Genomic DNA, 62,218 nt, shown 5'->3' with positions numbered 1-62,218 from the left:
CCTGCAGAGCCATGGAGCTGCATGGAGCCCAGTGCTTCCCTCTGCAGCTGTAGGGGCAGCAAACTAAAACTCCTCAAAAGAGTCTTTGTTTGCTGTGCCCCAAGTCATTTAACGGTCATACACTGGCAAATTTCCTACGGTGGTCAGAATTTATGCACAATATGTCACTGAGGCGTGCAAACACCAACACGGTTAAAGCCATGCAAAAGCATTTAGCCCAGTTTAAAGCATTGTGCACACATGCCTCTTGTTTCGTCTACAGGTGGCCCCAGTCTACATGTGCACTGGTGTTAGGGCATAGTAAACTTCTTATCTCTGCCAAAGATAACACTGTCAGGGACAGTACAAGCCTATGGCAGAGTATTTTACTATGCTAAAACCCACGTGCTGATGCTGATGGCAGACATACATCGTACCAGGTCAGCCCAGCCAGCCAGGGACCCACTATGCCCTGGCTCAAACTGCTGCTGTCCCAGGATCATCTGTAAATTTATAAGTTTATCAGGGGTGACAACCAGGATCTGGGGGAATGTTTGTTCACCAGAGTGCCCCAAGGGATGACTAGGTCGAACGGTCATAAACTCCTGCAAGACCGTTTCAGGCTGGACATAAGGAAGAATTTCTTTACTGTTCGAGCCCCCAAGGTCTGGAACAGCCTGCCATCGGAGGTGGTTCAAGCAGCTACATTGAACACCTTCAAGAGTAAATTGGATGCTTATCTTGCTGGGATCCTATAACCCCAGCTGACTTCCTGCCCTTTGGGCAGGGGGCTGGACTCGATGATCTCCCGAGGTCCCTTCCAGCCCTGATGTCTATGAAATCTATGAAATGCTGTTCTCAGGAGCAGCTGACTCTGGCTCAATCTCCTCTGGAGTTTCTTGTGTCGCATTAATTGCACGTGTAGATACACTCACTGAGCATTAGCTGGGTGGAAGACAAATTGCTTCTCTACCATCGGGATAAATATCACATCTACTTTGTATTTCCAGAAATAAGAGGCAAGGTCAAATTGCACTTTCTAGACTAGCCAGAGTTGATATAGCTATATAGCACAAGCTTTTGGGAGCTGTAGCTCACTTCATCAAATGCAGGTCACGAAAGCGTATGCTTTATATCTATATCTATTTTGGTTAGTCTATAAATTGCAAATCTAACTTGTCTTTTACTTGACTTGAGACAACACAGCAGACTATGTCTCTCTGCTCAGACATATGAGGTCAGCTGTGTCCTAATGGCTTATAGCTTGGGCAATATGGTCACAAGCCATTGCACTTCTCAGACCCAAAATGTGGCTAGGCCATCAGGCATCCAGGAGGAAAGCATCCTGGCAAAAGAAGGAGGATAAACAACGGGCTCCTGATTCTGTAGCTTAGAATGGTGGCTTTTTCCTTGGCCTAAAATGTATGCATCTTCTCTGGAGTAATGGGATCTGAAAGGAGTCAAATGGATCCCGGTATCTTGGTGGCCTCCTTATATTACTTCTGAGCATGCTTGGGATGGTAAGTTTAGGTTGGAGATAATTTTTCAGCCTAAGATGGAGGCACCTCTGTGACACCTAAGAAATTTAGTCATCCAAAAAGGATTCAGAGTGTTTTGTAGGTTACAGTAAAATGCTATTTCCAGGCTTTGGAGCATTAGAAGCACGATAGAATTCCATCCTCAGTGTTTTGAATGGTAAGAAGTATTGAACATCTTTCTGCACATGCTCTTTATTCATTGATCTACTAGAAAAAACAGTACGTGCTTTAGGAGTGACAGATTATACTCTTTCATTCCAGAAGGATATCACACCCATATATACATGCCAGTTAGACACATGGGCCACACGTGAGGGGATGTTTGGTTCTCCAGGGACAACAAGCGTCAGGGCACCTACCTCTACCATGCGTGCTGGAAATGCCTCTACCATGCATGCTGTGGCACACAGCAGGTTACCTCAGGTAGGGTACCAGAGGCTGTGGCTAGCACTCTAACCTGGGATCCTAGGGGATCTCTCAGGGCTGCTACTACATCACTCCTGCCATGCGGAGCCTGGCTGGCAGCAGAGCCTGGTTCTGGCCATCAGGCTCTGGCTTTGGGCAGCACATGCTGCCACGGTGTGTGCCACTGTTTTTTTAAGTAGGTGTTTTTGACCCCTTGATAGCCTGCTTTTTATGATTTGCATGTGAATCCCAAACTAATCACCTATCATTGTGCACAAGATGTCCTCTTCACCAGCCTCCGGTGCATATCTGGGAAGAAAGCCTGCTGTTTCAGCAATTTATTCCATGTTTTCATGGATAAGCTAATTTTATGGTGTGACTTTTGTGGCCAGGGAAAATTCTTTGAACAGCTGGACAAAAATGCAAATGCGATTGGAAAGATACAATGATATTTGCCACTGTGAAAGACTGAGCAGCCTCAGCACCTAATGATGTACACTTGTCAGGCCCAAGAGGAAATGTATGATTTAAATAGGTTCTTCATCAAGCAATGCTGCAAATGCGGAGGATGCCTGCGATGTTCTGCCAGATGCTACATGAAAGTAAAGGGCTTGGAATACCGAGTACCTCAGACTTAAAATTGAAGTACATTTTTTATCATAATTATCAGCAGGTGCCTGAGAAAATGGCCACAAGTACCTATGAGACAGATGCTAAGCAGAGGCAAGCTGAGAAGATGCTATCATAACATGTTGCAACAGGGAAAGGCTATTATAGTTCTAACACACAGTAAGCACTTGACATAGTTCTTGGTCCACACATATCAGGCAGTAACTATATTAGCAGTAATAGTAACATGGAGAGTTAATTGTAGTTTGATAAGAAGTGCCACCCTTGAATTCTGGAATTACAAAAGAGGCAGAGTGGGGGGAAAAAAGGATATTTAAGACTCTGTAATTTCTTGTCTAATGTTCAATATCCCTGCAAAGGATGCTGCCAGCTGAACATTTACTCATGCTCCTTTCTAGCCACACCATTTTGTTTAAGAAGCCTCTCAGAAATGCACACTGCTCTATAAGGCTGCAGTTTTCAAACAAAATATCCCATTAAACCAATGGAAGTGGTGGTTCCAGCCCTTTCAAGAACTGAATGGATGTTTTCTCTGGATTGAAGCAGGTTCTTATAACTGGATCAAATTCTTTCCAGGGGAGTGCTCTAAGCACCAGTTTAATAGCAATTCTGGGACCGTACTTTTTTTTCGTCATTTATGAAAAACAAAATCCAATCAAACAAAAATTCTCTTTTCATCTTGGTAATCATTTGAAACAAATTCTGAAACCACAAAATTCCTTCAGAAATTCAAATTTTATTTCTCTACCATGTCTGTAACATCAATTTGTATTTCCAACATGTTCTGTAAATTTGTGGACACTAAAACTGGTCATAGTAGGCATCCTTACACATTCTCCAGGTAATTTTGAAATGCAGGGACACTGATTACATGTGATTCTGGGACTTCTGTGGTTGCTAACTATTGGTTTAGAAATGGTATTTAAAGGTCTGTTTTGGAGGGATTGGCTTATAGATATGGATATATGCATTCTATGGGTTCAAGATGGGCAGTAGGGATTAAATGGATTTCTAAAGAGCTTGGAAGATACAATCACAGCTACTGATGGCCCTGAAAATAAACGGGCTGTCTAACATGAGAAGGCCAACAGATGGACAGAGCTTGAGAACTGAGGGGTGCATGCCATAACAGACAGGTTATCTAACACAACAAGGGCACAGAGCCTGGGAACCAAAGAAGTATGTACCATACTGTCCCATAACACAAGGTAAGTGACACCAGTACCAGGGCCCAGAGAAGCAGGGGGCCTGAGTTCCAGTTTTGGGGGACCAGACCATGTTAGGAGAAGGCCCAGAAGGCTAAATGCACATGTGACCACAGAGAGACAACCAACCAGACATAGCCATGAATGAAGTGTCATCAGGAGTCATAAAGGGGAAGGAGAATACAAAAGCAGAGACTTGAGAGTAACCAAGTGTCCCTCCTCCCTTTGTCCCATCCCTTCCTGTTCCTTCTCATTCATCCCTGTCCCTCCTTCTCTTTCTTCAGAGAGGTCACCAGCCCTGTCCCCATCCCTCAGAAAGGGTCCCTGAGGCCACCAGGGCTGGAGCTGGGATGGGCATGGCAGCCACGAAGGGGCTGGCAAAGCAGGGGGAGAGTCAGGGGGTTCATGCAGAGTCCCCCACCCAGCGAGGGTCAGTGGGGGACAATGGGGATTGCCCTCCCCACCTAGCAGCACCTGGTGAGCCAGGGCTTTTTTTTATCAAAGTGCCAGGAGCTGGGCTGGGTGGGGCAGCCATTGCCAGACTGGGAGAGCCTGGCTGATGCAGAGATTTGGAGATTTGGCAGTAGCCGAATCTCTGAATCAAGTTCAGCCAAATTGATTCATGACAGCGATTTGAATCATCAGATCAAATCAGTCCCCAAAATCAGCTGAATCTGAATCGAAGGTGAGTACTAGCCACTTTGCACAGGCCTACTAACTATGTCTCTTTGCTCAGACATACAAGGTCAGCTATGGGCTAATGGCTTATAGCTTGTGGCAGCATTGTCACTCAAGAAAACAATCTATTGCACTTCTCAGACCCAAAAATGTGCCTAGGATGTTAAACATCCAGGAGGGAAAACCTCCTGACAAAAGGAAGAGGATATACAAAGGGCTCCTGATTCTGTAGCTTAGAATGGCGGCTTCTTTCCTAGCTGTATGACATTGTTTCCCTCTTGCCTGCCCCTTCGCCTCCACTTGTGTCCTCCTGCTTGGTAGCCGGATGGTTTCTATAATGTGAATGTTGTAGACTCAAAATCCCTTATGCTAGGATGGGTACTCAGGCCTCCCACCTCCTGGGCAAATGCTGTATGCTAGACTGTATATGGAGGAGGAAATTTATGCTTTTGTCTGAGCATGTTTTATCTCCTCAGGTCATAAATGCCACTAAGATGTAAACGTCTTATACAATCATCTCAAAGTAGGCATTTTCCTATCATTTAAATTCCCTATTGGAATGGATAGAAGGACATGTTCCTCCCAGGTAACTGAAACCCTATCCAGCAGGCGGTGTGGGAGGAACTCTGTCCCCGGCGGTGTCCTGAGGGGATCAGGGGACCAGAACCAGGAGCATCGGAGAGAGAGAGCCAGCGGCAATTCACAGCAACCGGCGAAGAGCAAGTGGGGCTCAACCAGGATGTCAGCGAGTGGGAGCAGCCGCAGGGAATGCGCAGGACCCAGGTGACCAACTGACCCAGCAGGGAGCCGAGGACCCAGGTGCAGGGGTGGGATTGGGGCAGGATTGCCACTCAAACTATGGAAGCAGGGTCAGACTGGGCTTAGAGCACCAGGGATAGGGGCCGTGAGCCAATCCTGTATCCAGAGTGGCTTGACCCTACGCGTTTAAGGGACGGGGCCAGGAGGAAGCTGGATTGGCGTGACGGGCCACAGGACTCCACTGAGTCAGCTCAGGAAAGGTGGCGTGAGGCCGGGGTGCAGGGGTGGTGGAGCCCCATGTACATCCTCCTGGTCGGACCCCGGCAGCAAGGGACCCACTAGACAACCCACCCATTGACAGGACATCAAGACGTGGCAGGAAAGAACGGGATCAGCGACATGGGGAAAGAATGACCTCATTGCCTTTTAGGGCCCTTAGGCTCGGCTGAAACATCAGAGCCATATTCTCGTGGTAAATAAAGCCCAGCAGGCACATTATCTGGTCCATTGGCCCGGAAGACTGTGGCATGGGGCACCAGAGATGCAAGCGTCCGAGATGGGTCCTGCTGATTTGATCGCGCAGCATTTGCAGGCATTAATGCAAATCATGGAGTCAAAAAAGAGTTTGCTAGCCCAGCATAGCTCAGCAACCCTTGGGATGCTGAAGATGACGGCGGAGGATGACCCCAAGGCATTTATAGAGACTTCTGGGTGGCATGCCATAGTGATGAGCCTTGATATAAGGCTATGGGCTAGCCAGCTTGGAGTGTTGCTAGTGGGCAAGGCTCAGGCCGCCTACAGGGCCCTGAATCAGGAGGAGACCCAGGATTATGGGGCGGTGAAGGCAGCTATTTTGTATCGCCTGGAGCTGAGTCTGGAACATTTCTGGCAGCTCTTCCAGGCTTAGAAAGGGTCAGAAGAGAGGCGGCCCAGGGAAGTGAGTCAACCTACCTTCATGTACAACGGCGACTCTAGTGGACAAGATCATCCTAGAGTAGTTCATCAATAACTTAGAAGACAGAACCCGACAGTGGGTCCGGCAACATGCCCCGGCCACATGTGAGGAAGCCTTGAAAGTGGCTTCTGAGTGGTTCTTCCCATGAGAGAGGCAAGGGACGCCTGGGGCGATGCCGGTGTCGAGGGACACAGAACACCAGAGGCCGGGGTATCCTTCCCAAGGTGGGGACATGGTATGCTACCATTGTGGGAAAGGGGGCCACTTTGCTCGAGAGTGTTCAGGGCATGGCATAGGGAAAGGAAATGCTCTGAGCACCTCCAGAGGGGTGAGTGAGTCCTCTAGGGACTGGAGCGTTGGGGAGCCTATGGACTGTAGCTTCAGGACAGCAAGTGAGAGCCCTATGTGGGAACGCCCCGTAGTGCAGGCCTGGAAAGAGGACCGGCCTGTCTGGGAAGTATTAGACTTGGGATCTGCTCAGTCAGTGATTAGGGCAGATCTCTGGTCGGGGGCTGAACAGGGGCAGGTGGACCCAATAAGGGTGTCATGCCTACATGGAGAAATCCAAGTCCTGCATCAGGTTAAGGCCTGCATGAGGGTAATGGAACATCAAGGAGAGTTGGTGGTAGGATGAGATTGGGCCCCGTTGTAGGAGGTGTTAGATAGAGTGCGAGATGTAGAGGTAGCACACCAGTAGTTGAAGTGTTGGGAAGAATGGCTTGGAGGCACTGGTGGTGAGGCCGAAATGACCGAGGAGGAAGGGAGCCCCTTGACAGACTGGAGGCACAGCGTTAGCGGACCCCAGTTCCGGCAGGCCCAAAGAGAGGATGCGGAGTTACAGGAACTGTGGACCAGTGCAGTGGCCAGGGACCAGCGAATGACAACAGCAACGGGCTGTGCAAGCCACTTTGAGGTGAGACATCACCTTCTCTATCAGGTAACCCCAGAAAGAGGGGGGCAAAACAGTAGGGTCCAGCTGGTGGTGCCAAGAGAGTGTAGTCAGGCGGTGTGGTGCCTGGCCCACGCCACACCCATGGCAGGGCATCTGGGTCGTGAACGCACCGTAGACAAAATTACTCATTGGTTCTTTTGGCCAAAATTGGGGGATGATATCGCTCAACGTTGTGCTGAGTGTCCGGTATGCCAAAAGACCAGGGAAGATAGACCTCCCCGTGCCCCACTACGACCCATGCCCATTATAGGTTATCTATTCTCCCGAATCATTATGGATGTGGTTGGACCCTTACCGTGCAGTAGCAACGGCCATCAATTCATTCTGGTTTTTGTGGATTATGCAACCCAGTACCCCAATGCCGTACCCTTAAGATCCGGGACAGCCTCCCAGATTGCGGACGAGCTGGTAAAGTGGATAGTCTGCATGGGGATCCCACAGGAGATCCTCACAGACCAGGGACAGAATTTTATGTCGGGAGTGTTGCGGGGGGTCTGTCAGACACTGCAGAACTGGCAGCTAAAAAAGTCAGCCTATCACCCACAAACTAATGGATTGGTAGAGGGGCTGAACGGGATGCTGAAGAGAGTGTTGCGGCGATGCATACAAGGGGACCCACGACATTGATGTTGCTGTTAGTTTTATTTATGCTCCAGGATGCCCCATCTGAGTCATTAGGACACTCCCCGTTCGAGCTGGTATTGGGCCATCAACCCCGGGGTCTACTGCAGATACTTAAGGAAGAATGGGAACAGGGCCCTGAGACCGTCCCTGACTGGTCGAAGTACTAGCAAGCATTCCAACAATGGGTTCAGATGGCCTGAGAGTTTGCGGCTGGTCATCTGAGACAGGCACAGCAACAGCAGAAGGCCCGGTACAATACCCGCATGAAGGAAAGACACTTTCGACGGGGGCAGAAAGTGTTGGTCCTGTTGCCCTCCTCGACCAGTAAGTTATTAACGCAATGGCAAGGGCCCTTTGAGATTGTGAGACAAGTCGGGCCCGTAGACTATGAAGTCTATTGCCCAGGCCATCTAAAACCAAAACAGATTTATCATATTAATTTATTGAGAGAGTGGAGACAACCGGAAGGTTGGGTGACCTTCGAAGAGGACGCAGGGGAGAGGCCAGAAACCAAAAGTGCAGGGATGACTCTAGAAGGAAGAAAACACCCGGAAGTCATCCAAGTGAATATGGACTTGGCGACATCACAGAGGGTGGAGGTGGGGGCTATTCTGGAGGAATTCGAGGCAGTATTCTCCGAGGAACCAGGATGGGTAAAGGGCATGTATCATGCCATCCAGACACTGCCAGGAGTCATAATACAAGACTGGTGGTGGCCCCCGCCATATCACTTGAATGAGGAAGTGAAAGGAGGTGGAGAAAATGAGAGCCCTGGGAATAATCTGACCATCTCACAGCCCCTGACGGAGTTCACTGGTACCGATCCGGAAGGCAGATGGATTGTTATGGCTCTGCATAGATTTTCGTAAATTGAATGACGTGGCAACTTTTAATGCCTTCCCCATGCCACGGGTAGTAGAGCTGGTGGAGCAAATCGGAGCCGCTTGGTATATTACTACCCTAGACTTACCCAAGGGATATTGGCAGATTCCCCTTAGACTCTGCGACTGCCCTAAGACCGCCTACAGGACCCTGTGGGGGCTGTATGAGTTTGTAAAAATGCCGTTCGGGTTACATGGAGCAGCTGCTACATTCCAAAGGCTAATGGAGCGCATTCTGGTGCCCCATAGAGGATATGCAGCAGCATATATCGATGACATTGTGATCTTCACCCAGACATGGGACCAGCCCTTGCAAGCCCTGCAGGCAGTTCTGAATGAACTGAGGGAGGCTGTCCTGACAGCAACTCCTCGAAAGTGCACAATCGCTTACAAATATATGAAGTATCTGGGGTTTCTCATAGGGCAGGGGACCATTTGACTGTTAAATGACAAAGTCCAAGTTATTTGCTTCTTCCAGGCTCCGCACACCGTGAAACAATTACGATCCTTTCTAGGGCTAGTGAACTATTATCGGAGATTTGTCCCTCAGTTTGCACAATTGTCTGCACCCCTCTCTGAACCACTAAAGGGTCCACCCAAAAGGGGGGTTCAGTGGACAGAAGCCCTCTTACGTAGTTTCCAGGCCCTGAAATGAGCTCTATGTGAGGATGTAATCATTCATGACCCAGATTTTACGAAACCATTCTCATTACAGACAGATGCGTCAGCTATGGCTATAGGAGCGGTGTTGACCCAATGTGATGCCGGAGTAGACAAACCCATGGCGTACGCTAGTTGCAAGTTGCTGCCCACTGAAACCAGGTACGCAACGATCGAAAGGGAACGCCTAGTGATCAAATGGGCAGTGGAGTATTTCCGATACTATCTACTAGGAAGGGAATTCATCTTGGTAACAGACCATGCGCCGTTGAAGTGGCTTAGTACCGCGAAAGTAGAGAATGCACATGTCACGCGATGGGCCCTTCAACTCTTTAAATTTCGAATAGTGTGTCACCTGGGGAGAACTAATGTCACTGCAGATTTCTTATCTAGATACTATAAGGAACAGACCCCAGACACGGGACAATGGAACACGCAAGGCCTGGGAGGATGGCGCAGGTAATGAACATGCACAACTATGGGAACCGCCACAAGGCAACTGGTGGGGGGGGTTATGTCCCGGGGAACAGGGTGATGCCGGCGACTCACCTGCAGCAGGGAACAATGCTCCCGGGAAACTTGCGCAGCTCGTGAGCCAGCTTTATGTGCAGCTGCAGCTGGCCAGTGATATCAGCACCAGAAGCCGGCCGGCAAAGACAAAAATGGCGGCGGCTGCAGCAGAGGGGGCGGATGGCCCTGGAGAAGAGAAGCAGCAGGCAGTGCGGGAGGAACTTGGTCCCCAGGGGTGTCCAGAGGGGATTAGGGGACCAGAGCCAGGAGCTTCGGGGAAGGAGAGCCAGTGGCAATTCCCAGCAGCCAGCAGAGAGCGAGTGGGGCTCGCTCCCTGGACGTTGGAGAGTGGGAGCAGCCGCTCGGAACACGCAGGACCCAGGTGAACGACTGACCCAGCAGGGAGCCGAGGACCCGGGCATGGGGTCATGATCAAGGTGGGATTGTTGCCCAAACTATGGAAGCAGGGTCAGACTGGGCTTAGAGCACCAGGGATAGGGGCCGTGAGCCAACCCTGTATCCAGAGTGGCTCAACCCAAGCCATTTGAAGGACGGGGCCTGGGAGGAAGCTGGATTGGCATGACGGGCCACAGGACTCCACTGAGTCAGCTCAGGAAAGGTGGCATGAGACCGGGGTCCAGGGGTGGTGGAGCCCCATGTACATCCTCCGGGTCGGACCCGGGCAACAAGGGACCCGCTAGGCTACCCACCCATTGATGGGACATCAAGACATGGCAGAAAAGAACGGGATCGGCGACACGGGGAAAGAACAACCTCATTGCCTTTTAGGGCCCTTAGGCTCGGCTGAAACATCAGAGCCTTATTTTCATGGTAAATAAAGCCCGGTGGGCACATTCTCATTCTTTTTAAAGTTAGACAACCTTTCAGATGTAAGCCATTCTTCATCATGTATCTGATCACAGGATGCCAGGCACAGCAGTGAGAAACAGCTGGGTTAAGTACAGACATTTGGGAGATTAAATCTGATTAAAAATGACCACCCAATTGAAACTTTGCTGGCCACTGTGACCGTGTCTCTAAGTGTAAGGTCGGCACCAGGACAAGCTATCAGCCTAGACCTGAACTATACAGAAGTTTCATGCACACAAACTAGTCTAAAAATTGCAGAACCCGGTTTAAGATAAACCTGGATATATATTTGTTTTAGGTCAAACCGGTGCATGGAACTTCTGTAGGCTTTCCCTAACTAAGCCACGGCTGGGAAAAGCCAGCCACTGGGCCCAGCCCTGGGGCTGCTCTTTTCACTCCCCGCTTCCCCTGAACTGAGCTCTTTCTGACCACCCCCACCCTACCCCACCCCTTGCTCCCCACCCCAGCTAGCCCTCTCAACCACCATACTACAACTGCTCTGGGTGCAGCTGCTTTTATCAGCATTCACTGCTGCTGGGTCCAAGCAATTAAGTCCCAGTGTGGGGAGAGGCAGGGGGAATGGTTGTGTGGGTTTGCTGGGGGAGACCCTCACCTCACCCTACCCATTCCTCCTACCCCTCCCACAGGTCATGCCTGCCTTCCACCCCACTCATAGGTCATACCTGCCCCCCTACCCACCTGTGGGTTGCACCAGCTCCCCCTAACCTTTGTGGGTCATACCAGCCTTTGTGGGACACACTCAGATAAGGGAAGACACAAGTCAGCAGGCTCCTGTCTTCAGGGGGAACCTGAGACTGCAGTGGACTTAGGGGTCTCTACATTGCCCCCAGCTAACAATACTGAACCCTACAGTCTTTCAGAAGAACCCTAGAGGTCATGTTCTTTCAAGGTGGTCTGGGTAGCTGTGAATAAAAATATTTTTCTTCTTTTTTTTCTGGGGTCCCGAGGGACATTTCAGCAGACTTGGATAAAACTTGATTAACCAATTTTCTGATGAATTAAATGAAATCATGCTTCAAATAGGTTTAACTATTCAGCCCATTTTGGAGAGATTAAAATGCCTTTACCATTACCAACTGTCACATACTAACAGATTACAAGCCTGAAATGTATCATTATGATGAAAAACATAGTAATCAGTTATTCACTGAAGTTGATGCAGGTGAGAGTTAGGCCCTCTCTCTCCAAATTCAGATTCTTTTTTCCCCCCTTTTTCATTTTGGACTATAAAATGCTTGTGGTGCTGTATCCCAAGGGTATTATGCATTTTCCCCTACATGGTGGAGCTTTGTGTATACCATGAAGATATCAATCTGTGTTCCTTAAACAGGTAAGGGATTTTGCATTTCAGGGATGTGAAATCCAGTGCTGGTCATTGACCTTTTGGTGATCTTTCCAAAATTGACCGATTTAAGCATCCAACTCCACTGATTATTACCAGGTACAAAATATTCTATGTATTTCAATGATTTATAAAACACTGTAATGCTTTGAGCATTTTGTTTTAGCAATGTAGTGCTGCCAATCTCTTGTCTTGTTTTGAATGTCATTCCTTGTTTTAGTGTCTGGGTACATTTGCTTGGTAGTCACAGAAATGACCACAATGTAGTTTAGAGATACGCAAGCTAACTTTAAGTAAATCAATTTAGATATTGATACTAAACTAACTAACAGAGGTCATCAGGTCTGAAAAGCAACCTCAAGTATTTCTACAATACAGTCACAGATATGTAGGTTTAAGATTCTTTTTTCCCCTTTTTCTGCTTACTGTCGTCTAATTTTGAAATGAAAAGGGAAAGAGAAGGATAATATAAGTAGTCCTAAAAGTAATCAAACTAAGCCACGCTATTTCAGGTGAATATAAAAGAGCATATTTCAAAGCTGTAATATTTCTATTGTGTTCTATTCTATTCTAATTATATTACAAGAATCTGTGTTAGAAATCTGAATCTTTTTCTTTAATCCTGAAAACATTCTTGCAAACACTAGTGATTAGAATGGTAAAGGTTGCAAGAATGCATTTCCATTTCCATCAAGGAACACCATGCCACAGGTAATTTTCTTATGTATTTCCTTGTGTGTTTTCACTTAAAAAATGCCTAAATATTTTACATCAAAAAACTGCCAGAAAAAAGGAATTGTAAGGTGCACTCTGCAGAAGATGAAAGATGAGTTCAGTTTGTCCCCAAAAATGTTAGTTGTCAGTATTTCTGATTGAAAAAATGCAGGAGGAGATGTGGAAATCACAGTCTGTATACTCAGTTTTTCATGCCTTTGAAAACCAAGTTTGGCCTCAAAATGTGTCAGCAGAATTTCTGTGAGCAGCACATAATCATCACAAACAACAAAAAGAACACCACATTTCTGTTTTTTGTTTTAATAACCATTTGTTGGAGAATTCACCTGTCTGTCTGTCTAACCAACCTTTACAATGCCTATCATTTCAGGGTGTAAAAATGCCTTCTACAACTAGACAATGCATTTCCTTTTCCCCACACCAGAGTCAAGCAGGAGAATGTATTTCATTCTGCAGACATTTGACCTTGTACAAGGTAAGGTAATACACAGAGATTTCACATTGTATTTACTGAGATTTCCCCCCCCACACACACACACTTACCATGGGGAAAACAAAGCCTCATCTTAGAATTGAATATGAGACAGTTCCAGCAAAGACAACATCAGCAGTACACAGGTTCTTGCTTTCAACATCTAATCTCTGCCTCGCTTGTCACCCCACATCTCCCTTGCTAGTGGAGATCCACTCAGGGAAGGCAGAGTCTGCATGCCACTGCTGCTGTCCCCAGCTGAGCCAGGCTTCCTGCACAGCCACTCACCACAGCTTTTCCTCCAACTGCTTGCTGCCTAACAGATGAGGGCAGCCCTAGAACTGCTTCTGCCTCACTGCTGCCCTGTGCAGCAGAAAGCAGCTGTGGCAGCAGTCAGGTTCCTTCTCTAGGCCCTCTCCTGGGTAGTGGAGTATACAGGCAGAGGGGAGAGAGACAGCAAGGGGTGGAGAAGTCTGCATGCTGCTGAGCTGTGCTGCTCACACAGATGCTCCCTGCACTGAGAAGCAGTTCTGGATCTGGGGTTACTCCTATATTGGGATCAGCTGGGGAAAGCAGTAGAAGGGGAAGGCAGGCAGTGGAAGGACAGGAAAGGAGGCAAGTGGTTTAGAGGCAGACACCAGGGAGGCAAGGAGTGGGGGCAGGATACCTGCTTTCCAATGCTGCCTGCCCCCTGTTGGTTTCCCCACCTCTTGTCCCCTTGCCTCTGCTTTCTCCTGACTGCTTCTTCCTACTTCTACTTTCCCTAATGCCTCCCCCCACCCTGGCTTCCCCACTGCCTGCCCCCCACCGCCATTGTTTCCACCAACTTTTCCCCCCTCTGCCTCTGTTTTCCTGCCACAGTGGTGGGGGAAACAATTTTAATAAAACCCTTAAATAATAATGTTCTAGGCATGGCAAATCATGATGTATTTATCATTTTCTAAGTCTAGGGTCTATTATTGGGCATAGGGAGTATATCTGAAATTTGAAATCGTCTTACATATGGGTAAATGCAGTAATATATAAACCACCTTTAGCCTTGCTTACTTCTTTAGAAATATCATTGAGTAGACCATAACATTAAATAGACCTAGCCAAATTGGAGAATTGGGCCAAAAGAAATCTCATGAGGTTCAACAAGGAGAATTGCAAAGTCCTCCACTTAGGATGGAACGATCCCATGCAGCGATACAGTCTGGGGCTGACTGGCTGGGCAGCAGCTCTGCAGAAAAGGACCTGGGGGTTACAGTAGACAATAAGCTGAATATGAGCCAACAGTGTGCCCTTGTTGAAAAAAAGTTAGCAGCATCCTGGGCTGCATTGTCAGGTGTCTTGCCAGCAGGTCAAAGGAAGCATTTAAAACAATGGTGTCCTGCAGTGAATGTTTTGATGATTATAATAAGTGAAGGTGATATTTCTCCCATTTAAGAAGAGTACAATAAATAAATAAATAAAATTTGCTTTTAACTATTTATGTGCTTTACAAAGTGCTCCATTCCCCAGTGGAGCAAAAATTATCAGATTGCTGTTTATCCATTTTACATGATACATATTATATTCCTGAACATAGTTCCTGTCTATGTTTGAATGTGCTAGTGACAGGATGTTGGTATCCAGACCTGAAAATCAGTTAGTGTTGGAATGGAGTCAAAGACAGAGCTGGAGAGAGAAAGCAGTATCCAGAGGCAAGCTGTGTTAGGAAAGAAAAGGGCTAAAAGAGAGTGGAGTCCACAGGTGAGCTAAGTCAAAGAACCAGGAAATCAAGAGTTGAGTAGATAGATTCTTCAGAGTGCAGTTTAGGTTCAGGAAAAGCCCTGTTACCCAGACATTTCCTGTTCTTCTTCATGGTCTTAAATAAGGGAAGTTGGAGGTTAGGTTAGTAGGAGCCAGCAAATTGGGTACAAGGGAGTTGGCATAGTCTTGGGCACTGCACATGGTCTTACATGAGCCCCATCTTAACTCTGAACCCAGGGCCTTGGCCTGACCAACACAGTAGCCTATATTTGATCCTGTTTCCAAAGTTTCAGTCCTGATATTATCCCCATCTCCCCACTTAAGATAAGCCCCTAGATGGTGCTGGTCCTGATTTATTGAGGTGGTTTAGTTAAAGGTCACGGACATTTTCTTCAGGTTCTCATGTGCAATTTTCAGGCCCATATTCCTCTCAACCACTGAGGTACAAGAGCTTCCCCAGTCTCCATTTTGGGTCCAAGAATTTCACAAGAGGTGGGAGAGATTGGGTCTGGTGCAGCAAGGAATTTTCTATATATCATCTGAGATGAGATACGCGGAATACTTGTTGGGCCTTTAGGCTTAAAAGTTATTTTAGGTCATAGAGTTCATCTGCTGGCTAACACAGTCAGCTCCTAGGACACGATGGTCCATTTTTTACTAGGGCCAGTTTGTATGAAGGTTTTGAGCAGAAAGCCATACCTTCTGGTCAGTGGAGTGGGAAAATCCTGGCCAGCAGTGTAGGTCACCCTGTGTTTTATAATCTCCTTTGGCCTTTTCAAAGTGGTATGTCAGTTGTTCTTCAATGTGGTGGATATGCTCTACCAAGTATGCAGATGTAGGGTTGGTGGATCTGTTAGTGCCAAGTGAAACTGGGAGGTAGGGGCAGGGGAAGGGGATTGGAACCATAATTTGCAAAGAAAGAACTTTGTTTTGTGAAGTTACAAAAGAGAGGACCAGTTATCTTGCTTGAAGTTTCAGGTAGGAATGGAAGTACTATTCAAGGATCTGATTAGTCCTTCCAGCTTGGTCATTAGTCTGAGGATGGTAGGCAGATGAGAGGTGGGTTTAGACTCTGAACAGATGAAAGGATTCCTGCCAAAAATGAATGAGAGATGAATTGACTCCCTGGTCAGATAAGATGTATCCTGGGAATCTGCTGATGCAAATCACATAGTCAACCCACAGCCAGGCTTTGTCTTTAGCAAAGAAGCCAGCAGCACATGGGATGCTAGTGTGCCAATTTTGTCATGGAAAGATCATGAAAAAAACCTTGAGATGTGAATCTCCACAGTGAAATGTAGCTGCCCATAGCTGAGGAGAGGTAGGAAGACATTTGAGGAGCCTGTTGGTATGGTTGCATACATCACAGAAGTGCATAAAGGCCTGTACTGCCCTGTGCATCTGTGGCCCCCAGAAGTAGTGTGAGGCAAATTGGTACATTTTTGCCAGCCTCAGGTGTCCCACCAGTGGAGCATCATGGCTTAGATAAAAGAACAGTCAACATGGCAGGGCCAGGGGGCACGTGCATCTTTCTCTTAGTAAAGATAACTCTGTTTTCAAAGATGTGGCTCCTTCTTGAGAACTGACTTCACTGTGGGTACTACTAAGTATCTTTCCATAGGTTGTAGGTAGGCTGTAGTCATTCAGTAGTGGTCTGAACTAATGCTTGTTGCTGGGTCTGTCTGGACCACGTTAACTTTAACAATTCTGAGAGTATGCTACCTCAGCCAATCTGTATTAGGGCTATGCAAGGCTTCAGACTCTGCTTTGGATCCGGACAAGCTTTGGATACTTTGCCATCTGAAGCAGCACATCCAAATCGAAGTGCTGGATTCACTAGGCTTTCTGTAGTGGTTTGGAACTTCCAAATTGCTTCGGAAAAACTTTGGAGCCATTTTGGAGATACGGTGATGGGGTATAATGGGGAATCAATGAAATATCTATAACTTTCTTGTGTCTGATTTGGAGACAATTTGCAGATATGGTATCCCCTGCTGAGAGCGTGAGTCATGCCAAGTTTCAAGAAGATAGGTGCAGGGGTTCTGGGGGAACCGCCCCGCAATTTCTTGAAAAACAAACTTGTGTCACATCTAAATGTTAAAACACAGGAGGTAAAAACTTCAGGTGAGATCACAAAGCCTACCATGTTTCAAGGTGATAGGTGCAGGGGTTTGGGGGAAACTGCACCTCAAGCTGATGACAGGCAAAACCCATGACATAGATAACTTCATGTTTGTTAAGGGACAGTGGACTGAAAACTGCATGTGTGGTGACCCCTGCTCAGGCCATGAAGCCTCCAAAGTTTCAAGGAGATAAGTTCAGCGGTTCGGGGGAAACTGCACCTCAAGCTGCGGATAAGCAAAACTTGTGACATGGGTGACATTCTGTGTGTTAAGGTGCAGCGTTATGAAAGCTGCAGGGATGGTAGCCCCTCCTGCAGCCACAAAGCCTTCCAGGTGTCAAGGAGATCGGTGTAGGGGTTCTGGGGCCCTTCACCCCTAGCTGCTGACAGACAAAACTTATGTCATGGGTGCTTGTGCAACTGTGTCTGTCTTGGGGCGGGGGCTGGGAGGAACTACTGCAGGCCTGGCTGTATTACCAGTTACCAATCAATCATGATTCACTCAGGGACCAGCTCAATACACTGTTGCTAGCTAATGTAACCAGTTAATTAGCAACAATTAACACCTACAAAACCAGAGACTAAGTAGAGGAAAGAATCAATACAGACAATCAGCTGCCCCAAGACAGTTGCACAAGTACCCATGTCATGAGTTTTGTCTGTCAGCAGCCAGGGTTGCAGGGCTCCAGAACCCCTGCACCCATCTCTTTGGCAGCTGGTAGGCTTTGTGGCCACAGCAGGGGCCACCATCCCTGCAGCTTTCATCCTGATGTGCCACAGTGTCAGCCATGTCACGAGTTTTGCCTGTCAGCAGCTTGAGGTACAGTTCCCCCCAAACCCCTGTACCAAACTTCTTGAAAATTGGCAGGCTTTCTGGCCTGAGCAGGGGCCACCACCTCTGCAGCTTTAACCCCTCTGTGATATAACACATGTGACATGAGTTTTGCTTTCAAGAATTTGGGGTACAGTTCCCCCCAAACCCCTTAGCATGAAGCCTATCAAGCTTCAAGAAGATCAGTAGTCATAAGAAGCTACCATCCACACAAGTTTAATCCCAATCAGACAAAAAACAACAAAGTTATAGATATTTCATTGATTCTCCATTATACCCTATGGACGGATCTCTGAGGTGGCTCCAAAGCTTCAGAGCAACTTCGGCCAGATCAAAGTGGGAACTTGGTCCAGAGCGCTGGATCGCATCCCTGCATCTGAAGTGGTGGGATCCAAAGCCGTATTGAATAGCTGCCTACTCGCACAGTTCTAATCTGTATTAGCGATATCACCTTTCTACACTCTGCCCACATCTGGATAGCCATTGTAATGCAGTGAATACTCAATGAGCACATCTATATGTCACCACATGGTGACTTTGCTATGGCATTGTGCTTTAGTACTTCATTTTGGAAGTACTAAAACATGGCACAGTGACCTCCCATACTGCACCATGTACATGTGCACACGTACATTTCCCCACTACATTGCCATAGCAATGTGCTATAAGTGGGGAGTTCACCACTATGATGATATAGCTAGCAGTCATATGTAGACCCATGCAATTGCTATGTCACTATACCACACCATATAGTAAAGTACTACACTGATACATCACCATAGGGTGATGTGTAGGTGTGCCCACTCTGCTTATCTCTGTCTTGGGGTAGATACCCTGAGGCAAGGAGTGCCATCCAAGCCCTCAAGGACCCTGGCTATGGACTGGAGCACTTGGAAGGCAAGAAGGACTCAGTGCTCCAGGCAAGGAAGCTGGCCTGGCCATGTGCCCTCAGTCTTGAGGACTATGTAGTCAGGTGAGGGCCCCAGATCATTTATCTCCCTAGATCCAATGACACAGGCTGTGTTGGAACATCTTCCAAAGTGTCAGTGAGGAAGCTGGCATGTCGGCAGAGCTGGCCAAGAACTGAAAAGACATGCTTCCCCAAGCTGGACTGGGTGGTTATGAAGTAAAAGGAATACATCTTTTTTTTCTCCAGGTATCTGAGGTGGGTCTTTGAGAAAACTGTACACTTACCATCTTTATGAGATTTATACCCAACTTGGGAGCATGGGATATTTGATGTTGCTGATGACCTGGAGATGTAGGGGTGGGAAACTGCTTGGTCACAATTTCTGGAGTCATGCTCACTCAGATACATTCATATGGGCTCATGTACCTGTTCCACCCAGGGGAGTTTCACCATAATAGACTTGCTCAGTAGTCGCACAGATGTTTATGTATCTACACTGCACGTAAGGAGGAATATCACTTATTCATAATTACAAAAATTAGCATGAATATACTTGAACAACTGCCATTGGGGAATATAAAGTGAAATAAAGTTCTGCTCTTAGTATCTGGTGCACAAAAGGAGCAGCAAGATAAAACGTTAGTTTGAATGGTGGCAATCCATGTGGAGGACTTGAAAGTCTAAGGTTCAAGCTCTGCTGAAGCGGTACTGAGAACATCACAAGATGGAACTTGATTACCGTATTATCTACTGAATCCATTTCACTCAATGAAAATAACCTGCTTGAAATAAATGGATATTTTAACTGCATTATAATCTATCCAGGGCAGGCTCAATAGTGAAACCCCACACACTAATGGGCTGAAAGCCTGAAAGGTAATGCTGTGATGAAAAACAAAATGACCAGTTATTCACTGTTACTGAGCAAATTTCATAGTGTCTTGCATGTGATATCACATCCCAAGGGTTCATCTGTTAGTATTATTATAACTTTGTCCATACAAAGTGGGGCTGTTCATTCTCCAAGAAGATACCAGTCTGTGCACCAGGAACAGGTAAGGGATTTTTCATTTCAGGCATGTTGAAGCCAGCGTTAGCCATGACTGAACTTTTCAAAATTAGCTAAGGGAGTTAGGTAACTAACTTCATTGATGTTTCAACAGATAGAAAATATTCAATGCATTACAATGATTTATAAGCTGTTGTAAAGTTTTGGACCTTTCATTTTGGTTGTTGTGTTGCTTCCATTTTTCTATTTCCATTTCACTGTCATTCCTCTTTTAAGTGACACTGGTTTTGTTTGCCTTCTAGTCACAAAAAATATTGTAGTGTAGTTTGGAGACATCCAAGCTACTCTTAAGGATTAAAACAAATGTCAGATTTCTTCCAGGGTAAAGCCTTTTAATCTGATAGCCTACACATATACAAACTTGTTGTTCCACTTTAAGTACATGTGAAATATTGGAGATAACACTTCTTTCCCAGGACAATCCTGGCTAATTTAAGCAAAACCCCATTAATTCTAGGGATAAACTATGCATGAAAAGGGTTATGCTGGTTGCAGGTTCTCACTCTAATCAATAAGAACCTCCTCAGATGTGTCTTCCTTTTTTAGCTTAGGTGAAATTTAAATATTGGAAGTAAACTAGTCATAGCAGAGCAGAGGCCATCAGGGTCTGAATAATGTTAGTGAGTTTAAGGCTGTATCAGGCATTTCTACTCTACATGCAACAACAACTATGTAGCTATAAGGTTACTGTTTTCTTCCTTTCTCTGTTTTCTGTAACATATTTTGTGAATGAAAACAGGGGGAATAAAGGATAATATTACAAGTCATAAAGGTCATTAAACAGAGACAAGATATTTCGGGGTGATGTCTTACCTGTGTTAGTCTGAAGACATGTCAGATCAAGGTGGTGTGGCTAATTTCAAAGCCACAAAATCTCTATTCTATTCTATTAAAAAACAGAAATTCTCTGAGAAATCTGAGCCTAGAAAGATTACTACAAAAACTAGTGTTAAGATTGTGAGGTTATAGTAAGTCATATAATATTCCACTAAGAGATACCATCACTGGCACATTTTTCTCATTGATTTCTTTATGTGTTTTCATTGAGAAGTAAATTTTTATAGCAGAACATTGCCATAAAGCAAGTGATTTTGTAGCTGATATCTACAGAACAGAAGGCTTATTTATTTTTACCCTTTTTTTTGTTGGTGTTTTTTATTTTTTGTCTGGAAAATATATAGTGGTCAAAATCACATGCAAAAACCATTTTCCGTATATTAAGCTTGTCATTTATTTGCAAATCAAGTTTTCCTATGAAATATGTCAGCAGAATTTCTGTAATGAGCCATCTTCAGTTCAGTGCACTACAATAATTAATTTTGGTTTTAATAACTATTTGTTTGAAAATCTGTCTGTCTTTGTTACCTTTATAATTCTTTCTAAGGGACCTTGACCAGAAATGTCTTCTAAAAGTGAGCAATAAGCTTTTGTCTAATGTACCAGAGTCAATCAAAATACCAGAAGAATGGTCTTCATCCTTCAGACAGTTGATGCTGTACAAGGTAAGGTAATGAGTAGAGTTAATGATGTAATGTGTCAGACAGCTTCAGCCTCTTTTATTTCTCAACTAATATCATTTAGTAGGACATATGTTGTATGGCTGGGGATCCAGTCCCCTCCTCTGTCTGGTGGGTATGTATACCTAGATTCTTCACCTAGTATGCAAACCAACTTACAATAAATTCATACTGAGGCAAATTGTGGAATAGATTACTGTCAACCTTGTTTGATGCTGTTCCACTTTGTATAAAATAATTAAATCCTAAAAGATAGAATATGAATTACTCTAGAGTTCATGCTGAGACTATTCAAAAGGGTCGTCCATCTTTCAGACCTGCTTCAATGAATATTTATGATTTGAATGCAGAATAGACAGTTCTTACAAATGAGAGTGACAGCCAGCAGTTGTTAAATACTCTATAGCATAGTGGTTTGGGGTTTTTTGGGGGGGGAGGCAGGATTTCTGAGAGAAATGTGGGAGACTTGTACGTCTTGGTAAGTGTGGAGCTGGTGTTTTTCCATTTCTTTACACTTCAGCCTGCTCCATTGTCGCAAAATGTTATCCAAAGGGATATCCATTTTATCCAAAGACTATTAAACCTAACTTGCAGAAAAGCCATTTGGAACAGGAGCCAAGCTAAGTCCTTCTTTCCCAGTTCGGGACAGTGTTCATTGCACTGAATCATGTTTCCTTTGGCTTCCTCTTCTTTTGGTCCTACATATTTGTCCACGTTTCTTTCTCAGTGGGACAGTCTAAGAGGAGTCAAGGAGATTACTCTGGGCAACATCTAGGTATGGCCCCAATTATAAGGGCACCTCGCTGAGACCGACAGGTGGAGCAGAAATGTGCCCTTACTGGCAACACAGGCTTTCCCATATGATTGTGAAGTTAAGTGATGATAAATAGTACCCTTCTGGTGTATATTTAGGCAAGTATAAAATGTTTAAATGTATCTTTGTTTCCTCCCATATGTCACTTGTTATTTTTCATAACACTAAAGCTCTGAGCTTCTCCCGCTCAGGGGGGCCACCTATAACTTCATGTCTTTCCAAAAATATGAGCACAGTACATATGTTTGTTTTCTTGTATTAAATAATCCTTGGACCGATACTCTTTAATGTCTTCATCAGCAACTTGGATGAGGGAGTGAAATGTACTCTGTCCAAGTTTGCAGATGACACTAAGCTATGGGGCGAAGTGGACACGCTGGAGGGCAGGGAGCAGCTGCAAGCAGACCTGGACAGATTAGACAAGTGGGCAGAAAACAACAGAATGCAGTTCAACAAGGAGAAATGCAAAGTGCTGCATCTAGGGAGGAAAAATGTCCAGCACACCTACAGCCTAGGAAATGACCTGCTGGGTGGCACGGAAGTGGAAAGGGATCTTGGAGTCCTAGTGGACTCCAAGATGAACATGAGTCGGCAGTGTGACGAAACCATCAGAAAAGCCAATGGCACTTTATCGTGCATCAGCAGATGCATGACAAATAGGTCCAAGGAGGTGATACTTCCCCTCTATCGGGCGCTGGTCAGACCACAGCTGGAGTACTGCGTGCAATTCTGGGCACCGCACTTCACGAAGGATGCGGATAATCTGGAGAGGGTCCAGAGAAGGGCCACTCGTATGGTTAAGGGCCTGCAGGCCAAGCCCTACGAGGAGAGACTAGAGAAACTGGACCTTTTCAGCCTCCGCAAGAGAAGGTTGAGAGGCAACCTGGTGGCTGCCTATAAGTTCGTCAGGGGGGCACAGAAGGGAATTGGTGAGTATTTATTCACCAAGGCGCCCCCGGGGGTTACAAGAAATAATGGCCACAAGCTAGAAGAGAGCAGATTTAGATTGGATATTAGGAGGAACTTCTTCACAGTTCGAGTGGCCAAGGTCTGGAACGGGCTCCCAAGGGAGGTGGTGCTCTCCCCTACCCTGGGGGTCTTCAAGCGAAGGCTGGATGAGTATCTAGCTGGGGTAATGTAGGCCCAGCACTCTTTCCTGCTTATGAAGGGGGTCGGACTCGATGATCTGTTGAGGTCCTTCCGACCCTAGCATCTATGAATCTATGAATCTATATTCAGTTACATGGCCATCAAAGAAGAGGACCAGAAAGACCAAAACTGATCGATGATGGACAGAGAAATTCAGAGCCAAAAAAGACAATGTATATCCAGCTCCTGAGAGGAAGGAGACAGAAGAGGGCATGGGGATTGAAAGGAAAGGGATAGAATGACGCCTTTCTGAGTCTGGGCCTTTAGAATGGGTCAGCCTGAGCAGCTCTCCCTACCAGTCTCTACTACTTACAGTATCATAAAATCTATCTTTTATTCACTTCTCCCTTTTTTTTAGGAACAAATATTGCCCTCAGGAAGTCAACGCCTACATGGAAAAAGAGAATCAGACGGTTATTCCAGAATTTGTTCTCCTGGGACTGTCTGGCCTTCCAGAACTACAGGCTTTACTGTTTCTTGTATTCCTAATGAGCTACATAACTGCACTGATGGGAAACTTTTTCATCTTTAGCTTGTCATTGGCAGATCCTGCCCTCCACACACCCATGTATTTTTTTCTTAGGAATTTGTCCTTCCTGGAGATCTCTTATACCTCTGTAACCCTCCCAAAGATGCTGGCCAACCTCATCTCAGAGGATAAAACCATCTCACTCATTGGCTGTGCCACACAGATGTATTTCCTTCTCTTTCTTGGGGGAACAGAATGTTTCCTTCTGGGTGTCATGGCATATGACCGCTATGCCGCTATATGCCATCCCTTACGCTATTCATGCATCATGAGCAACACAAGATGCACAGTGATGGCTGCTGCATCCTGGCTCAGTGGTATATTCATGTCCTTTGGTGAAACCTCAGTCATATTTATCTTCCCTTTTTGTGGCTCCCATGAAATCAATCATTTTTTCTGTGACATCCCTCCAGTCCTGAAGTTGGCCTGTGGAGACACCTTTCTGAGTGAAATGGTAGTCTTTGTGGTTGCCCTGATATTCATAACTTTTCCCTTTGTCTTGATTCTGGCTTCCTACCTTCTTATCATCACTACCATCATGAAGATTCCCTCAGCTGAGGGCAGGCATAAAGCCTTTTCCACCTGCTCCTCACACGTTGTGGTGGTGACACTGTTCTATGGGACTGGCATTATTATGTATCTGCGCCCTAATTCTGCATATGCCCCAGATATAGACAAACTGCTCTCTCTCTTCTACACAGTCATTACCCCTATGTTAAACCCTATCATATACAGCCTGAGGAACAAGGAAGTGAAGAGTGCTTTGAAAAGGGTGATAGCCAGAAAGTATTTTCTGAACCCAGGGAGATAGCAATTGTACAAATCAGAAGACTGATCAAAAGCCAGGAAATTTGAACATTTTAATTTTTGTGTTTGTGGGGGGGGTCTATTAAAAAAGGCATTTTGCTTAAGATTGCTTTTTCCCCCATGCTAAATTGGAAATAGTAGATGTTTAGTCTGTTAGTAAAAACCATACAATCTGAAAACATTTCTGTATTTAAGACATGGGTCATCTTTTCATCAGCCAATGTATATATTTTTCCCAATTGTCCCAAAATATGATTTTAGGTTTTTTTTTGCTTATTTGCACTCCCCACCAAACTCCCATATCAAACAACAATCTTTCACAAACATGAAAGCAAAGTTATATTTTTCTTTTCCGATTTTTTTAAGGGAAAAGTCAAAGAGGATATTTTGGACAGGAATGTAGAGGGATACCTGCAATGCCTATCCACTAGTCTCCATAATGGCTTGTCTTTATACTCTTCATATATAAGTTCAGTCTTTTCTCCATTTTGAATACTGTGGAAGTGATAGATTGGGAAAAAAGTGGGGATGGAGGACAAGAGGCAGGTTTGCAATGTGTAATAGTATATATGCATTTTTCTGTAATTCTTTTTATGTTTCTTGTTTAATATTTATGTAGAAATGACAACTTGGTGAATATATGACAAACAATGCTACCAGGAAATGCGAGATATGCAGGGAAATATATTACCTGAAGAATATGTAAATGCACAGAAAATAAGAAGATAGTAAATACATCATGTCGAACCAATCTCATCTCCTTGTTTGACAGGGTCAAAGCCCTCTAGGGAGCAAGATATAAGTAGTAGATTTGATATAGTGTACCTTCCCGCAGACCCATCCTGTCTGCCTGGCTTTGTGCCCTAGCTGTGTGGGTCCCAGCTGGTCTCCATGGATACCCCAGGATCTCTGGGCAGTGACAGTGTGGAACCAGGCCCTGAGTTTGGGCCAGAGCCCAGGGAAGAGCCGTGATCCACTCCCTGCATGCCCCTGCCCATGAAAATGACACCCATTGCAGGGTCATGAAGGCAGCAGAACATGATTCTGCCCCAGCCCCTGCCTTGCATTGTCATTGCTATCACTATCATGATCCCAATCCCAGGCCTGGAGCTGCCAACCCACCATCCTCCCAGATGCTCCCCACCTGCCCATGGGCCCACACCAGCCACTTAGTCACATGTGCGGGACACTTAGGGAATTTTGGAGACCTGGGGGGTACGTGTGGGGAGGGGCTGACCCAGCCCACTAAAGCTCACTGAAACTCCCTAAGTGGCCCTCTGGACAAACTAATTGCCTTTTCTGGGGTTACATGAGCTGTTCATCAGGGATGGTTTCAATTTGTCTCAGAGTACAGAGATGGAAGAGGTGACCTCTCCGATTCTCTCTGTACTCTTAATTGGCTGAATAACCTGGTTTGACCAGGTTCAAGAGACATAGAAAGTGTTGGGAGACAGACTAAATCCTCATTTCAGTGGTATGGGTTTCAGGACAATTTGGACCTGCTTAAATTTCAAGTACAACATGTATCTGTGTCTTGTGTCTTAAGGCTGGCTTCCAGCTGAGGTTAAACTATTTTTCATTTTTAATAGACTAATTTATGCCATATGATTAACAGCTGGGGTAAAACAAATATATATTTATGGCTCAACAGCAACACAATTGGATGTAAAAAACATTGAGTGTGAGCTAAAATTGGCCCCACTCAGATCTGGCTATGCAAAAAAAGCTGGGAGCTCCATGCTGCCACTGTCAAGAGGCCCGGGTGTGGGGTGAGGGAATGGAGCCCTCCCCCAGTGTCCCTGGCTCAGCCCAATACAGGCAGTCCTTGATTTACAATGTTGTGAGTTACAATGTTTTGCACTTACAATGTTTATAAATTGACACCGTTTCAACTTTCTGATGTCAGTTTCAACTTTAAAACACTTGATCCGAAGTGATGCCACACCAGCAAACAAGTTGGCTGCATTGCTCATTTCCCTGGAGAACATCTGTCCAACTTCCTTGGACACGTTCTTGAAGAAAGCAGACAAGACTCCAGAAAAACCTGCAGCGAAGACTCCAGAGAAGAGTCCAGCCAAGAACCCTTCAAGAAGTCCAGCCAAGAGCCTTTCAAAAAGTCCATCAAAGTCACCTCAAACAAGTCCTTATAAATCAATATGATTGGTATTTACAATATAAATACATCAGTGTAGCTATATAAGTCATCAATAATTGATTGAGTACAAAATTTGGGGTTATTTTTAGTGAAAATAGAGTATCAGGCTGCGGTTCAGGAACCGATCCTTTATTTATAACATTGTTTCTTACGAGAAAATTGGTTCCAAGTTGCAACATTTTCACTTAAGACATGGTTTTCAGGAACCAATTGTGTTGTAAGTCCAAGGACTGCCAGTACTCCAGCAAGAATGAACATCTTTTGGGTTGCGGGGAGGGCAAAGGGGCTGTGCAGAGCCCTGAACATCTGTAGGAACCATTAAATACTTTGCAGATTTTTTTTAGAAAAGGAAAATTACAGGAAATTTGTTTTTTGTTAAACAATTTGTTTGGTTTTACCCCCTAAAATATTAAAATAAAGATTTAGAGACAATGGTGAACCAAAAGGCATCATTTTCTAATTGTCAAAATGAAACACTTCAGGATTTACAAAAAGGAAACCAAACTATCTTGACACTTCTGGAATTTCTGCTCACTTTTTCGGCTCTTCCTTTCTGTCCCCTTCCCCCTCTCTCAACACTTCACTGAATTCAGTGCTGAATGATTCAAGACAGTCTGCTTTGACATGTTCTAATCAGGATGCATCGGAGCATGTGTGTAGATGAGGTTTGTGATGTCACTCCTGCTATAGAAAGCGTGAATCAACAGAAGTACATGGCACTTCCCATTGACATCATAATAAACAAGTATCCCAGCCCAACCACCCCTGCCTTCCTGATCACTTGAAAGCCTGGTTCAGGACACCAAGGGTGTCCTTCATTCCCCTCCATGGCACTGGCAGGGTGCCTTCAACTGCAACTCAGGAAAGCCATGGCGTCCTCACCCTGGTCATTTCCTGAGTAGGCACAGCAATTGGCAGTGATGACTATGTAGCCCACCATTGTTTTACCTGCAACATAACTTTAACTTTGGCTATGGAACATGCAGGGAAATTTAGAAGATTAATCCTGGGACACACCTCACCTGTGATTTATGTTTAACCACCCCCACCCCCAACACATTCTTGGAATATTGTTAGGTTGCCTATAAAGGATCCGAGAGGGCTGGATATGGCAGAGATTCCAACCCCCCTCTAATGTACCTCCAGTAATTTTACATTCTTATTTCTCACACACAAATAGAAACAAGTTCAATTAGTTTACTTTAGTTTCTTATTGATTGTTATTTATCATGCCAAAGTATGCATCTAGTTCATGGATTCACCCATTGGATTAAAAAAAACAGAATTATTTTTTCAGCTGCCATGCCTACTTGTTTAGGAAAGATTAACACTGAGAAATACTAATAAGATCATCCCTCTAAGGAGATACAAATAAACATTTACTGCCAGCTCCACCTGGAGTCTGCAAAGATGTTCTATACACAAGAGTGGATTCTCTGCTTCATGGAGAATTTGAAGAAACTGAAGCTGTAGGAGACAATACTCCAATATTTCTGTAAGTACAATTACATTATGTCTTGTGTTCTTTTCCATCCCACTTGTTGATCCTTCAATTGCATTATTAGGGACTTTAAAATGGTCTGTAATGGCAAAAAAAGAACAAGCCCAAAAACCCCAAAACAAGGCATGTGACATTATTTTTGGAGTTGCCTTTATTTACACAAAGTTGGACTTGCTATGCTGGTCTGCAGTAGCGGTATGCAGAAGCTGAAAATTCTATTGCAAAAGCAGATTTCGCCATCCCCTTAATAGTTGTTTGATCTGCTCTCCATGGAAACATACTGAAACCTCTGCAAAGTGAACCGATCTCCAAATGACTATTTTCAGAAAGAAAGCCCCTCAGATCCTAAATTCAGTGTGTACCTGTCTCTGAGTATGCGTGTCTTCACTGCTACCCCTGAAATGACTACAGCTATTGATGCATGTGTAACTATCTTCAAGGTATGCAGGGAAATTCTGTCAGTGTGCTTGCAGCATCCAGGAGGTCAGTTCAAGCTGCAAAGCCTGCCTGGGAAACTGCATAAATATGCCTATGCTGAGATCTGTCCTGGCTTGGGCATACTGCTCCCAGGGACCAGGCTAGTCTAAAGACACCTCAGGTCTCCTTATATTGAGACTGAAGTGTATCCCTTCTGCTTCTCACTGATTCTCTTTCCCTTTCTGATCATCAAAGCTCCCTAGAGTGAGCTCAGTACCATTTACATGACAACTTTCCAAAGTCCCTTAATTTGGCAAAATGTCTTTTAAGCATAAATATTCTGGCCACCTCTGATTTTTAACAGTAAGTGCCAGAATCTTGAAACTACTCAGAGTTACAACTGCAGTTCATATGCTGCAAGAGAACCATTAGAATTGCTTGTTATTTTTCCAGGCATATGTGTTCATTCCCTGTCCCAGGGACTGCCAGTAGATATCTGCAGTCCACACAAGTCTTAGTGGGTACTTGCTCTCGTCAGGGGGGAAATCTGAGGTGGCCAGATGTGTTGCCAGTCACAGGATAGCTCAGCATGCTGTTATCTGTAATACAGGGGTGCTCTTTACCACAATTCCAAAAGGATGCCAGGCTTGGGTGCACTTTTGGCCAGAGTATAAAGATTTCTCTTAAAACACTGAGAGAGTCAAAGGACTTATTAGGGTGCTATCTTTTGTTGGACCACCTACATAATTTCAGTAGAATTAAACAAGCTGGTCTGACCTGAACTATATAATTGACTGAGTACTAAATTCTGGGTTATTTTTGGTGAAAATAGGGTATTGGGTATTGGGCATTGGTTCAGGAACCAATCCCCCATTTATAACATTGTTGTCTATGGGAACATTGGTTCCGAGTTACATTTTGACTTAAGGAACCAATATTCAGGAACCAATTATGTCATAAGTCCGAGGACTGCCTGTATTCCCCATACATGTGGATGATACTTATACTGAAATGATATCTTTACCAGCAATTAAGAGAAAAGAAAAGCAATGGGGAAAAAAGAACTTTCACTGATGTTCCTCATTGTTTGCTTGATTCTTTCCTGATGTCTTTGTTTGATTCCTACTTCCTTCATTCTAGATAAGAACAATGGAAAGAACACCAGAAGGAAACCATTCTGCATTGAGTGAATTCATTCTCCTAGGTTTTTCCAACTTTCCACGTCTCCAGTACTTGCTTTTTTCTGTGTTCTTTTCTACTTATTTGTTCACCTTAGCTGGAAACCTTCTCATCATTTTCCTTACCTATGTGGATGCTGTCTTGCAGACCCCCATGTATTTCTTCCTCAGAAACCTGTCCTTCCTGGAAATCTGCTACACAGCTGTGAACGTCCCTAAAATGTTGGCCAGTCTCCTTACAGAGGACAAAAGAATGTCTTTCCTTGGCTGTGCTACACAAACCTATTTCTCCTTTTCTTTTGGAGGCTCAGAGTGCTTTCTCCTGGCTGCAATGGCTTATGATCGTAATGTCGCTATCTGCAATCCCCTGCATTACCCTGTACTTCTGAACAAGAAGACATGCAATGCACTCGCTGCAGCATCCTGGCTCAGTGGGATAGTTGTGACTTTTGGTCTCACAAGCATAGTGTTTACTTTACCCTTCTGCAGATCCACTACAATCAACCATTACTACTGTGACATCCCTCCACTGCTGAAGCTGGCCTGTGGGGACACTTCCCTCACTGAGCTTTGTGTATTCTTGTTGGCTATGATTTTTATTGCCTTCCCCTTTGTGCTGATCTTCCTGTCATATGTACGCATTGTCTCCACTCTCCTGAAGATTGCCTCACATGAGGGTAGAAAGAAAGCCTTCTCCACCTGCTCCTCGCACCTTATTGTGGTGATATTATTCTATGTCTCTGGCTGTATTACATATCTGAAGCCCAAGGCAGACTACTCTCCAGATACAGCCAAGTTTCTTTCTTTGTTATACACATTCCTCACTCCCACACTAAACCCTATCATTTATACTTTGAGAAATAAAGAGGTGAAAGGTGCCTTCTGGAGAGTGCTCGGGAAAAGGAGGAATGCTTGAATAAAGGGAGGGATTCCCTGTACATGTCTCAAGCTCAGCTCCACCTTTCTAACTAGGACATTTATGCAGGTCCAGCCCCTGCTCTGATACAGATGATTGTTTTTCATGACAGTTATGCTCGTTCTAAAATTAGTGTAATGATATTAGTGTAACCTTGCCATGACACAAGCATTTGCTGAAAAAGGGAGGAGTCCTTCCAGAAAAAGTCAACACTGGTGCTCTCAATCTTCAGTTCCATCAGTTCAGTAACAGCCACTAGGTGAGGTTTGTGGATATTCTTGGAAAGATTCTTTTTGAGTGTCTCCTTCCAAGAGCAGCTTTCTAGCGCTAACAAATACTAATGTAATCTGTATGGCTAGGTCCCATTGCTATGTCTCTACAATAATGATGATAATAATAATAATAAGAAATTAAGGAAGTGAGAATATATTTTTGTTTTACTATTTATTGTTTCTATTTATTTTCCCTGCACCCTCTGTTCTTCTTTCCATACATGCTTCTTATATTTTCTTTTCATTCTACCTTCTTTAGTACCTTTCAAGAAAGCTTACCTGGGTACTGGATATAGATATTTAGAGGAAAGAAAAGATTTAGTTTGGTGTTCCTTTCCCCTCAAATACATGAATGTACAACTGGATAACTTCAGTTCATTTCCCCCCAAAACCCCACACCAATCTTCTTAAAACTTGGTACGCTCTGTTGCCTTAATAAGAGCTACCACCCCTGCAATTTTGACCCCCCCCCCTCCCCAAAATTGTAACACATAGACATGACAGGAGTTTTGCTTTCAAGAATTTGGGGTATACATGCCCCCAAACCCCTGCACCGATGTTCTTGAAACTTGTCAGACTTCATGGTCCTAGCATAGGCGACCACTCCTGCAGCTTTCACCCCACTATGTTGTAATGCCTAGTTGTGACATGAGTTTTGCTTTCAAGAATTTGGGATTCTTTTCCCATGAAACCCCTGTACTGATCTTCTTGAAACTTGGTAGACATTTTCCTTTCTGAATATTGTACCACCCTGAAAATTTCATCCAAATAGGATAAAAAACAACAAAGTTATAGGTATTTGATGGTTTCCCCATTATACCCCATGGCCGGATCTCAGAGGTAGCTCTGAGGCGGCTCCAACCCACTTCGGGAAGCCGAATGAGGCCAGCGCTTCGACCTGGATGTCCTGCTTCGGATCCCGAAGTGTCTGAAGCTTCTCCAGATCTGAAGCTCTTTCTGAAGCCTAGCACAGCCCTAGTAAATTTGAAACACATGATACCCTAAAATGGTTCAGGGTAGAATTTGATGCACTGAAAATTGGAGGTTCCTGGGACTGTAAAAGGATTATGTCATATTAAATGCACAACCATACTAGGATCATTGTAGAGGGGGGGGTGTGTGTGTGTGTGTGTGTGCGTGTGTGCGCACGTGCGCGCGCATGTGTATATATATATATGAATGTCTGTGGGGGGATCTATATAGATATTTATCTATATTCTAGATATAGATTTAGCTATAGATATAAATATATGAGCAGCATCTGGTGTGGGGTACTTGGCATTCAATTTATCTCAAATTTATAATAAAGAATTTTTAAATGTTCACATTTATCATTTCACTTCAATAACAAATATAATTAAATGCATAGCAAACTATAAATGAAAATCTTAAAAATTCAACTTAGCCTTCTTCCCAATGCGGGGCATGCACTTCAGGCCTCTATGTCCTTGGCAACTCTGCTTGAATCCCATCTAGCTCCATCTTCTTTGGAACCCCGCTTCAGGTAGTTGAAGGCTATCAGCTATAATGCATAAAACTTTCCACCTGTCCATCATCTTAGGTCCCACCCTGACAAAAATAAAAATTGGCACCTAGGAATTTAAACTCAAGCCCTGTTACTGTAAAAGAGGTGGATAGGAAGAAAAATCTATGAGGTCCCTTAAGGAAGAGGATTTCTGTAGCCCAGAGAGCAAAAGCTCAGAAAGAGGGCAATGTAGCTCCAAAATGACTCTGTTCCTAGGCCCACACACAAACTGCTAGCTCCCTTTTTCATTAGAAGGAGCTATTAAGCATGCAACAGCTTCATATTTCGGACAATTAAAATAAAAACCAGGACTGAAAGCGGAGGTCAAAGGTTAACAATGAGAGCCGCAAGGCTTTGTTATGAAAGATGCAACCTGCCATGAGAATACCATTGTTCTTCTTCAGAGCAGGATAACACTATGCCTAGACTATAATAGAAACAACATAAATTTATTTAGGAGGCAGAATGAATCTGGTGGGTTTTTCTGTGCAGCCTCTAGGGCTGTGCAAAGCTTCGACTTAATTTTCAATTTGACAAATATTTGACATACTCAACCTTGAAAAGTGAAATTCGAGTTGAATAGCAGCTGGTCAAATAGCTGTCGAATTGAATACCAGAAGTCGAATATTAACAGCACAGGTCGAATATTTGACTTGCCTATATTGGATTCCTTGTGGGGGTGGGGGGGAAAAGGAAAGTAAGGGGAGGGAGGGGGAGAGGGGGAAGGAGTGCTTTCATGATTGACATGTGGCTGGCCAGTGACCTGTCAGCATTCTCTGAGGTCCCTTCCAATCCCAGTGCTCTGGGGGAGGGCCAGAGAAAATGCATAAAAGGCAGCAGTTTCTCAGCTCCCTGCTTTCTGCCTTGGGGTCTGTTTCTGAGCTGCTGGTGTTCTCCAGCACCTCTGCGTCAGACCACAACGGCTGGAAGCCCTGATCTTCAATAGCTTCCCTGCTTGCAATGCTGGCAACAGGGATTTCTGAGAACTTGGTGCTTTTATTTTATAACTACTTTGCATATTACTTTACACTTATATTGGATAGGGTTAGTAGTAGCCTAGGATCTATCCTATATATAGGAATTTAGTTTATTTCTATAAATATATTTATATATCATTCATTCTTTCCACCACACCAACGCTTCTCAATATATTATCCACACACACAAACACATTTACATAACATCCAGAAGTCTAACCCACGGCGCACAGCACACTTAGAGGTTCCAGTTTACATACAAAGGAACACATTATGAAGCGGGGTGGAAAGGCAGGTGGCCACACTGGGCAGCCTGCACAAAGGGGAGCAAGGAGGTTGCAAGCGGGACAGCTACAGTTTCTCCCCCCACCAAACTCAGACGCAGCCTCTTTCCTCCCAATACAAGGGATGAGGCTGCTACAAGCAGTAAAGCGACGGGAGCAGCAGTGCCACCAGAGCCACTGCCTGTGCCTGAGACTCTCTCATGTCCAGACACAGCAGCCACAACCTCTCCCACCATAACTGCAACCAACACAGCAGCGCACTGCACCCGTGTCACTGCCTATGCTGAACCTTCCCGCGTCAGAAGAAAAGCTGGCGCTGGATCTGGATCTCAGTGCCCTGGCAAGAGAAGTTCTGGGGAAAGAGGGGGAATCAGTCAAGTTTGTGTTTGACACCCCTCAGGTTTTTTCCTTTCAAGCCACGAGGTCTTTCCCAGAAGGCGCCTCTGTACAGGTGAAGGCAAGCGGCTCAGCTGAGTCTGCTCTTTCTCTTGCTGTGCCTCTGACTGTTGAAGAGGAGGAGAGTTCAGTAGCATCCGCAGATGCACCTGCACACCAGAGGGAAAGGCCTAGTACTAGCATGGTCTGGGATCATTATGAGCTGGCAGATGATCCCAAGTTTGCTATCTGTGTGCACTGCCGAGCCAAAATCAGCCGGGGCAAGGGAACAAAGCGCATGACCACCTCGGGGATGCTGAATCATCTCCACAGCTACCACCCCTTTGCCACAGGAATGGCCCCCACTCACTCCACAGCCCCCATCCCCCCACAGCAGAGGCAGGGCACCCTGGAACATGGGGGACAAAAGGGACCAGTTGCAAATGTGAGCAAGGTCACCCAGACCATTGGGGAGATGCTTGCTCTGTATGGCCAGCCCTCCATCTTTGTTGAGCGGCCAGTGTTCAGGTGGCTCCTGGCACTGCTGGCTCCATCCTGTCACATACCCACATACACCATCTTCAGCAGGACAGTGCTGCCCTCCCTATATGAAGCACGCAGGGAGCACTTGATGTAGGATCTGCACAAGTCAGGTCCGCAGGTGACTGTAAACTTCACCTCGGACATCTGGAGCAGCTGGGGTGGAGATCATGTGTACCTCTCCCTCACAGGGCATTGGTGTGGCCAGTCATCTCTGCTGCTGTGTGGGACTCATCCACCACCTTGGTGTGAAGGAGAGACCACCAACGGCCTAAGGGGGGCCATGAACCATATGCTGCAGGGGTGGCTGGGTGTTGGGCAGTCTAAGCTCACCTGTGGCTTCATGGTCATCAACAATGGGGCCAATATGGTCAAGGCAGTCCATGATGCCAACTTTGCTGGTATTCGCTGTGTGGCACACAATTTACATCTGATTGTGAGGGATGCCTTGGAGGGGGACAGGGCTGCCAGTGATGGCGCCAGCAACACCAGCAGGCTCGTTTCCAGATGCAGGAAGGTGGCAGGCTACTTCCACAGGAGCATCAAGGGGGGCAAGATCCTGCGGGACAAACAAGCAGAGCTAAATGTCCCACAGCACAGAATCATCCAGGATGTGGAGACTTAGTGGAGCTCCACATTCCTGATGCTCGAGAGGCCGGTGGAGCAACAGAAGATCATCCATGAGCTGGTCTTGCTTGGAGAGATTGGGATCAGGGGCCCCCTGACCAAAGATGAGTGGGATGCCATCTCCCAGATCTTGCTGGTCCTCAAGCCCTTTCTCAAGGCCACGAAGTACTGATCAGCGGCACTGAGGGTCTCAAACTGCAGCCTGACCAGTGTCGCATAGAGGGGGAGTATCACCTCCTTGGACCTGCTTGAGATGCATCTGTGGATGCATGACACGGTACGGTTGTTTTTCCTGACTGCGTCCCCACACTGCCGGCCCATGTTCATCTTGGCCTCAATAATGACCCCAAGATTCTTCTCTGCCTCTGCACTGATGAGAAGGGAGTTCCCCAGTGTGTAGGTCTGCTGCTGGTTCTTCCTCCCCAGGTGCAGTACACTGCACTTGTCAGTGTTGAAACCCATCCTGTTCTCATCTGCCCAATCCTGTAATCTGTCCAGGTCTGATTGCAGCCTATTCCTCCCTTCTAACGTGCCCACTTCTCCCCACATCTTAGTGTCATCTGCGAATTTGAACAGGGTGCCTTTTACCCCCTCATCCAAGTCACTGATGAAGATGTTGAACAGTGTGGGCCTGAGGACCGAGCCCTGCAGAACCCCACTGCCCACATCCCTCCAGGTCAAAAATGACCCATCCACCACCACACTCTGGGTGAGGCCCTCCAACCAATTAGTGACCCATCTGACTGTGTAGGTATCGATGCCACAGTTTCCTAGTTTTTTAATGAGAATGGGGTAAGAGACAGTATCGAAGGCCTTCCTAAAGTCCAGAAAGAGTATGTTCACCACGACACCTGCATCCAAAGATTTTGTGATCTGGTCATAGAAGGCCACCAGGTTGGTCTGACAGGACCTGCCTCTACTGAATCCATGTTGGTTACCCCTAAGCATAACCTCCCCTGCTGGCCCCTCACAGACATGTGCCAGGATAACTCTCTCAAAAAGCTTACCCAGGACCGAGGTAAGACTGACTGGCCTATAGTTTCCTGGGTCCTCCTTCCTCCCTTTTTTGAAAATGGGAACCACATTGGCCCTTTTCCAGTCCTCTGGCACCACACCAGAGCACCACAAGTGCTCGTAAAGCCATGCCAGCAGTCCTGGAATGACCTCTGCTAATTCCCTCAGCACTCTGGCGTGGAGTTCATCAGTACCTGCTGATTTAAAAATGTTCAGTTCCTCTAGAAGTTCCCTGACTAGGTCGTCTCTGACCCTAGCCCTGGGAGCACCTCCCCTGGGGCTTACGGGGGGAGGTGGATGAGTGAGGGGGATGACCAGGTCCCTGCTCAGAAAAATGGAGGAAAAGAAATCGTTAAATTGGTTTGCTTAGTAGTCTGGTGTGACAACCAGATTTCCTAGTGGGTCCTGAAGAGGCCCCACATTACCCGGTACCTTCTTTTTACCACTTATGTATTTAAAAAAGGACTTCTTGTTGTCCTTGATCTGCGTAGCTAGTCCCAGTTCCATGTCTGCCTTGGCCTTCCTGATTGCCCCCCTGTAGTTCCAAGCAACAGAGGTATAGTCCTTCCTGGTGGTGGCCCCTCCCTTCCATTGGATGTATGCCTCCTTTTTAGCTGGGAGACATTCCTTTTGGTAAACCATGGGGGCTTTTGCACCCTCTTGCCCCCTTTGATCCACAATGGGATTACCTCCCTTTGGGCTTGCAGGATCGTCTCCTTAAGGAACAAACACTCTTCCTGGACACCCAACTCCCCTCCCCTCTGGAACCTCAGTGTCTCCCTGACTGTTCTCCTAACCTCATTGAAATCCGCACTCCTGAAGTCCAGGGCTGCTGCCTTGCTGCAGGCATTTGCCAACTTGCACTGGATGGTGAATTGCAGCAGGCAATGATCGCTGTCACCTAGGTGGTCGAGCGCACACAGACACCTCACCAGGTCATTGCCCATAGCCAGGACCAGATCCAACAAAGCATCTCCCTTGGTGGGCCTGTGCATATCCCAGGTTAGATGGAAGTCCAGCATCTCGGCCAGGAACCTAAGAGAGTGTACTGGTGGTGGAAGCAGGGGGCAGGGACAAAGGAGCAGTACACCTCCCTGACCTGAGCTTGCAAGGATTTGGTAAGGGAGGCCAAAGCAGCACTGGAGCTTAGATTAGCTTCTGGGATTAAGGATAGCAAAAAGTCCTTCTTCAAGTATATAGGTAGCAAGAAGAAGTCTCGGGGTAACATTGGACCCCTATGGGGCAGGGCGGGGCAGGGCAGGGCAGTCGGTGACAGATGCGTGAGAGAAGGAAGAACTCTTTAGCATGTTCTTTGCCTCCGTGTTCCTATCTGCTGACAATGGGGTGCTCTCAGGTGATAGTGTAGAGAGGCCCAGGAAGGATGCGAGTCCCCCGACTGTTAGTTCAGACCTAGTTAAGGACTACCTGGAGGGGTTAGATGTATCCAAGTCGGCAGGCCCAGATGACCTTCATCTGTGGGTGCTGAGGAAATTGGCTCGTGTCTTTGTGGAGCCATTGGCACAGCTGTTTGAGGACTCCTGGTGCTCAGGCCAAGTTCCTGAGGACTGGAAAAGGGCCAATGTGGTCCCTATTTTCAAGAACGGGAGGAAGAAAGAGCCTGGCAACTACAGACCAGTCAGCCTCACTTCTATCCTGGGGAAGGTCTTTGAAAAAATTATCAAGGGCCACATTTGTGAGAGCCCTGCAGGGGAAGTGATGTTGAGTGGTAACCAGCATGGGTTCATGTCAGGCCGATCCTGCCTGACTAACCTGGTCTCTTTCTATGACCAGGTAAGAAAAAGCATAGATGTGAAGGAGGAAGTCAATGTCATCTTCTTGGACTTCCAGAAGGCCTTCGACACAGTGTCCCACCCAATTCTGGTGGGCAAGTTGAGGGACTGCAGCAATGACGAATGCACCGTCACATGGGTGGCAAACTGGCTCCAGGGGTGCGCCCAGAGGGTGGTGGTGGATGGGTCGATATCTACCTGGGAGGGTGTGGGCAGTAGAGTCCCCCAGAGCTCAGTCCTTTGGCCGGTGCTATTCAACATCTTCATTAGCGATCTGGACGAGGGTGTGGAGTGCACCCCGTTCAAGTTCACTGATGACACCAAGCTGTGGAGTAAAGTGAATAGACCGGCAGGCAGGGACCGCATCCAGGCAGACCTGGATAGGTTAGGGAAGTGGGCAGATCTGAACAGGATGCAGTTCAACAAGGACAAGTGCAGGATGCTGCACCTGGGGAGAGGGAAGCAGCATTATGGTTATAGGTTAGGGGATGCCCCTCTCGGCAGCACTGAGGCAGAGAGGGATCTTGGAGCGAGGATTGACTCCAGAATGAATATGATTCACCAATGTGAAGAAGCAATAGGCAGAGCCAACGGCACCCTGTCCTGCATCAACAGGGGCATGACTAACAGGTCCAGAGAGGTCTTGCTCCCCTTCTATGCAGCACTGGTCAGGCCGCAGCTGGAGTACTGTGTCCAGTTCTGGGCTCTGCCCTTCAAGAGGGATGTGGAGAACCTGGAATGGGTCCAGAGGAGGCCACTCGTATGGTTGGGGGCGTCCATGGCCAGCCCTATGAGGAGAGGCTGAGGGACCTGAATCTCTTCAGTCTCCACAAGAGGAGACTGAGGGGGGAACTTGTGGCAGCCTACAACCTTATCAGTGGCCACCAGCAGGGACTCGGGGAAAGTCTGTTCACCAGGGCCCCCCTTGGAGTCACTACGAACTATGGCCACAAGCTGAGGGAGCATAGGTTTAGGTTAGATATTAGGAAGAACTACTTCACTGTAAGGGTGGCCAGAGCCTGGAATTCCAGAGCGGTGGTGCTCTCACCTTCCCTGGAAATCTTCAAGAGGAGACTGGATAGGCATCTGCCTGGTGTCTTATGACCCCTCCCACCCCCAGTGCTCCTTCCTGCCCCTGGCAGGGGGTCAGACTAGATGATCTGTCTAGGTCCCTTCCGACTCATTGATTCTATGTTTCTATGAGAGCAGTCAGACCTGGCTGACTGCTCTTCCCAGCAGATGTCTGGGAAGTTTAGGTCACCCTAGATGTTCCTCCATAAAACAAGAAAGTACTGTAGTCACGCAATTCAACTGAAGTATCCTACTCTACATAACCCCCAGGGGAATGTAGGCGCTGGGAATAGTTCTAGGCCTTCCAGAGATAAGCTATGGTTGTCATGCTCAGAATCTGGGCATGCACCCTGAGAGAATTTGTATCCTAGGCCACACAACTCTGTTCTCTTGATCAAGTGTCACAATAGTGTGGGAAATGGAAATATGGTTTAGGAGTTCCCACCAAGTGTGTCCTTCATTTCCCTGTAGGGACTGGTATGTTGTATTCCAATTTAGTAGAGGCAAGCAGAACAGAGACCATCTACAAGTTGCATCACGCTGGCTGGGTAATTGGGACAGGAAGGATGGCAGGTTTTCTGACATTGCTGGAGGCAGTGATACGGAGGCTGTTTGGGCTGCTGTGAGCTAGGAGTTTGGGGCTTTAGGAGCCTGGCTATTGTTATGTTGGACAGGCAGAACAGTCAGTTCAAGTTGCAAAACCTGCCTGAGAAACTGAGTAAATATGCATATACTGAGATCTGTCCTGCCATGGGAATGCTGCTCCCAGTGACCAGACTAGTTTAAAGACACCTCAGGTCTCCCTACATGGAAATTGATTCTCTTTCCCTTTCTGATTAGAAATCATGAATGCCCCCTGGAGCAAGCTCAAAGCCAATTACATGACAACTTTCCAAATTCCCTTAATTTGGCAAAATATCTTTTAAACAGAAGTGTTATGGCCTCCTCTGATTTTTAACAGTAAGTATCAGAGTCATGAAACCCCTCAGAGCTACAAATGTGGTTTGTGTGCTGAGAGAGAACTATGAGACTTGCTTGTTATGTTTCTAGATACATGAGTTCATGCCATCTCAGCAACTGCCAATAGCTATCTCCAGTCCACACAACTTTAAGTGGGTACCTACTCCAGTCAGTGGGGGAGGGGAAGGGGGAAGAAGATCTGAGGTGGCAAGGTGTGTTTCCAGTCATAAAATTGCACAGCATGCTATTATCTGATAATGCAGGGGTGGCTTTAATCACAATATCCCAAAAGGATGCCAGGATTGGGTGCACTTTTGACTACAGTGTAAGGCATTTTCTTGAAATACTGTGAAAGGTAAGGACTTCTTAAGATGCAATCCTTTATTGCACCAACTACATCATTTGTAGGGCTGTGCGAAACAGCACTGTTCCATTCCAATATCAGTTTTGAGGTCTGGATAGAACAGTGTTTTGTATTGCATTTCCTTTTTTGTGTCAAAACAGCCTCACTGTTTCACTTCGCCAAAACAGTGAGGCAGTTTTGACGCTTCGCCCAACCATGGGGCTGGGGAAAGGAACTCAGTCCCAGCCCCACGATCAGGCTGGTGAAACTCAGCCCAGCTGGGCTGACTTCCCACCCCCTGCTGGATCATGTGCCAGGGATGGGAAGTCAGCCCAGCTGGACGGACATCCTATCCCCAGCACTATGGTCAAAATGTTTCGATTTCCGAAATGTTTTGACTAGCCTCCTTTTTGTTGTGTGGCTATTTTGACACCCTTCGTTTCACTTTGATTTTGCTGTTTTGGCTGTGAAATGAGTTGAAACAGTGTCAAAATGAAATGGGCAGCAAAATTTTGCAGAGCCCTAATAGTTTGGATAGAGTTCGGCAAGCTTTTGAATGAAAGACATTCTTCATCTGGTCTGACCTGGGGGAATAGCAGATGCATGAGATATTTTTGGGCAAAATGAAAACTTAATTTTATTCCCCATTTATTTGGATAATACTTATACTGAAATGATAACTTTACAAGCAGTTAAGAAAAGAAAAGAAAAGAAAACAAAAGAAAAGAAAAGAAAAGAAAAGAAAATTAGTCTCACTGGTGTTCCCCACCTCTTGTTCAATTCTGTCCTGATGTCTTTGTTTGATTCCTACTTCCTTTATTCTAAATGTAGAAGGGAAGAATGCCAGAAGGAAACCTCTCTGCACTGAGTGAATTAATTCTACTAGGCTTCTCCAACTTTCCACATCTTCAGCACTTACTTTTTTCTGTGTTCTTTTTTACTTATTTGTTCACCTTAGCTGGAAACCTTCTCATCATTTTCCTTACCCATGTGGATGCTGCCTTGCAGACCCCCATGTATTTTTTCCTCAGGAACCTGTCCTTCCTGGAGATCTGCTACACAACTGTAAACATCCCTAAAATGTTGGCCAGTTTCCGTACAGAGGACAAAAGAATGTCTTTCCTTGGCTGTGCTACACAAAGCTATTTCTCCTTTTCTTTTGGAGAGTCAGAGTGTTTTCTCCTGGCTGCAATGGCTTATGATCATTATGTTGCTATCTGCAATCCCCTGCATTATTTTGTATTTATGAAAAACAAGACATGCAATATGGACACTTCCCTCATCAAGTTTTGTGTATTCATGTTGGCTTTGATTTTTATTGCCTTCCCCTTTGTGCTGATCATCCTGTCATACGTATGCATTGTCTTCACTATCCTAAAGATCACCTCCACTGAGGGCAGAAGGAAAGCCTTCTCTACCTGCTCCTCTCACCTTATTGTGTCACCTTATGTCTCTGGCTGTGTTATATATCTGAAGCCCAAGGCAGACTACTCACCAGATACAAACAAGTTTCGTTCTTTATTATACACATTCCTGACACCCGTATTAAATCCTATCATTTATACTTTGGGAAATAAAGAGGTGAAAGGTGCTTTCTGGAGACTTCTTGGGAAAAGGAGGTTTGCTTGCATAAAGGAAGTGTTTCCTTGTCATTGCCTCTAGCTCAGTTCTTCCTCTCTAGCTAGGGAATTCATTCATGGAGGTCCAGCCTCTGATCTGATGTAGATACTGATCATTCTTCATGAGAGTTATGAAAATTCCAAAATTGGTGGAATTAAGTTGGTGTGACATTAGCATCTGCTGAAAAAGGGTGGAATCCTTCCCAAAACACCTCAATATTCTTGTCCCCAGTCTTGAGCTCCAACAACAGTGTCTACCATGGGGAGAGTGTTGTGGATATTCTTAGAATGATTCTTTTAAAAATTCTGTTTGCACAAGCACCTTTCTGACTCATAAAAATAATGCAACCTTGACATCTACCCACTGCTATGTCTCCACAAGAATAATGATAAACATAACGACAATAAAGTAAGGAAGCTAACATTTATTTTTTGTTGTATGATTTGTTCTTCTTTCCTCACTTGTCCTCTCTAAACAGGGTTGTTGTTGTGAATCCTGGCTCCTGAGCAACTTCACTCATACTTTTCTTTTTTCTCCAACTCCTTCTCTATCATGTCCCTCTCTGCAATATCTCTCCATCTCATCTTTGGTCTTCCTCTTCCCCTTCTTTCTGGTTGTGCTTTTCTGGTAACTTCTTTTCCCATGTATTTTTCTGGACTCTTTTGAACGTCCTCATACCATGCCAGTCTTCCTTCTTGTACTTTTGCAGATGCCTGCATAACCTTCACCTACCCTTTGATGCAAGTATTCCTCATTTTATCCATCTTGGTCACTGCAAGCAAATTGTTGAATGATTTGTTATACATATTTATTTTCTATGGTCCCCTGTTCTTCCTTCCATAAATGCTGCTTATATTTATCTTTTCATTCTGCAATCTTTAAAATCTTTCAGGACAGGTTACTCAGGTGCTGGATATAGATCTTGAGAAAAAATAAAGTATTTAATATGGTGTTAGGTAGTAATGCTGCTAACCAACCTCTGCCCTCAAATAAACCCATGCAAAACTGAATCACTTCCATTCATTTCAGTGGTAATGAGGTGTAAATGTGAGACCCCCTTTCCCTGAAACAGCTCAGGGTAGAATCTGAAACATTGACTCTTTGAGGTTCCTGTGAGTGTGAAAGGATTATGCAACATTAAGTGCACAACCAATTAATGTTATATACTGGTGTGTGTATGTGTGTGTCTAGCTATACCTAAACCTATGTTGATAGGATATAGGTAGCTGGCAGCTACCACCATTGCCCTGCTGATCATGATCAAGAGGATCTCACTGTTCCTTCCTGAAGTACAAGGGGTCCACAAGTGAAATTCAATGTAGCCTCAATGACCAGGAGGCATCTCCAATGGTTCACAGTAATGGAGGTTATATTCAAGTGGAAGCTATGGTAACATTCAGTGGGAGTTCATGGGCATTGGGGTGGTGGCATGGAGAAGAAGGGATTCAAACCCAAGTCCTGTAACTGTATAAGGGGCAGGGAGTAAGAAAAATCTATGATGCCCCTTAAGGAAGATGATTCTGTGGCCCAGAGGGCAAGGAATCACAAAGAGGGGAATTTAGCTCCAAACAAGTCACCTCCTAGGCCCACACACAAGTTTCAGTGGCCGAATCTCCAAATCCAAATTGAATCAGGAGATCCTGTATCAGGAGACCAATAAAAAGGTGTGAATTGATTCAAAACTCTCTGAAATCAATTCAGAAAAGATAAGGAGTGCTTCGGAGATTTGGGTAGTCCCCGCTCACCACCTCAGGGAGCTGAACCCAGACTCCATGCTGGTAAGTAGTGGGCAGGGGAGTGGGGGCTGGAGGAGGGGACCATGGTGGTGACCCCCACCAGGCCCCATCCCCTGCCTCCTCCCCCAGCCCTCCTGGGTGCCCCCTGACCCCTGCCCACTCTTCAAGCCCCACCATGGCTGCCCTGCCTAGCCCCAGCTCTCAGTTATTAAAAAAAAAACCAAACCATCAGTTTCAGTTAAATAGATCCTATCCCTGTTCACAGAGTCCTCACAGAACAATCCCCTCATTGCCCCAGTTGCCATGTACACTCCAACCTAGTTTCTAGGATAGGGTTTTACTTCTCTTGACATATGGGGCACACTCAACATAGCTGTCAGCCACCACTATTTCCCTGCTCAGCATGATCAAGAGGGTCTCACTGTTCCCTCCTGTAGTACAAGTGGCTCACACATGCATATCAGAGTATTCTCAGTGACCAGGAGGCATCTCCAATGGTTCACAGTGATGGAGGTTACTTTCCTATAGGAGCTATGCCGTGTCTGGTAACATCTGCTGTGAAGACAGTCAATTGGGAGTGCATGGGCTTTGAGGTGGTGGCAGGGAGAAGAAGGGATTTAATTCCAAGCCCTGTTATTGTACAAAGGACACAGAGTAAGAACAATCCATGAGTCCCTTTTAGGAAGAGTATTTCTGTGGCCCAGAGGTCAAGTACTTAGAGGGCGTGTCTACACATCACCATATAGCGACATTGTTCCTGCACCATGTTTCAGTACTTCCTTTTGGCACACATTTCTCACTGCATCTTATATTTTACACCATTACCAACTGTATTTGTCAAATTCATCATTTACCACACTAAGAAGGCTTTGGCTGGGAGGACCTGAGAGGATGTGGTGCCATTTTTCTGTCACTCCTCTAGCAGAGTCTCACTGCACTGGGTCCCCTGGCTCCACGCCCCCATTTGAAGGGCAGTGGACACTGGCCAATATTCTCTGCTTGATGTTACCACTTGGAACATCTCTAGTATGACAATAATCTGTCCATTGCACAGCAAGAGGAAGCCAGACACTTGGATGATAAGTTTTCAGATGCAAACACCACATCCACTTGAAACCAGGGATTGTTGTCCAGAAGGTTTACTTCCAGATCCCCAAGAGGATACAAGTACAGTAAAGAGATAGCTGTAAAAGATGATAAAACTTGGTGTCATTGAAGAGCTGCACAGAGAATGGTGTAGCCCAGTTGTATTAGTCCCAAATTTAGAGTAGGATATTAGGTTCTGTATTGACTTCTGGAAAATAAATGTGGCTTTCATATTTTATGCATATCCCACATCCTTGATTGAGATGATAGAAAGCATGGGGTTTGGGCCACAGTGTGGCACCACTATGAGATAGTAATTCAGATTTATCCCCCAAGGTTGCCAAGTGATACAACTTCCTCAGTGATCTGCAGGAAGAGGGGGGTCAGGGAAGCTATTCTCCGGCGCAATCTCCTATAGACCCATTCTCCTTGCTACTTTTCCACAGGCACACAAAGACCATGAAAATCTTCATTATCCAAAAATTCCCATTCATCATTCCAGAGAACATCAAACACAGTCTTCTTCAGGGCAGATAGCCACATCTAGGGCTATGCACTGGAGATATTCAAAATGCTAATGAAGGCCGACCTCCTCAGGGGATGGGAAGAGAATGTTTCTTTTCATGGAGAAGAGGTGGGTCTATTCACTGTGTGGCTTGTGCAGGTCCTGCAAGACCTAGTGTCAAAGTGCTACCTTATCCTCCATGAGAATTCCTGAAGATGAGCCATAACTGTCATCATCCATTGTTTTCAAAGAGACACTGATCCCTGACCAACACCTATACTGGATCCTCTGCTCTCACGTACCTTTACCCATGACCTACCAAACCCTACCAGCTTGGTACCAGTCACCCCCTGAAACACCTGCAGGCCAGAGGTTTGCAGAGCCTAGGAGGAGGGGGCTGCTCAGGCAGAACTGAAGTATCAGCCATTCTCGAAGTAGTTGTTTCAAGAAGGTAGATACAACCCAACCACTCTTCAGGGAGTTCCCAGGTGCTCTAGGTATACCCAGCATGTCATGCAAAGAAGAGGTAAACAAGGAGGCAGACATACTCCATTCAGCACATTATAATAGCACAAACATGCAGAGACTGCCAGCATATACAGCACCAGTTTGTACAGAGGAGGCTTCTCAGAGCCCACACATCTCAGGAGTCCATCAAATGCATATAGGTGGATGTCCATATGCCCATTTAGCTTTTAAAGCTGATTAAGTCCCTAACTGGTTCTTTATGTGCTGATCACAAATCTTTTTTTTCTGTTACCATTTGAGCATGCAGTGTTGATCAGGTAAATCATCCCATCCTCTCCCCCGCCCCCCAACTTCTTTCTGGCTCTCCATATTGTCAGAGCAAAATTTGGAGTATGTGCTGCCAGTACAGAAGAGGTTAAACTGACATGTGCGGTTTGAAGCTGTGAGTGGAAATTTCCAAGGCTCACCCAATCCTTGCCCCCTGGGTGACCTGCGGAGCTGTCAATCATTGTTGACCTACTTTCCCCACAGACCCATGCTCAGATTGTGTCAGCTTCTGACTGAGAGCATGCTCAGTCAGAACCTGACATGAGGTAATCGGACTAGAAATTTCTCTGTGGAGAGTACGCTGATTGGCTACCAAATTGATATAAAAGTTCTGTGAGCCTCTCCCTTGGTGTGGTGTGTGGTGGTGGTGGTGGTGTGTGTGGGGAGATCGTGGGGACTAGAGACAGAGGCTGCTGCTGCAGGGACTGTCTCTGAGTCAGGCTTCAAGGCCTATTGATCTCCTCCTTTGACTCCGTGGCTTAGTACTCATTGTATTGCGGTTTTTGACTACGTTCATCTGGCTCCTGACTTACCTTTTGAACTGATTAATGGCTTACGATTTTGGATCACCCTCTGGACTTTGTTTAACCCGGTTCCGGATCATCGACCTCGGCTTTCTTCACCAACTACGCCTCTGCTCATCCCTCCAACTGACATCTCCGCTGCTTCATCTTCTGGCTACCGACCTCGGCTTTTCGTATTCGACCACCCGATTTGTCCATTGCTGTGGACTGGCGTCACGCGGTTCATCATCACCGTGTTACAGTTCGTTTTGTTGTTTGTGATTCCCATTTATGAGCTGTTGACCAGCCCTGGGACTAGGTCTTCGGACTGAACCTCGTGGGCCAACAGACCCCTTTGTTGTTAATTGTTTGTTTGTGTTCAAAACTGTAACTGAAGACCTTTCTGCCTACGCCTGAAGCGTAAGTCAAATAAACTCACCTGTTCTTTATCAATCCGCTCTGAGTCCCTAACTCCAGACTCTACGCCGCTAATCCCACCTGTCCGTATCTAATTGCCACCCCGGCCCACCGTGACCTTGGGGCCCGATCCTTCGGTTTTCCCTGACACATATAAGGAGTCCAACACACTTGGCTCTCACTGGATGAGAAACCTCAGCCTCAGAGTTCCTTGAAAAGGGTCTACCTGCAAATGACAACAGAGAAAGAAGCTATCAGGTCACAGGAGGCTGAGGGGACACTGTAGTGTGACTCTTCACCACCACAAATTCATCCCCAGGGTTCTCAGTAATATCATGGACCAGGACCTGGAGGAGCTGACAAGGCAAAGGTTCTTTGAGACACTAGTGCCTCTGTCTAGTGTGACTGCCTGTGAAGTCAGCAGTTCAGTGTAATGGGGGCCAATAAGAGGTCAGATGAACTGATCCAAAAGAAAGGTAGTGAGGGAAATTGCAACTTCTGTATAATATGAAGAGAGAGAAAAGGGGAGTTTTGACTGAGAGGCCTGCATCAAACATATGCCCCACCTCCATCTATTGACTCTTATATTCACTGTGGTGGAGGCCAGCAGTGTAACTGAGAACAATGCTTTCAGGAAGAACAGCAGGAAGTGAAGTTGGTGCAGCTGGGGCATGGCAGCTTCCTGCCTTGATTTCCCACATGGGCAAGTAGCACAGGGTCCAGTGCTTGGCATGCCTGGGAAGCACACACTTGGGCCACATGCAGTCACAGATGTGAGGCCTACTGGCATTATCAGCTCCTCAGGGAGGCTTGAAACTGCCTGGCAGAGGTTGTGTCCGGCCACACCATAGCTGAGGCTTCTGGTCCCTAGCACCCCTGGCTTGGGGCTAGGGTGGGTCAGGCTAGGCTGAGGTGGGGGTGACTGCTGAGCAATTGGTGCTGCACCTCCTGCATGGAGGCACTGGCTTGAAGAGGGGCAGTGAGGGCCAGGACTTAACAGGGGCTTACAGAGTGCCAGATGGAACTGCCTGGAGGGACAGATTCAAGTCATGGGCTGGATTTTGACAGCCCCCACTGTAGAGTCTCATATTGCTACAGCCTGCTCCAGTACCACTTGGCTATCACTGGAGAAAACTGAGACATTTTGAAATAATCCAGCCAAAGTACACTAGGAATCCTATGTATGTCCTCTGGCTGAAACACTTCCTTTTTGAATGGTTTTCCATGTGTGTTTCACTTGGTCATGCTTGGGAAGTTCTTTAAAAAAAAAAATCCTAACTTGGCCTACCCATGTGGACGTCCCTATGAGTTGAAATAAGGGAAGCTGACGTAGCTGCTAGCAAGTGTGCTGCTTTAACAGCCTGCCTCTTAAAACCATTTTGCTCTTTGGAAAACTACTCATTTATTTTCCTGTACACAAAGAAGAATTCAAGGAAATACTTGGTTATTTGAAAATAATGATTGGAAAAAGAAACAAGGTTGAAAAGATATCCATCTTGCCATCTGTTATATGTCTTCATATAAATCTAATAGCTTATATTTCTTAGACTCATAGCTTTCTTTTCCCCCCCAAAATACTGACTATATTAAATCCCTTTCATCTCTCCAGGCAATGGATTTAAAGTCAAGGGATGTGATTGTCATGGGTGACCTAAACTACCCAGACATCTGCTGGGAGGGGCAGTCAGCCAGGTCCAACTGCTCACATAGGTTCCTAGCCAGGACACAGGACCTCCACCTAACCCAGGAGGTACATAGACCCACCAGGGGAAATGCCTTGCTGGATTTGGTCCTTACCACAGGCAACAACCTGGTGAGGGGTCTGCAGGTACTCAACCACCTGGGCAACAGTGATCATTGTCTGCTGGAATTTACTATCCAGTGCAGGGTGGTGAAAGCAAGCGGTAAGGCAAAAGTCCTTGACTTCAGGAGGGCCAATTTCAATGAGCTAAGATTAGTAGGAGAAGCATTGAGGTCTTGGAGCTTCAATGAGATGGGAGTCCAAGATGGGTAGCTGTTTCTCAAGGAGACAATCCTCCAGGCTCAAAGGGAGTCAGAACAAAAAGTCCTTTTTCAAATACATAGGGTGTAAGAAGAAGGTACTGGTTAATTCAGGGCCCCTACAGGATAGGCTTCGTAATCCAGTGATTGCAGCAAATGAAAAAGTTGACCTCTTTAATGAATTATTTGCCTCCATATTTCTGAGCAGGGACTGGGACATCTCCCTGACTAGGATTATGGGCAGACCCAGGGGAGGCACCACCAGGCCAAGGGTCAGGGGTGACCTAATTAGGAAACTTTTGGAGGGGCTGGATGTATTTAAATCAGCAGATCCAGAAGTTCTTCACCCAAGGGTGTTGAGGGAATTGGCAGGGGTCATAGTGGGGCCCCTGGCATGGCTGTATGAGTGTTTGTGGGGCTCTGGTCAGATACCAGAGGATTGGGAAAGGGCCAATGTGGTCCCCATTTACAAAAAGGGGAGGAAGGAGGACCCTGATGATTATAGGCCAGTCAGTCGTACCTTGGTCCTTGGGAAGACCTTTGAGAAAATTATCAAGGAACACATCTGCAAGGGCCCACCATGGAGGTAATGCTCAGGGACAACCAACGTGGGTGCACTGAGGGTAGATCCTGCCTGACTAATCTGGTTTCCTTTTATGATCAGGTCACAAAGTTCCTGGATGAGGGCATCAAGGTGGATGTCATCTTCCTGGACTTTAAGAAGGCCTTTGACATGGTTTCTCACCACATTCTCTCAAAAAAACTAGGTGACTGTGGCATCAATGCAAGGAAGCAGTCAGTAAGGCTAACTGCACCTTGTCGTGCATCCACAGATGCATCACAAACAGGTCCAGGGAAGTGATCATTCCCCTGTATGTGGCATTGGTCAGTCTGCAGTTGGAGTACTGTGTCCAATTCCAGGCACCACACTTCAAGAGGGACGTGGCTAGCATTGAGAGGGTGCAGAGGAAGGCCATTTGCACGGTCAAGAGCCCTATGAAGAGATGCTAAAGGGCCTAAACCTATTCAGGCTCCACAAGAGAAGGCTGAGAGGGGATCTGGTGGCATTTTAAAAACTCACCAGGGTGGGCCAGCAGAAATTTGGTAAGACCTTGTTCCCTCAGGCACCACCAGGGGTTACTATGAGTAATGGCCACAAATTGTTAAAAAGAAGGTTCAGGCTGGACATCAGGAGACATTACTTCATGGTTAGGGCTGCCAGGCTCTGGAATGGACTCCCAAGGGAGGTGGTGCTCTTTCCTACCTTGAGGGTCTTCAAGAGGAGGCTGGATAGATATTTGGCTGGGGTTTTATGACCCCAGCATTTGTTCCTTTCCTGGGGCAGTGGGTTGGACCTGATGATCTGCTTAGGTCCCTTCCAACCCTAAGCACTATGATACTATGAATCCTACTTCCTCATATAAAAGGTGTCATTGATGTTTTTATAGCAGTGAGTATCTACCATCTGCAATCAGATTCAAGGCCCCAGTGTGTTCTACCAGTACATTTAAACACATATGTAACTTTAAAAGTCTGGTTTGCCTCACTGACTCCAATGTGAATATTTACATGATTAATGTTAAACCTATGATTCAGGGGGTTTCTGAACTCATGATTCTGAGTGTGTTTATGTTTGTGTGTGCACGTGCATGCATGTGGAATATTAGCTGCATTCTCCCAAAATAAGCTGTTGTCTCTCATGTTGGACAGGATAGTCTTCTTGAACTCACCCACCATGACTTTGATGGAAGAAGGACAGAACTAAAGAGAGATACATGGTTGATGTTAGCTCTGTGACTTAGAAGGTTGGTTCCTCTTTGCAGGGCTCCACCATCCCTATGCCCTGCCCTCACCACACCAGATGTTATGAATTTATTTATATCAGGTCTTGTCTATGCTGTTTCTAGTCCCATCCCACAGACTGTAGGGGTCTTGTTCCTCGCTCCCGGTTGCTTGCCCCTTTCTTCTCTGCACAGGTCCCAAGCCAACCATCCCACCACTCATCCCAGCCCTTATCCTTCAGGGCTGGAACATATGTGGACAACATCCTAGACTCATGCAAACATGTGTCTTTGTCTCTCCTTTCTTCCAGATCTCTGGAACTTCTGCTCAAACCCACTGGAATTGGACTCACTAGATGGGATGCTGCAGCCACCTCATTTCCCTGTTTCTGCAGGTAAGTCTTTGAGACTCTTCCCCAAGTCATCTGGGTTGGTCCTTCATCATTGTCATCACCCCGTGTTCCTTCAGGGTCCTCTTTGGGTAACCACTTCTCCCAGGCCGACACCAGTTGCCTGCTTGGCATCCTTTTAAATCTCCACTCTGTTCAGCTACATTTGTCACAGCAGCATCCCATTTGCTGCCTTCCCAGTTCTCACAGCTGATCATGCTAATTACCATTCAGTAGGGCTGTTTGAGTCTTCAGATCCCATTTTAGATCCAGAGCCACTTTGGACGCTTCGGCATCTGAAGCAGCATGCCCGGATCGAAGTGGGGTCTCAGCAATGATATCCAAAGTGGGTCAGATCTGCTTCAGATGCTTTGGACCTGCTTCAGCCATCTTGATTCACAATTAGAAAAGGGAGGGGGAGCAGGGGAGGGATGGAGAGTGGGAGGGGGGAGAGGGAGAGGGAGAGGGAGCAGGGAGAAGACTGACATCTGTAGGTAGCCAGTGAGAAGGATTTCTCCTTGGCTACCTTTCCAATGGTAGCATCTGTGGAGTGGGACTAGAAACAGCATAAAAGCCTCTGTTTGCAGCCCTTCTATGCCTTTTGCAGCTCGTTCCCTGTCAGCAACTGTGAGAGAGAGGAATGATCAGACTGAGACTTGACTGCTCCTTTTTGTTGTTACAAAGGAGTGGGTATGATTTAGCTTAGCATAGCTTATCTTAGTTTAGTTATTCTATTCAATTATTATTAGTAATGCAATTCAATTTATTTCTTTGAATAACTTTGCAAAAAAGAAAGGTGTGTTTTCCTAGACAGTGTGATCTATCACTGTGCAGGGAGGCACAGATTGCTTGCAAGTATGCACGCACACACACACATACACAGAGACCCACAATATAGAAAAAAAAAAATCACAGAAGAAGACAGACAGCTATTCAGAGCAGAAGAAGACAGGCAGACAGCACACAATTTTTATATAACCCTTAACACCAAAGCAAACATTCAAAGAAGAAGCCAGTGCACGCACACAACAGAGGGAATAAAGTGCACAATACAAAAGGATTCACATACATAGAGACCTTTTGCAGCACAGGAAATATCAATATGAAGCGTACTGGAAAGGCAGTTGCCAGGTCTTCTGGCAGGGGAGGGAGAGGGGGTATGGGGAGAGCTAGAGCTGCAAGCCTCCCTGCTCTGAAACACAGACGCATTTTGTGCTGCCACTGGAAGCCACGAGGTGGATGCAGTGTCTGCACCTGACATCACTGTACCTGCACCACCTTTTCTCAATCCAGAAGTGGTCACCAGCAGTGGAATCACTGCCTCCTCCACCCCAATTTCATCTCTCAGAGTGAGCATCGCACTGCCAGAGGAGGAGCTGGAGTTGGAACCAGGGATGCTGAGCACACTGGCTCAAGCAATTCTGAGGACTGTGGGGGAATCAAGTTTGTGCTCCATACCCCTCAATTTTCCCCTAGACCCAAGTCTTCTCTGGAAAGCAGAACCTCAGAGGAGGCTGAGGTTGTGGAGGCAAGTGGCTTAGCTGAGTCAGCTCTTCCTGCTGTTCAGCCTCAGCCGCTGAGAAGGGGGAAAAGTCAGGATCCTCACACTCAACCCAGAAGTGGGGGAATAGTGTAGTGTGGGATCATTTTGAGGTGGCAGATCATTCCAGGTTTGCCATCTGCCAGCACTGCCGAAGGCACATGAGCCATGGCAAGGATGTGAGACACTTCTCTACCACAGCCATGCTGCTGCATCTGAGAAGGCACCACTCCTTCCCCTTCTTCCTGCTGCTCAGCCTGGCACCAGTGTGAGTGTGCCAAAAGGGAAGTCCCCCACTCACTCCAAAGCCCCCTTCCCCGCAAAGTAGAGTCAGGCCACCCTGGACCAGTGGCGGAAAGGTGGACAGAAAGGTGGGTGTATTCCCAAGGTATGCAAGATCACCCAGAGCACTGGGGCGATGCTTGCTCTGGATAGCCCGCTCTTCTCCCTGGTTGAGTGGCCAGGGTTCAGGTGGTTCATAGCACTTCTGACCGCATTTTACAAAGGGCCCACATGCACCACCTTTATCAGGGCAGTGGTGCCCTCCCTATATGAGGCATGCAGGGAGTATTTGAGGGAGGAGATGGACAAGGCAGGGCCACAGGTAGCCTTGCACTTCACCTCCAACATCTGGAGCAGCTGGGGTGGTGATCACACCTACCTCTCCCTCACGGGGCACTGGTGTGATCAGTCAGGCTGTCAGGAGGCTCTACTGCAAGCCTAGGTGCTGGATGAGTCCCACGTGGCAAGGGAGATCATGGAGGCCATGAACCATATGGTGCCGGGATGGTTTATTGGGCAGGCTGAGCTCACCCGTGGGTTCATGGTCACTGACAACAGGGCCAATATGGTGAAGGCTGTCCATGATGCCAACTTTGTTGGCATCCGCTGTGTGGAACACTGGCTGCACCTAATAGTGAGGGATACCTTGGAGGGGAACAGAGCTGCCGGTGATGGCACCGACACCAAGTACTGCTACAAGCCACCTGATTTCAAAATGCAGGAAGGTGGAGGGCTACTTCCACTGCAGCATCAGGAGGGGCAAGGTGCTGCAGGAGAAACAGGCAGAGCTGAGCATCCCGCAGCACAGAATCATACAGGATGTGGAGACTCGGTGGAACTCCACATACCTGATGCTCCAAAGGCTGGTGGAGCAACAGAAGGCCATACATGAGATGGCTTTGCTTGTGGAGATTCAGATCAGCTGCACCCTGAACAGAGCTGAGTGGGGTACCATCTCCCAGATGTTGGTGGTCCTAAAGCCCTTCCTCGAGGCCACCGAGACCCTTAGCGCTGGCGATGCCCTCCTCAGCCAGGTGATCCTCCTAGTGAGGGAACTGGAGAACCAAATGGAGAAGTTCCGGGAGATCACTGTTCCTGGCTGGGGCAAGCCACTGTCACCAGATGTGCAGGTACTGGTGAGGCAGCTGAAAGAGGACATCAGGAGATGGCTGGATCCCTTGCGGTCCAGTACAGTCTGCATGATGGCAGGCATGTGCAACCTGAGGGTGATGGGGAGCATGTGCACTGGCAGCCCCAAAACCTTTGATCATTGGACGCAGGTGCTGGTGAACAAAGTCAGGGAGGCCAAAGTGCAGAGGCGAGGGGATGTGGAAGAGAGGAATATTTTCCCATGCCTGCATTCCCAGCACCAGCACCGGTGCCAGCACCAGCACCAGCCTGTCTCCTCCACACCAGCCACTGCCTATGTGGGCCATGGGCATGGCTTCAATGCTGGGGTCCAAATGCACCAGGCCCCAGCCTCAGGCAGGTAGTACCGAGGTTTCAGTGGCTACTTATCTTGCTGAGGATGTGGAGCCACTGGACTGCGACCCCTTGGCCTACTGGGCAAACCGCAGCCAGATGTGGCAGGATCTGGCCATGGTTGCCCAGCAACACCTGTCCTGTCCACCAACCAGTGTTCTAAGTGAGAGGGTGTTCAGCATTGCTGGGGATGTTGTCACACCCCACTGCACCTGCTTGGATCCTATGTTGGTAGAGCAGCTGGTGTTCCTAAAGGTGAAACTCCCGCTGCTGAGGTTCCCCAAGCTCCACCTGCAGACTGACTGAGTGCCACCCTCCTCACTCTGTCTGCACCAATTTCCTTTTTTGAGTTTTGATAAGCCAGGTAATGCCCCATTCTCAGCTGGAGGGGGCACTAACTGCATCACCAGCCAGCAGGGGAAGAACATGTCCCTGCTGAGCTCATTCCCCTGCCAGGATGAACTTGGAGGTATGGAATTGGGGCTATGGGGAAGGAGGGGGCCACAGCTCCTGGACATGACCACTAAAACTGCACCCTGCCAGGGTAGGGAGGCCTGGTGGGAGTGCTGGTGGTACGGCAGCCCCATAAATGCCAGGACCAATGATCCCCTGGTGAAAGGTGGGTAGGAGGTGCCATATCCTCCAGCTAACATATGCACGCACAAAACCCTAGCTGGGGAATGCCCAGACCTGTCACGTCTTTGACAGGCCTGACGCTTGCTGTTTGCAGTGCAGTTGTGAGGCTCCCAGTGAGCTCAGCTTAGCTGCCCAGGATGCCAGCTTTAGGGTTGAAAACCCCTTTGTCAGGCTGAGGAAGTATCTGCAGGTGGTCCTGGATGGAAGGAATAGCAAAGAAGCCAGAGGCTGGCCCGGCTGGCAAGGAAGCCAGTCACCAAAAATGGAAATGGAGGTGTTAGGGGAGCAGGGACAGGCTAAGTAGGGGTAGGGGAGGAAAGGGGGAGGTAGCAACACAGGTAAAAGTGCAGAGGCGCCTGGGGTATCAGATGTCCAGCAAGTCGCAGTGTGCCAGAGCTCCACTGTCTATATTGAGTCCATGAGTTTCTGTACCTACTACCTAAGAGGCTGATGAAGTGCAGTTCATAGGCCCAGCTCTGAAAAGTGATTTGAAATGTAATTTGTTCCCTCTCTGGGTCAGGCCTGAGAGACTGGAGGCAGAGTGTTTTTTTGGTGAGGAATGTGTCCCCACAGGTAGTTGGGTATTGTTGTCTTTGATAGATTCTGGTGTGCAGTTTGTGGGGGTACTGGAGATAGTTGGCAGGTTTTGTGTTTTGAGCTGTAGAAAGTTGGCTTCAGTTCTGGTGATGAGGTTAGGTGCTTGTTTGAATGTACAAACCACTTTTCAGAACTGCGCTTCTATGAACTGCAATTCACCAGCCTCCTAGGTAGTAGGTACAGAAACTCATGGACTCATTATAGACAATGACAGTGGAGTTCTGGCACACTGTGACCTGCCAGACATCTGACACCCCAGGCACCTCTGCACTTTTACCTGAGCTGCTACATCCCCTTTCCCCCCCTACCCCCCACCCCAGCCCGTCCCTCCCACCCTGACACCTCCACTTCCATTTTCATTGACTGGCTTTCTTGCCTATATTGCATGCCAGGTCAGCCTCTGGCTTCTTTACTATTCCTTCCATCCAGGAGCAACTGCAGGTGCTTCCTCAGCCTGACAAATGGGTTTTCAACCCTAAACCTTCCAAAGATACATTTTTTTAAGTACTCCTTTTTTTCATAATACACATATAGATATAAAAACACAAGATAAGCCATCGCACACCATGAATAACATCATATCTCCAACACAACACAACATCTTTACTTTTTGCTGTCAATTCCCTTATAAAAAGAAAGGCTCTGTGACAGTTTTGTTTGGGTACCTTTGATGCTGCTGCTGATCCTACTGGTGTTAAGCCAGCTAAGTTATTTTACCTGTTGTCACATAAAGTGGAGGACCAGGCGTGAGGCTGTAGGGGAGGAGGAGGCCTCAGTAGGGCATACTGCCTTGTTGTGCATAGGCCCCAGCACCAGGAAGGCACACATACAATATCACCCATCCACATGACAAGATTTGCCTGTCAGCAGCTTGGGGTGCAGGGCCCCAGACGACAGACCTCCCCCAGTGAGACACACACAGCTGGCAGGCTTCATGGCTTGTCAGGGCCCAGCACTCAGGCCTGCTCTAGATTTAACCTCCCTAAGCCCCAAGACAGACACAGCAGTCACCCAAGCTCCTACCCACATGATGAGTTTTGCCTGTCAGCAGCTTGGGGTACGTTTTTCCACAAACCCCTGCACCTATCTTCTTGAAACTTGGCAGGCTTTGTGGCCTCACCAGGGGCTACCACCCCTGCAGTTTTTAGCCCCCTGTGGTATAACACAGACATGACAGGAGTTTTGCTTTCAAGAATTTGGGGTGCAGTTGCCCCCAGACCCCTGCACTGATCTTCTTGAAACTTAGCAGACTTCATGCTCTCAGAAGAGGCTAGCATCCCTGCAAGTTGCACCCAAATTAGAGCTAAAATAATAAAGTTATAGCTATTTTATTCATCCTCCATTATAACCTATAGCATCTCCAAGGCGGCTCCAAAGCTTCAGAGCCGCTTCGCCCGGATCAAAGCACCAAACCGATCCAGAGCCCCAGATCGGATTGCAGCCATCCAAAGCAGCCAGATCTGAAGCTGGATCAGATCACAGCTGACTCACACAGGCCTACCATCCAGGTTTTCTATGCGGTTCCTCCTTTGCCCAGGTTTGCCATGTCTCCTCTCTCTGCCCAGGCTGATCTCCGGTAAATTGTTCCTTTTCATTTGTTCCTTTGGAGTTTCGTGGTGGGGCAGGCTTACTGTCTGACACAGTGTGCACACATAATTTCCCAGGATGACCACAAAAATAAAATTGTTTGCAAGCACAAGGTATCGTTGTGCAATTCACATGTGTGTGTTTGTATATTTGATTATGATAAATGGGGTTTTTTTGGTATGTTTCTCTGTTTACATGCTAGAGGAAGTAATTTTCAACAGCTGATAGCAGATACATTTTGGATGTTGCTTGAGTGTTGTTGTGTTATGCTGTTGGGAGACAAAACTTCCCAGAAATGTAACACGTTTTAAAGGCTGGAGTCAGCTTGTATGAACAAGTACTAAATGACTGCACAGTAGCTAGATTTACTATGCAGTAGCATTGCCAAATGGCCTTTTCATGACACTGACTGCGCAGTAGTAGTGTCATGTCATGCTTTCTGCCACATGATGTGTGGTAGTCACAAGCAACTGCACAGTCAGCATCTTGTGTAGACTCAGCCACTGTTTCTCAAGATGTAGGTAATAGAGTTTAAAGTTGAAGCAATGACAGTGTAGGCCAGGTACAACAATTGTTTTGATATTAGGACAGTAGCTTATCTTGGATGGGATGCATGTCAAAATGCTGGTGCCATAACACAGAGACAGTGCTATGATATGAAAGGAGCAAACAAAGAAGGCTTTGTGTCTTCCTACTGCTGAACTCATCTTCAGCATAGTATAGAGGATGTGGATACAGGAACACAAGAGTACAAAGGGGGAAATGATATAATGACGTGTGAACCAGGGAGGTGTCTCCACATACCAGCTCTCATACTGGGGTGAGGGGCTGACACAAAAAAAATGGTTAATTGCATTGTTCCCACAGGAGGATATACTGAAGAGCCACTTGGGTTGCACAGTATTCAAGAATCCCTGCTATCCACAGGGTCAGAAATATTTTGATATAGACTCTTCTGTTCATAACCACAGTATAGTAAAGTGGTTTGCATATAGTGACAATGCAATTGATAGGCCATGGAAGTTAGGAGGAAGCAATCTACTGTGTCAAAAGAGATCAAAAACTACATCTGTGCCATATAGCCGTAAAAGGAGATGGATTTATTCTTGGAGATTAGGTTATTCACTAGCTTTGGAACAACTGAGGTGAAGGAGATCTCCTGGAGGTTGGGGTCTCCCACCTGGTGCCCCAGAAGAAAATGTACATGGCCCTTTGGATTCTGCGGGTGATTTGATCTGAGGTGGTGGAAGACCAGTGTGGTATACAGAAGCAACTGTAGCAACACTGCCTTCATGAGCACCAGGCACCACCACCCCAACACCCGCATCAACAGGCAGTGCAAGTTCAGTCTCTTCCCATCTTTTCTGTCCTTCATACCCATGAAAGAAATGGATGCAAGATTAGGCCTCTGGGCTGCTCTGGCTGTAGTGTTAAATAAAAGCGGTACTGTGCATCCTTTACTCATACTAGAGAATGATTACTTTCATGGTTAGACCTATTTACTTCCATGTAATTATTTGCCTGAGTAATTATTCAGTAACATGAGCAAAAGGTTCACAACCTGACGCACAGAGAGCAACCACTACTGGTCATCAGCAATGTATAAATGTAGCTCTCAAAATAACCTGCTTCTGTTCACTGAGTTTTGCAGCCCACAGCCATTCTAATAATGCAAAACTACTGCCTGCCATTTATTCAAGTTACTCCAGAGATTAATTTGGCTTCCAATGTTTACATAAAACTAACTGGATTTTCCCCAATGTCCTTTGAAATAGTGATGAACAGTAATTAATAACTATTTTTCTGTACTTCTGTACAGGAAAATTACCTATTCCCCAAAATATTTCCACCGTTTGCAACTCTGGGACTTAGTTTATAGGTGTGCTGAGAATGAAGTCATCAACCAATTTTGCTATAAATAATGGAGCCAGATCCTCAGCATGTGAAAATCAACAGAGCTCCATTGGCTTCAATGGGCCCTGGCAGTTTTTACCCGCTGAGAATCTGTCTCAAAAAGTTTTGTTTCTTATGCTCAGTGAGTCCACAACGCCTCATTTACTTACTAAAATTTAGCACCAATTTTCCTCTTTTTTTTAAGCAACCCTTGAGAAGTCAATAAGTGTCCCCTGTCTCTAGACACTTAATAAAAGGGCCGGATCCATCCTGGGCATAAATTTCCTTGGTTTCAGTGCTGCTACACCAGCTGATACCACTGAATTTTAACAAGCCCCTGTGAAACTTGTTAGAGAATGAAATTCTGCTTCATGGTAATTGCAAAGACTTTTTTAATAATGCCCAACGCGGCCTATTTAAATTAGCAGTATGTCATTGTAAAATGATTAGTGGAGCTGAAATCTGAAGGAATAAATCAATTAATATGATAAATTGATAATATTATAAGTAAAAATGTATGTGGACACTAAGTCTGATGACTCTCTCAAAGGTCCCTAAATACCAAGAGGTGATGGTCACCTTAAATGTCCAGAGGGTGAACATCTCTAGATCTTTTTTCCAATACATTTGTCTCATTTAGGAAGCAGATTAACAAAGCTAAAGTCATTATTGCTGAGGGTGTGTGGCTGAGGTGAATGGCATTTTTTTTAAATTGATTTGTTTGAACAGAGTAAGACACAGAGATGCAGTATTGAGTCTGTGCCACAGCTCAGGTGAGATTAATTGCAGACTAATTCTAGAGAAGGATATTAGCAAAGGGGAAAAAAAAGAAAACCTAGTATTTTGTAGGGATTATGCAACCCGTTCGAAGTAAGTCTTAATGAATTTAGGGGCCTTTCTCCCATAGGGGACTTAAAAATCATAATCTAAATACAAGACTTCACACTTAACACTGATTGATTGCGTTTAGCCAAGAGGTGAGATGCTTCAGGAACCAGAAATTCTGCCATCTTCCCTTTCAGAAGTTCAAGCCAAAGATATATCACCCGAGCCAGTTTAACCTGTGATATAATTCACTGTATATTTATGTATTTTCCATTAAACCTGTGTTTTTATAGCAGCTCCCTGCCTGCTGTGTTAAAAGATGGGTGGACTTATGGTGCTGTCAGTGTAATATCCATAGATAGGAATAGAATACAATGAGAAAATGCATACAGATCTGGTTAAAGGACAACCATTATGAGGGCCTTGTCACATGTTACACTTCAGATATATTTTATTCAAATCATAGTAAGCATTACAATGAGTTAGAAAGTTTCCCAAACAGTCTCACAGTAATACTAACTGCAATCTAAAATGCATCCTAAGCACTAGAGCCATTGAAGACTCCAGTGTATTGAAGCCAACTGAGACACTCAAAATCCAGTGTGTCAGAGTACACTTGATTAATCAAGCCTGCTGGACCACAGAAATAAATGCACTCCAGCAGATCTTGGCATCACATGTATCAGTGTCTCTGCACCAAAAATGGTGGCAGAGTGCTTTGAAATAAAGTTCATTTGATGAGCTTTAGTTCAAAGTGCCCTGCCAGCATTTTTCAGCATGGGGGATGCTGATATGTGATACATGGCACTCAGGCACTTTTAATTAGAGCAGCTCACTCGTTTAAGTACCCCCATGTGCCTTCGAGAGCACATGTAAAAATGCCCTAGCATTTTAAGTGCCGTTATCATGCTAAGTGTAATGTGTGACAATGCCCTGGGATCTCCTAGTACACAGGAAAGCCAGAACAGTGAGGGGGAGGACTCCAGACATAATTTACAAAGGTCTGGTTATGGAGTTTTGTCTATTCTGAAAATAAGTTGCATGATAAGTTGTATGATAGGGAATAAAATCCCTGACCCAATTTAGATCTCTGTCAGGAATGGCACAATGTTATGTATGGTTTGCCTGGTTTTCATAAGTTACTAGTGATTTGGGATGTCCCAATTTTTCAATGGCTCAACTTAACTTTCCTGGAAAAGACGTGATACTCAGACACTTGATGGTCATCAGTCACTTCTTATGAATTTACTATGTATGGCATGCCTTTAGCCCAGGGCTATCCAACTTCTATGTGGCTGGGAACTGAATACCCTGCAGGCTGCACTACCTGGGGCCCAGACCAGGGTGAGCTTCAGTCACCCTGGGCTGCACACTGGACTAACACCCCCTTGATGCACCATGAGTCACCCCTTTCACCCCACACAGCCTCAGGTCCACCCTCAGCCCCTTGTGTAGTGCTGCACTGATGGGGTAACAGACACAAAGAGGGAAAGTGATTTGACCAACATCTTACATATGGTAGAAGCATCTCTGTGAAGAGAATTTATATCTTCTGAGGCTAAATTTATATCTTTTTGTATCTTCTTCAGTGCTTTATCACTTGGCAATACTACCTACATGTAAGCAGATGGAAAAGGGATTCTAAAACCTTTTATTCTGGGATCCTACACAATATCAATCCTTTGTCCTACTTTAAATACCTGTGAAGTATCCAAGATAAAATGTGCTAGTACTTTTTCCCCAGGACAATGCCATGTAAATTAATCACATTTCATTCAAGTTAACTGTCAGTTTATTCCAGGGACAAAGATGTCAGACTCTATGCTCTTCCTGGTCATTTGCTAGTGATTGACAATTAACTTGGATAAACTGTGATTAATTTATGGAAGTTACAGAACC

At 46.1% G+C, this 62,218-nt stretch overlaps 3 protein-coding genes across 4 annotated transcripts; all 3 read left to right on the top strand.

Moving 5' to 3' along the window:
- Nucleotides 1–23,743: 23,743 nt before the first annotated feature.
- On the top strand, nucleotides 23,744–24,747 carry LOC149862233 (olfactory receptor 10A4-like). Of its 2 annotated transcripts, XM_090051499.1 has the most exons (2): nucleotides 23,756–24,678; nucleotides 24,723–24,747. In XM_090051499.1, exons 1-2 carry the CDS (start codon nucleotides 23,756–23,758, stop codon nucleotides 24,745–24,747), a joined length of 948 nt encoding a protein of 315 aa, XP_089907625.1. The 2 variants fall into 2 exon arrangements, with proteins under 2 accessions (XP_089907626.1, XP_089907625.1); XM_090051500.1 differs by lacking the exon at nucleotides 24,723–24,747 and having other exon boundaries at nucleotides 23,744–24,703.
- A 5,174-nt stretch (nucleotides 24,748–29,921) lies between these two features.
- Nucleotides 29,922–30,866, top strand: LOC149862232 (olfactory receptor 10A7-like). Its single transcript, XM_090051985.1, has one exon. The coding sequence runs from the start codon at nucleotides 29,922–29,924 to the stop codon at nucleotides 30,864–30,866; it is 945 nt and encodes a 314-aa protein (XP_089908111.1).
- A 10,603-nt stretch (nucleotides 30,867–41,469) lies between these two features.
- Nucleotides 41,470–42,306, top strand: LOC149862231 (olfactory receptor 10A7-like). The gene has a single exon (XM_090055358.1). It carries the CDS (start codon nucleotides 41,485–41,487, stop codon nucleotides 42,304–42,306), a length of 822 nt encoding a protein of 273 aa, XP_089911484.1. The 5' UTR covers nucleotides 41,470–41,484.
- The last annotated feature ends 19,912 nt before the right edge of the window (nucleotides 42,307–62,218 follow it).

Source organism: Crocodylus siamensis, chromosome 6 (genome assembly GCF_052110815.1).
Source record: "Crocodylus siamensis isolate JL-2025a chromosome 6, ASM5211081v1, whole genome shotgun sequence".
NCBI classification, from domain to species: Eukaryota; Metazoa; Chordata; order Crocodylia; family Crocodylidae; genus Crocodylus; species Crocodylus siamensis.
This window is presented reverse-complemented; position numbering and strand designations above follow the sequence as displayed.

Coding starts and splice junctions, on each gene's coding strand:
- LOC149862233 (XM_090051499.1), top strand. CDS start 23,756: ATGGAAAAAGAGAATCAGACGGTTATTCCAGAATTTGTTCTCCTGGGA. Junction 24,679..24,722: donor AAAAGGGTGATAGCCAGAAA/GTATTTTCTGAA, acceptor ACAAATCAGAAG/ACTGATCAAAAGCCAGGAAA.
- LOC149862232 (XM_090051985.1), top strand. CDS start 29,922: ATGGAAAGAACACCAGAAGGAAACCATTCTGCATTGAGTGAATTCATT.
- LOC149862231 (XM_090055358.1), top strand. CDS start 41,485: ATGCCAGAAGGAAACCTCTCTGCACTGAGTGAATTAATTCTACTAGGC.